Source organism: Rana temporaria, chromosome 1 (genome assembly GCF_905171775.1).
Source record: "Rana temporaria chromosome 1, aRanTem1.1, whole genome shotgun sequence".
In the NCBI taxonomy this organism is placed as follows: Eukaryota; Metazoa; Chordata; class Amphibia; order Anura; family Ranidae; genus Rana; species Rana temporaria.
Window position 1 is genome coordinate 19986611 of NC_053489.1, and position 72089 is coordinate 20058699.

Genomic DNA, 72089 nt, shown 5'->3' on the forward strand with positions numbered 1-72089 from the left:
ACGTGCGTTGGTGACTTCTGAGGATTGTGCATACAGTGGTCAATTGTTGTAATTATAATGTACTACTATGTATCTCTGTGTAATTAGGGTCCTTCCTTGGCCTGAAAGTCTGACCATCAATATCCACCTGAGTTATTGTTTCCCCTTTACTATATAAACAGATGTGGCCCATGTGAGTGCTATCCTTTTGTGTCCTTCCTCCCCCCTTTTCTCTCTCCCCTTTTTCTTCCTCTTTTTTCGCCTCAGCTTTCCCCTCTTCCCGTTTTCTGTTCCCAAACCTCTTTTTTGATTCAAGGATAGGGGAGGAAAAAGAGGGGAGTAAGAGAAAACAAAGTCAAATACCAAAAAACAAATAAGTTCAGTAAAAAGGTAGGTTCGAACATGAATCTGAGGGCAGAACCTCTGCCCATAACTCTGGAGGGGAGAAGTGAGCATAGGGAACTTCATAGTGCAACGGGAACCTTGTTGAATGTAGATATTACTAAATCCTAGAAATGGGTGATTATGAGTTGTTTTTTGTTGTTCTTCTTTCTCTACACCGTTTGCCAGTCATACTGGGAGTGTAATTTTCCTGCAGGAGAGGGTCCTACAGTTGTTTATTCAGGAAGGATGTCTAGGGAACGTAGAAGTGTTAGACCGTCCTCCACACAGGTAATTACTGTGGTATTCTCCCCGTGTGTGACCGTTAGCTTCACGGGGTAAACCCAACGATGTGGGATGTTGTGATTGCGTAAGGCTTTGGTCACGGGCAGCAGGGATTTGCATTTTTTGCATTGTGAACTGAGAGAGATCCGCAAAGAGTTGGAAATGTGCATATTTTTCTGGAGGTTGCTGGTGTTTGCGGAAAGCAGACATAAGATGTTCTTTAGTTTGATAAAAATGTACTCGCATCAGGACATCTCAGGGAATATCGTCTGGGAGGTGGGACAGTTTTGGCAGCCTATGGAAGCATTTGCATTTGCATTTGCATTTCAGATTCAGGCATGGAGGGTAGGAACACTTTCATGAGGTCACGGGTGTATTGTTGAAGTTGTGCAGGGAGGATAACTTCTGGGACCCCTCTGATTTTGACATTATTCCTCCTGGACCTGTCCTCGAGGTCCACCACCTTGGCTTTGAGCCATGTGATGTCATCTGATTGATCAATATAAGCATCGATCAGGGAGTTGTGAGAGGCTGCAAAGTCCCCCAATTTATTCTCAATATGATCCACTCTCCCACCCAGATCCCTCACTTCAGTTTTAAAGTTGTTCATGCATTGCATCATGTCAGCATGCATTGAGCTGCGGAGGGAGACAAGCATGTCCTTAAGCATGGTGTCTGAAACTGGCCTGTCTGTGGTGGGGAATGCAGTAAAGGGATCTACCAGTTCCCGAGTGTCTTTCAGGGAGTCCTGACATATGCTCACCTGTTTGCTGTCTTCAGCCATATGTGGCTTTGATTTTTTTTTTATATTTAAACTTTATTAAAAAAAATTTTTTACATATAACATTTAACATGCCTTGACACTTAAAAGACAGCTCGATACTACCATCCTTTACTATATGGTGTTTTCCGGTCCTCCACAATAATAAAAAAAAAAGGAGGGGGTGGGAGGGAGAACGCAGGAAGACGTTTGTGACTATAAAAATGTATTAATATATATGTATTCCTAGTGCTATATACTTGTGATATTTATTATTTATTATGTTCCTCTGTGCCTTCTTATATTTGTCTGTAATTCAGGTTAACCTCCCTTATTGAGGGGTAAACACCCCCCAAAAAAGGGGTTGTGTTTAAAATGTTATATTTATATGTGTCTTCTTATTTATAATTATAGTATTCCCTTCTAAATGATATGTGTTTTTGGATCCCCCCCCCCAAAAAAAAAGGGTAAGAGGAGAAAGAGAGAGAAAAAAAACACACCCACACGTCCCCCCCAAAAAAAAAAATAGGTGAGGAGGATCGATAAACACCTTCCCATATTCTTCTAGTGTCACATTATTTGCTTAGACTTCATAACAAGACATATATAAAAACATACACATTAAAAATAAAAGCTGTGGATTGTTCCCCATCTTTCTTTTATAGTTCCAATCTACTTTTTTTTTTTCGAGCTTCATAAGGCTTTTGGTTTTATCCATCTATTTCTTGGTTATGGCTTTGATTTAGCGGCTGAGCGAGAGCTTCTGCAGGGAGAAGGAGATCCAGCTCCGGCACAACGCCATTTTGGCAAGGGTCGCCGTCTGCCAGCTTGAAGAAGTCCTGGAGCGTCTTTGGTTGTGTCGCTTACTTGCGTTTTCGGGTCATTCCGTGGGTGTGCTGGCACCTTTAGGCAGCCGGTGAAGGGTGTTTGGGCTCACGGTGTCGCCCCTAAGTCTGCGGGGTTCCCGTTGCTGGAGTGGAGCTGTATGTTCAGGCTTTTATTCAGTAGCACGGTAGCCACACCCCTACTGTTTTTGTTTTTCAGGACATTCGTTATGATCGTAATTCGTAAATTTGTATATTCTAAAAATTCATAAATTAGAAATTTCATAAATTAGAAAATTAGAAAATCGGAAAATAAGAAAGAAAATCAGAAAAGAATAACTAACTAACTAACTAACCATTAAATTATTGGTATTGGAATTTCCTTTCCTTATTTGGCTGTTAGTGAACATAACGAATATGAATTTATCCAAAGTCACGAATTATCCAAAATAACGAATGCCGCATCTAAACAAATGGAACTGAACAAATTAATAATGAAAAATAATAATAACAATGTGTTATTATTATTGTTGTTATTTATTTATTTATTTTTTATATATTTATTTTTATTAATTAGTTACGTTCCATTAGTTTAGACACAACATTAGTTGTTTCGGATAATTCATAACTTGGGATAAATTTGTATTCGTTACGTTCACTAACAGCCAAATATGAAAAAAAATTGTAATACCTATACTTTAATAGTTAGTAATAGTTAAGTTATTATTAGTGAGTTATTATTTCAAATTTTCTCATTTTCAGGTTTTAGGATTTTTGAATTTAGAATTTCCAAATTGAAAAATTTTAGAATTTCAAAATTTTAGAATTTCCGAATAATCAAATTTACAAATGTTGTTAAACAAGTTTTCGTTAATTTGGATATTTCCAAATGAACAAATTTGTTAAAATTTGTTAAAAATTCAATTTGGAATGAAAAAAATTCCACATATCTAATTTTATCTTCTGAAGGAAAATATCACACAACTGTTCCTTGGAAATGTTAGGCAATGACACTTTCACAAGTCACCAGATGTAACTGTATGAGGCATAGATCTGACCAAGACAAATGTACCTTGCAATACAATAAAAATAAATTACAATCAGGTAATAATCTTTAGTCTCACAGTGAAGATACATTTATACTAGACATGTGCACAGAAATTGTTTTCGTTTTTTTTTGTTCCGTTTCGTATCGTTCCGTAGGTTCGTTCCCGTTCGTTTTTCGTAAGACGCCCGTTTTCCTGTTCGTTCCCGTTCGTTTTTCATACGACGTGATTTTTTTGTATTCCGATCGTTTTGTATTTTGGTTACCGTTTTATTTTCGTACATGCGGGATGGTTCGTTATTCTGTTTAATTCATGTTCGTTACTTGTTAGACAATAATTTTCGTGAATTTTCGTCATTTTGTACTTTCGTAAATATATCGCGGGATTCGCGGCACTTTCAACACGCGGCTCATCCATATTAACTATTGTTAAGCCCCATACACTTGGTCAGACTTTTTTAACAACAAATATAAAAACGATTGTTTTACCGAACGTTTGTTCGTTTTTAAACTCCATCAGAAAACCATTTTTGGGTTCCAGGTTCAAAAGTCTGGCCAACTGATCTCTCCCTTCAGACGAAAATCCACAGAAAAGTTTATTTGGCTTTACTGTACTACTGTACTACTCAGCACAAAAGAGAAGCTGCTTCACTAACTAACTACACTCACTGTCCATTAAAAAAAACAAAAATGACATCTTATAACAAAAGATTTGCATTCTGTATTTTGAAACAAAATTACGAACAGAAAAAAGGAATTCAGAATACAGAATACAAATCTTTTGTTATAGATGTCATATGAACATACAAACAGAAAAAGGATTCAAACAAAATACAGAATGAAAATCTTTTGTTAGATGTCATATGAACATACGACTGAAAATCAAAATACGAACAGAACAAGGATTCAAACTCAAAATACAGAATGCAAGTCTTTTGTTATAATGGCATATTCGTTCTTTTGCCGTTTTCGTTTTGTTGTATTTTCGTCGGATCGTTCGTTCGTATTTGCGGTTGTTCGTTATGCGACTCATTCGTAATCCCGTCGTTTTCGTATTTTGGTGCTTAAATTTTTTCGTATGTACACATTATTCTGCGGGTACGAAAATGAGCATTTTCGTACGAAAATAACATTCGTACGAACGGGAATGCACATATCTAATTTATACTTCCATGTGGTGCCATTTTCATTGTTCTCCGTACTTTGTGGAGAAGCTACGAGACATCATGACCATCAGACTCCTCCCTCCCTTGTAGGCAAATGTACTCATCTGTGTATAAATCTTTATTGTGAAATATCTTGAAAACTTTATCCAACCAGCATCTGTTTTCTAATTCATCTAATCAAAATATGTCAGAATTGTAAGAATTATGACATTTTATCTTGGAGGGTGATCATTTCCCAAAATGTGTAGACCAATGTAATAACATCATGGTTTAAAAGGAAACAAATGATGATTCCTACTTGGGTTGCTTTATAGAATAGAATAAGAAATAATTTGAATAGAAAATAATAAATTAGAAAGAATGTAGCTGGTTTCCAAAATTAGTATTTAAAATAGAATAAAAAATAGAATAAATACATTTGTCTTCCAAAATTCAAATTTAAATTTCAAAATTGTATTTGTTAGTAGAAAATAATGGGATAGAACATAATATAATTTAATAAATGAAAAAGAATATAGCATTCTTCTGAAATTCAAAGTTTCAAATTTTAAATACAATGGAATAGAAAGTATATAGCTATCTTTTAAAATGCCAAAATTTCAAATACAATCAAATAGAATAAAATCTATAGCCAAAAAAAAAATTCAACATTTTAATTTTAAATAGAATAGAAAAAAATAGTAAGAATATAGCTTTCATCCAAAATCCAATTTAAAATATAAAAATTTCACATTTTGAATATAATAAAATAAAGCTTTCATCCAAAAATCAAAAGTAGAAAAGATTAAAATTGAATAAAGTTGAATAAAATAGATTAAATATAGCCATCTTCCCAAATCTGAAATTTAAAACAAATAGAATAAAATAGAATACAACATGTATAATTCTAATATAATAAAATAAAATATAAAAATATATATCTGTTTGAAAATTCTAATTTTGAAATATGAATTGTGAATATAAACAAATAAAATAATATAGAAATATTATAGCCATCTTTTGAAATTTAAATTTCAAAGTTAGAAAAGAATACAAAAAGAATATAGCTTTCATCCAAAATGTGAATTTTGAATTTGAAAATTCAAATTGAATAGAATAGAGAAAAATGAAGGAAATAGCTATCTTCTTAAATTCAAATTATAAATAGAGTAAAATAAAATAGAAACAATAGAAGTTCATATAGGATTTTGAATATTAAAGAATAAAGTAAAAAGAATGTAGTCGGTTTTAATTCGTTTTTTCAAATCGAATAAAAAACAACAAATATATCTGTCTTTCAACATTCAAAGTTTACATTTCAAAATTAGAATGAAATAGAATAAAATATAAAGAATAAAGCAATATTTTGAAGTGTAATCTTCAAATGTTGAATATAATAAAACAAATAAAATAGAAAGAATATACAGTAGCTGTCTTCAGAAATTTTGAATTTTGAATACAATAGAGTAAAAACTAGATAGTTGTCTTCTAAAATCCACACTTTTGCAAAAAATAGAATATAATATAAAAAAATATATAAAGCCAACTTCCAAAATTCAAATTTCAAACTTTTAATTTCAAATTTTGCATAACATAGAATAAAATAGAAAGAATATAACTCCTATCCAACATTTTTAATTTCAAATTTCAAAATTCAAATTTTGAATTAAATAGACTAAAAAAGAAAAGCATATATCCGTCCTTTAAAATTCAAATTTTTACATTTTAATTTTAACCACTTCCATATCCGGCCAATTCTGGCACTTCTCTCCTTCATGTAAAAATCATAATTATTTTTAATAGAAAATTACACAGAACCCCCAAACATTATATATATTTTTTTTATCAGACACCCTAGGGAATAAAGTTGCAGTCATTGCAACTTTTTATCTCGCACAGTATTTGCACAATCATTTTTCAAATGCAATTTTTGGGAAAAAAAACTGTTTCATGAATTAAAAAAAAAACAAAACAGTAAAGTTAGCCCAATTTTTTTGTATAATGTGAAAGAGGATGTTACGCCAAGTAAATAGATACCTAACTTGTCACGCTTTAAAATTTCGCACACTCGTGGAATGGCAACAAACTTTGGTACTTAGAAATCTCATAGGTGACGCTTTATTTTTTTTACAGGTTACTAGTTTAGAGTTACAGAGGAGGTTTAGTGCTAGAATTGTTGCACACGCTCTAACACACACACACAGCAATAGCTCACATGTGTGGTTTGAAAACCGTTTACATGTGTAGGCGGGACTTGCATGTGCGTTCACTTCTGAGCGCAAGCAACCAGGGGCAGGGGCTTTTTACATTTTTTTTTTTACTCAATTTTTTCTATTTTTACACTTTGGGGTAGATCCACATAGAAGTAGATCGGCGTAGCGTATGTGAGATACGCTACGCCGCTGTAACTTACATTGGGCTGGTTTGAATCCTCAAAGAATTTGCGGTGTAAGTTACGGCGGCGTAGTGTATCTCAAGCGGCGTAATGGCGCGGAATTCAAAATCGGCGATTAGGGGGCATGTGTCATTTAAATGAAGTGCGTCCCCGCGCCGAATGAACTGCGCATGCGTCATCCCAAAATTTCCCGCTGTGCATTGCGCTAAATGACGTCGCTAGGACGTAATTTTTTTTAACATAGACGCTGCTATTTTCATGAAAACTAGTGAATAAAACAAAAATAGGCTTTGATATTAATGATATCGGGGGAGATTCAGATAGAGAGATACGCCGTCGTATCTCTGAGATCCGACGGTCGGATCTATGCGACTGATTCATAAGAATCAGGTTCCGCATAGATCTCCCTTAGATCCGACAGGTGTAAGTGACTTACACAATTCGTTTTTTTTCTTAGTTTTTTTACGCAACGAATATGCAAATGCCGATTTCCACCGACTCAGAAACGAATGCTCGCCCGTCGCTTTTTTTTTTACGTCGCTAGCGTTCGGCTTTTTCCGGCGTATACTTACCCCTGCTATGTGAGGCGTATCCTATGTTAAGTATGGCCATTGTTCCCGCGCCGAGTTTTGAATTTTTACGTCATTTGCGTAAGTCGATTCAGAATACGGCCGGATGCAAGTTACGCTCACGCCAAAATCACTGACGTCCTAGCGACGTCATTGGGAGCAATGCACACCGGGAAAATTTGCGGACGGCGCATGCGCATTTAAATCGGCACGGGGACGCGCCGAATTTAACCACTTGCCCACCGGGTTAATTCTGGCACTTCTCTCCTTCATGTGAAAATCACAATTTTTTTGCTAGAAAATTAATCAGAACCCCCAAACATTATATATTTTTTTTTAGCAGACATCCTAGGGAATAAAATGGCAGTCATTGCAATACTTTTTGTCACACCGTATTTGCGCAGCGGTCTTACAAGCGCACTTTTTTTGGATAAAAATCACTTTTTTGAATTAAAAAATAAGACAACAATACATTTTGCCCAATTTTTTTATATATTGTGAAAGATAATGTTACGCCGAGTAAAATGATACCCAACATGTCACGCTTAAAAATTGCGCCCGCTCGTGGCATGGCGTCAAACTTTTACCCTTAAAAATCTCGATAGGCGACGTTAAAAAAATTCTACAGGTTGCATTTTTTGAGTTGCGGAGTAGGTCTAGGGCTAGAATTATTGCTCTCACTCTAACGATCGCGGCGATACCTCACTTGTGTGGTTTGAATACCGTTTTCATATGCGGGCGCTACTCGCGTATGCGTTTGCTTCTGCGCGCGAGCTCGTCGGGACGGGGCGCTTTAAAAATTTTTTTTGGGGTTTTCTTATTTATTTTTATTTAGTTTTATAATTTTTTACACTGAAAAAAAAAAAAAAAAATTGATCACTTTTATTCCTATTACAAGGAATGTAAACATCCCTTGTAATAGAAAAAAGCATGACAGGTCCTCTTAAATATGAGATCTGGGGTCAAAAAGACCTCAGATCTCATAATTAGACTTAAATGCAAAAAAAAAAAAATAAAAAAAAAAAAAATGTCATTTTTTCAAATGACAAAAAAAAAAATGTTTCTTTAAGAGGCTGGGCGGGACTGACGTTTTGACGTCACTTCCGCCCAGCAGAGCTATGAGGACGGGTGAAGGAGATTTCTCCTTCAGTCCCGTCCCCGCTCAGCTGCCGGACACATCCGATCCCCTCCGCCGCTACCGACGGTTCCGGTAAGCGGCGGAGGGCGCGGGAGAGCGGCGGGAGTGGGGGGAGGCCCTCTCCCGCCACCGATAACGGCGATCTCGCGGCGAATCCGCCGCGGAGACCGCCGTTATCGTGTACACCACCGCCCCCTGAAAAGATGAATATCTCGGTTGTGGCAGCAGCTGCTGCCGTTATCGAGATATTCAACTTTAGAAAGAGGACGTCTTTTTGACATGGGGCAGTGGTCAAGAGGTTAAATACTACACTCCCCCTAGCCGCGGAATTTGAATTCCGCCGGGGGATTTATGATCCGCCGGCGCAAGATTCGAGGTAAGTGCTTTTTGAATACTGCACTAGCCTCTCAAAATTGCGCCAGCGGATCATAAATCAGATAGATTAGCGGATATTTAGATCCGTGTAATCTATCTGAATCTACCCCATCATGTTAAAGCTTATATGTGTTTTAATTGGTTGGATTTGCTTCAACATGCTTGAGTTCTTTGGATTGCAGTGCTGGGGTACATTCTCTTACATGTCCTGCCTGTGTGCACAGATTCTTACATCCAAAAAATCATTTTTAACCACTTAAACCCCGGACCATTATGCAGCTAAAAGACCAGGCTCCTTTTTGCGATTCGCACTGCGTCGCTTTAACTGACAATTGCGCGTCTACAAAATAGGGGATAGTTTTATGGCATTTTATGATAGTTTTATGGCATTTTTATTAATATTTTTTTTACTACTAATGGCAGCGATCTGCGATTTTTATCATGACTGCGACATTATTGCGGACACATCGGACACTTTTGACACATTTTTGGTACCATTGTCATTTTTACAGCGACCAGTGCTATACAAATGCACTGGTTACTGTGAAAATGACAACAGCAGTGAAGGAGTTAACCTGTAGGGGGCGCTGTAGGGGTTATGTGTGCCCTAGTTTGTGATTTTTACTGTAGGGGGGCGTGGCTGGGCGTGTGACATCACTGATTGTCGTTCCCTATGACGGGGAACAGACAATCAGTGACAAGCCACGGAGAAGAACGGGGAAAGGTTTGTTTACACTCACCTCTCCCCATTCTTCAGCGGGCGCAGTCACGGAGCTTTGGACCGGGTTGCGAGCGCGCCGGCGGCCTTGTGCCCAGCCGTGCCATTCTGTTGACGTATATCGTCGTGCGGCGGTCCACAAGCGTTTAGGACCAATATCTGCCTGCAACAACTAACTGATAGCTAACGCTTCAATTGTCATCACATTATTTATTGTTTTTTCTATTAATTGAGGTATTTTTCCTTAAATGATATGTAAAGCAGGGCAGTCTAGTACCTCAAGTGCCTACTGGTCACCTCCAGCCAATGGTACATCCTTGCCCTCTCTAATCCATGGCTTGCTTGATCAAGGCAATAACAGCCTTACATGAAAAAAAGTAAAAATAATGTAAAATATATATATATAAAATATAAATTATAAAAACATTATTAAGAAAATCTTAAAAATAATTAAACCATAACAAAAAGTGATGGCGGGTGGGAAAATGACTGAGTTTGGACCAGCGTTTGGCTCTCAGACTTCTCAAAGGTCACGTTTTTGCCCTTTGCATTGTCTTTGGTGAAAGTTCTGGTGTGTATCTTTAGACTGTGTGCCTTGGTCCTTTTAAGGGCTCTCAGCCTCTCCAATGTGCAGATAACAGATAGCACAGAGGGTCCACTAATCAGTTTATCCGTGGAAATCTGATTCCCTATGGCCTTCAGAAATGGTTGTTGTAATCCATTAGAGACACCCTTGTCTCTACTCCCACTTAGGTGATATTCCTTGTAGCCATTACCTCTGCCAGGCAACTATCAATATTTTTTACTGTATTGCTTCCCTTTCTTCTGGCTCTTGTTTCAGGAGGGGGGTAGTTTGGTATTTGCACTTCTTTTCCAGTATATTGATTATTATTTGGTGATGATAGGACCTTTTTTTATGCTGAACTGATTTTTTTGCAGCAGGGCTTCTCTATAGAAAAGTGTGCTTTTGTTCATGTGTGACTGACTGCATGTGGATCCGAGTTAACCGGCTGATTTTTTTTTATACACAACAAGCGCTCTATGACCAACTTATATTTAGGAGAGATCAGGCTTATGCCTAGTACACACGATCGGAATTTCCGATGTAAAACATTTTTGTCTGAGTTTTTCCTTAGGAAATACCGACAGACTTATGCCGCGTACACACGATAGTTTATAATGTCATGGAAAAAACAACGTTTTTCTCGACATGATTCTTGTCAAGCCTGCCTTGCATGCACACGATCGTGAAAAAAATGCTCAAGCAGAGCGCGGTGACGTACAATGCGTACAACGGCATTATAAAGGGGAAGTTCCATTCGGATGGCGCCACCCTTTGGGCTGTTTTTGCTAATTTTGTGTTAGTGAAAGATTGGTGAGAGACGATTTGCGCTTTTCAGACTTTGTGCTTTTCAGTCTGTTACAGCGTGACGAATGTACTATCTTCATTACAAATGCTAGTTTTACCAGAACGAGTGTTCCCATCTCATAACTTGCTTCTGAGCATGCACATTTTTTCCCGCCGTTAAAGCCTACACATGACCATTTTTCACGACGTGAAAAAATAACGACAAAATGAAAAACGACAACAAAAATGCCCTGGAGCCTACACATGATCGTTTTTAATGACCAATTAAAAAAAAATGCAATTTTTCTCGTCATGAAAAATGATCGTGTGTACGTGGCATAAGATGGAAAAAAAATTCCGATGGAAAAAATTTATATTGGAAATTCCGTTTGTCTGAATGGAACTCCGACGGAGAAAAAAACATGCATGCTCAGAATCAAGTCGACGCATGCTCGGAAGCATTGAACTTAATTTTTCCAGGTTCGTCGTACGTGTTGTACATCACCGCGTTATTGACGGTCATAGATTGGTGTGACAGTGCGTATGCAAGACAGCTTGAGCGGAATTCCGTCTGAAAAATCTGTCTGAGTTTATCCCAATGAAAATTCCGATCGTGTGTACGCAGCATTATAATGTGAGTAAATGATGGATTGGGGAGGTCATGAAAAGATCACTTGAAGACTTTCACATGTTGCACCTGATTTAAGGGAATTTATAGTTTATATGTTTATATGTTAAATCAGTGGAGATCAATGTATTCTTCTTACACTGTTTGGGATTTTTCTCACATTTAAAAGGTTTTATGTAAAAGTGATTATATTTACTTGAGAAATATTGATTAATAATATATAATATTTATGGGCTTTATTTGTTTAAATTTTTTTATTTTTTATGCAACATTGTTCTTCTTAGGCCCCGTACAGACGACCGAACATGTCTGCTGAAACAGGTCCGCGGACCAGTTTCAACAGACATGTTCGGTCGTCTGTACAGCCGAGCGGACAGGATTCCAGCGTACATTTGCCCGCCGGGCCTTTTTCCAGCGGGCAAATATTTCCAAACTTGTTTAGAAACAGCCCGCTGGAATCATGTCCGTCGGACATGTTCGGTCGTCTGTACAGACCTACCGTACATGTCCGAGCGGCCGCCATCCCTCGCATGCGTCGAATGACTTTGACGCATGCATGGAAGCATTGACCTTCCTGCGTCGCGCAGGTCGCCGCGTCATCGTCGCGGCGACGGCGTGGACACGTCACCGCGCTGTCTGTCCGCACGGATTGTCTCTAATTTCTGTCTGATGGTGTGTACAACCATCAGACAGAAATCTCCGACCGGACATGTCCGCTGAAAACGGTCCGGCGGACCGTTTTCAGCGGACTGTCCGGTCGTGTGTACAAGGCCTTAGTGTGTATGATTTGAATACTTATAGGAAGGGACTGGGGGGAGTGTAATTTCCTAATTGGTTTAGCTCTTTCTTAAACACGTCTGACTAGAAGATCTTGCTGATGGCATAAATGCCCTATTATGGGGCACTTATGAGCAAGAACCAGGGGCGGACTGACCATTGAGTCACTCTGGCACTGCCCGAGGGCCCCATGCCACTAGGGGGCCCCATCAGGGTTGCCAGGCCCAGTAAAACCAGGGACCGTATGTATAAATCTATGTTTTTATTACATCTGTCCCTGATATGTCTGAAACCAACATGCTTTTGATGTGAAAATCCTGATATTTTAGCTGCCCCGCCTCTGCACTGCCTCCTGACGTGGTAGCCATCTGTAAGCCCAGGGGCCCCATAATTCTACAGCCCGGGGGTCCCTTGAGTTGTCAGTCCGCTCCTGGTAAGAACATTCATTTCAACACATATTAAGCCAACATAATTATAATGTTTAATGTCTTTTTCAGAATAAAACCTTGTGGCAGCAGTTTACAAAGACATTTATACAAGGAGACAGATTTTTAATTAGGTCCTATAAAGAACATATTCTAGAAAATGAACTCATATTATCATTTAAAATGTGAACTTCCTGAGAACATGCTCTCATCAACTTTAACTAATTATACAGTACAGACCAAAAGTTTGGACACACCTTCTCATTCAAAGAGTTTTCTTTATTTTCATGACTATGAAAATTGTAGATTCACACTGAAGGCATCAAAACTATGAAGTAACACATGTGGAATTATACATAACAAAAAAGTGTGAAACAACTGAAAATATATTTCATATTCTAGGTTCTTCCACCTTTTGCAGCAGACACATCTCTAGAACTGGTAAGAGGAGACTGTGTGAATCAGGCCTTCATGGTAGAATATCTGCTAGGAAACCACTGCTAAAGAAAGGCAACAAGCAGAAGAGACTTGTTTGGGCTAAAGAACACAAGGGATGGACATTAGACCAGTGGAAATCTGTGCTTTGGTCTGATGAGTCCAAACTTGAGATCTTTGATTCCAACCCCGTGTCTTTGTGCGACACAGAAAAGGTGAATGGATGGACTCTACATGCCTGGTTCCCACCGTGAAGCATGGGGGAGGAGGTGTGATGGTGTGGGGGTGCTTTGCTGGTGACACTGTTGGGGATTTATTCAAAATTGAAGGCATACTGAACCAGCATGGCTACCACAGCATCTTGCAGCGGCATGCTATTCCATCCATCAGGACAATGACCCCAAACACACCTCCAGGCTGTGTAAGGGCTATTTGACCAAGAAGGAGAGTGATGGGGTGCTGCGCCAGGTGACTACCTCTTGAAGCTCATCAAGAGAATGCCAAGAGTGTGGAAAGCAGTAATCAAAGCAAAAGGTGGCTACTTTGAAGAACCTAGAATATGAAATATATTTTCAGTTGTTTCACACTTTTTTGTTATGTATAATTCCACATGTGTTAAAGAAAACTCTTTGAATGAGAAGGTGTGTCCAAACTTTTGGTCTGTACTGTATATATATTTTAATACACCAGCAAAACTAAAAAATTCACTACAAGCAGCTTATAAAAGCACATGTTAAAAATGTACCTTCTGGAATGGTGGTGAGTGAAATTTTCCCTCTCTTGAAGAGTGATGGGTGTCTCTGGTATCGAACACTTCAGGATGATTTGGATTGTCCTCCTCTGGTCACTGTGGTTCCTCCTCACTAAGTGACTACATTGTTCTTCTGTGACGTAATGGCTGGTGGGAGGAACCACTAAACCCAGCATGAGACAAGGTTTCCAACAAACCCAAAGTGTGTGATACCAGCAGTGTGCAGAGCAAAAAAATTATTTTCCATCCATTGGAGAGGTAAGTATTAAATGTTTATACTTAACAGTGTTCATTCTCAATATAGTAGGAACATTTTACAATTACCAATGATAGAGATAATGCTATAACTACTGGAAACTAAGTGTTGCTCCATATATATTAGCTGATAACTGCTTTTATATTCAGGTCAGGTCTAATCAGAATTATGTAACATTTTGGGGAAAATATACAGCCAAGAAGTCCAGAACTTGAGGCCATTATAGCAAAAACCTCCACAGCCACCATGTATTTCCCTCTGGTGCTCAGATAGGCCGGGATCATGGCAATCCAGACACTGCAGAACACCAGCATGCTGAAGGTGATGTACTTGGCCTCATTAAAACTGTCCGGTAATGTCCTGGCTAAAAAAGCGATAATGAAACTCACAGCTGCCAGAAGCCCCATATATCCCAGGACAGAGTAGAAGCCGATAACTGAACCCTCATTACACTGAATGATGATCTTCCCCTGATAAGAGTGAGTGTCCCGATCCTGGAAGGGGGGAGAAATAGACAACCAAGTGACACAGATTATGACTTGGACCAGTGAGAAGACACAAATGATAGAATTTGGAAGTTTGGCTCCCATCCATTTCCTCCAGAGACTCCCAGGTTTGGTGGCTTTAAAAGCGATACACACCATGATACTTTTGGCAAGTAGAGAAGAGACGGCAACTGAGAAGATGACACCAAAAGAGGTGACACGGAGCATGCAGGTCACATCTACTGGATGGCCGAGGAACAAGAAGACACAGAGGAAGCTCAGCATGATGGAGACCAGGAGAAGATAGCTCAGAGTTTTGTTATTGGCTTTAACAATGGGGGTGTCCTGGTAATGTATAAATATCCACAATATGAAACCAGTCAGAAGACAACAGATGATGGAGACAGCTGAAAATACTCCAACAATGGGATCATCAGTGTAGGAGAGAAATTCCATCAATTTAGGAACACACCGATCCTTCTTCTCATTTGGCCATTCTTCATCAGGACATTTCATGCAGTTTTCACTGTCTGCAGGAAAAAAAATACAAACACAATGAGCATCGGGGTCAGAGCTTCTCAGAAAATTAATTGTTGTGTGTTGTCTCACAGCTAGCAATGGGATGTCTATCAGTACATTGTGGTGAAAGAAAACAAAAATATAATACATTGAATATACTGTAAATATAATACAAATTGAAATATAATAAAAATATAAATTATAATCTAATATATGACCAAAATATATAATTTATTTGCATATTGGCACACTCCCATGATGACTCTGTCCCTTGGACACAGCGCATAACAGATCAGTAGATGGGCTCTGTGATTGGTTCTTCTGATTGGCCTGTTAACTTTTTTTTAATATAAAAAATATAAATGGAGCAAAGCGGCAAAAGATGGTGAATCAGATACTTGAAAAATAACTTCATAAAAGTGTTGATACCATGAATAAAATAAATTGTCGGGGGCGTGTCCGGACGTGTAACTAGGTGGACGTACTTGTGTGGAGCTCCGCTGGCCCTGGTGGAATCCGTTGCCATCCACTGCAAAACAAGGTCCTGGTGGCTTCGCAGAACGGTCCTATCCATTCCTAGGCATCACCTACACCATCTCGTGCCCATATCGTGGACTCCGGGCGTCCCTATACGTCCTGCAGCTGACTCCACGAGGCCGAGACCCACCTCCATTTTGAGGCCTGTGGTGCCTCCTGAATCCTCTGGACTTGGGTGAATTGTACGGCCCGGCTCCCCATCCCCTGGGTGTAGCTACATCTGCACGCCGGACGGTGCGGATCAGCACCTGCTGGAGGCCGTAGGGAGATCCCAGACACCCAGCTCCGCGGCTCCGGGGCCTACTGACGTCTTGAGGCCTGCGAGAACTCCCATAAGGTACGGTTCCATCCCTCACTCCTTCCCCTGGACCTGTGAACTGAATCCCCTAGTAGCCGCTGAGGCCTACCTCGGATCCGGGGTGGGGGAGCGGGCGACCTAGACAGAGCGGTGCTCTCCTGAACGGCGGTCGAATCTAGGAAACACCGCGGTTCCGGCCTAGTCCCGGAAGACGGCGGCCATCTTGCTGCACCCGGCCACAGAGGCTACACACGATCCTGTCCCCCCTGATGCCTGAGCCTTTTCCCATCCACCTGTGACAGCATCACCAGAGGGGGCAGAGGACACGGGCACTCCTGGAAATCTGCTTGTAGTCCCCCAGAGCCCAGCTCCACACGCCTTCGGCTCTCATCCTCCCCCTCCAGGTGCAACTCCCCACAACAGCCATCCCCACAGCCTGGGTATAATACCCGAATCCAGTGAGGAAACCTACTGCAGTTACCAACCTCAGGTGGCCTTTTTTTTTTTTTTGTCTGCCCTGCAGCTCCCCCTGTTGTTCTCCTAGTAGGACTTTAAAGGGCCACCATCCCCACCAAATCTATGGATATCCAGATGTGCTCCTACCGCGCAAAATAGGAGGTCACGTGCACGGCCAGCAACAATGATGGACATGTCTTAGATTCACATCGATCCCCGCTCCTTCCCTAAGGGATCCTGCCTCGCATCAAAAGTTTTCATAGCCACAGGATCAACACTAGCTGCCTCCGGACACCTCTGAGCACTACATAGGCAAAGTAGGATTTCAGAAGAACATCTATCAAGGTTTTATCCCACCAACCTCATCAAGACCTGCACAAACCATGGAGCGATTCTTATACAGGTCACAATCCCCAGCCTTGAATGCGCCCACAGAACTGACAGATGCCGCAGACCTCCTGGCCTCTGCACCAGGCATTTTTCATACAAGTAATGCATCCAACTGGCAAGCCCTGCTGAGGTAGTCACGGTATCAGTCTTAGACCTGAAATTGCAAACACTTCTACAGGATCTAACACGCAACATAACTAAAGAAGTTGGGAAGCTCGCTCAAGAGCTCAGGGGGAGATTGACCAGCTTGGAGAGCGCACGGCTACTTTGGAGACTAAATTTGATGAGACTGTACAATATGTGCATGCACTGGAGGAGGAAAATGCTCTTAAACACACAGGGCCAGATCCACAAAGATCTGCCTATCTTTAGGCAGGCATAGCGTATCTCAGATACACTATGCCGCCGTAACTTAGAGCGGCAGGTTCCTTATCCAGAAAGAATTTGCGCCGTAAGTTACGGCGGTGTAGTGTAAATGTGTCAGCGTAAGCGCGTGGAATTCAAATGTCTAAGATGTGGGCGTGTTTTATGTTAAATCATCGTGACCCCACGTAAATGTCCTTTTATTTTAATGGCTCATGCGCTGTCCGTGGAGGTTTCCCAGTGCGCATGCTCGAAATCACATCGCAAATAGTCAATACTTTTGACGTGAACGTAATTTACGCAAAGCCCTATTCGCGAACGTTTTACGCAAACAACAGAAAATTTGACACTGTCCCGACGTCCATACTTAACATTGCGTACGCCTCATAGAGGCATGGGTAACGTTACGCCGAAAAAAGCCTTACGTAAACGACGTTAAAAAATTGCGCCGGGCGGACGTACGTTTGAGAATTGGCGTATCTAGCTAATTTGCATACTCTACGCGGAAATCAACGGAAGCGCCACCTAGCGGCCAGCGTAAATATGCACCTAAGATCCGATGGCGTACTAAGACGTACGTCGGTAGGATCTAGCCCACATTCAGGCGTATCTTGTTTTGTGGTTACAAAACAAACATACAACGGCGCATCGTAGAACTTAAGTAAGTTATTTGTGGATCTGGCCCACAGTTTCCCAAATACAACTCCAGCAAGAAGATTTGGAGAATAGAGAGCGTCGTTCAAACGTGAGGATCCGTGGAGTCCCTGAAACAGTTATTGACAAAGAGCTACGGGTCTATCTACTGGATCTTTTTGTCACTCTGGCTCCTCACATACCCAATATAGATTGGCGCCTGGATAGGGCCCATAGATCCATGGCTCCCAAACCCCCCCCCTGGATCCAACCCGAGGGACATAGTAGTCCGTTTCCACTATTATGAAAGTAAGGAAGCCCTAACTACAGCTACACGCAACAAGAATCGTATTGACTTCAAGGGCTTCAAAATCCAGATCTTCAGTGATCTCTCTCCCATTACCCTGGCCAAAAGGCACAACCTTCGCCCAATCACAGCGCACCTCCAGTATCATCAAATCCCCTACAGATGGGGTTTTCCGTTTCGCCTCTCAGCTTCCAAAGATGGTACACAATACTCCATCAGGGATCTTCATGAATGCAATCTGGGTTTGCCACCTGTTCCAGAGGAAGACCTTCAGCTCCCTCCTCCTGCTTTGGCTACTAAGCCCCTTCAGGCCCCTGCAGCAATCTGGACCCCTGTCCGTCAAAGACAACAGAAGGCATTCTCTACACTGCAACGCTCCAATTTGCCTAGACCCCCCACCTGAAACCCAGAGGCTTCCTTGATTTACACCTAGTTTTTTGATTCTTAAATGCCTGGGAATTCTGCCTTTTTCTTCAGGTATCTGCAGGGAGTGTTCTCCCCTAAAACCCATCCTACTTTTTTTTTTGCCCTTATTGCAGTTCCAGTTTGGATTGTTATTTGTTAACTGTCCAAGGAAAACCATTTCCTACAGGATCGGGCCATAGTCTGCCGTTCATGCTGTCCGTCATGTACCTCTACATGTCCAAGGTGTTCCGCCTTGGTTTCCTGAAGGTAATTTTTCCTTCAGGCTTTCAAAACATGTGTTTTATAATTTTTTTTGTTTGTTACTTATTACCTTTGCATTTTGTTTCTGATGAACCTTTCAATTTTTTATCAGGTGCTTTTTTCTTCTTATTTTCTTCTGCAGGTTGTGTACTTGTCACACATTGTCTTATTGCTTAGAATTGCTGATGTGTATATGTTTATACCTGATTTCCTTGGGTTGGACTATCTCCTACCCATGAGTTATGTTAAGCCTCGTACACACGATCAGCCCATCTGATGAGAACGGTCCGAAGGACCGTTGTCATCGATTAACCGATGAAGCTGACTGATGGTCCGTCGCGCCTACACACCATCGGTTAATTAACCGATCGTGTCAAAACGCGGAGACGTAAAACACAACGACGTGCTGAAAAAACGAAGTTCAATGCTTCCAAGCATGCGTCGACTTGATTCTGAGCATGCACAGGTTTTTAACCGATGCTTTTGCATACTAACGATCGGTTTTGACCTATCGGTTAGGCGTCCATCGGTTAAATTTTAAAGCAAGTTCCCATTTTTTTAACCGAAGGTTAAATAACCTATGGGGCCCACACACGATTGGTTTTGACCGATGAAAACAGTCTTTTAAAATGTTGTTTGCCTATCTCTCCATGGTTGTAATATGGCTTTAAAGATATTTTCTTGCAATGTTAAGGGCTTGAATTCCTTACGTAAACGCTGGCTGGCATTGAAGGAAGTCGTGCCATTCTGTTGACGTATATCGTCGTGCGGCGGTCCACAAGCGTTAAGGAGCAATATCTGCCTGCAACAACTGACTGATAGCTAACGCTTTAATTGTCGTCACCTTATTTATTGTTTTTCTATTAATTGAGGTATTTTTCCTTAAATTACATGTACAGAAGGGCAGTCTAGTACCTCAAGTGCCTACTGGTCACCTCCAGCCAATGGTACATCCTTGCCCTCTCTAATCCAAAGATATGATCACTTGGAATCCTTTTAGCTGTAGACTGGCTTTCCCCGCCATGGTTTGCTTGATCAAGGCAATAACAGCCTTACATGAAAAAAAGTAAAAATAATGTAAAAAATATATATATAAAATATAATTTATAAAAACATTATTAAGAAAATCTTAAAAATAATGAAACCATAACAAAAAGTCATGGCGGGTGGGAAAATGACTGAGTTTGGACCAGCGTTGGGCTCTCAGACTTCTCAAAGGTCACGTTTTTGCCCTTTGCATTGCCTTTGGTAAAAGATCTGGTGTGTGTGTTTAGACTGTGTGCCTTGGTCCTTTTAAGAGCTCTCAGCCTCTCCAATGTGCAGATAGCACAGAGGGTCCACTAATCAGTTTATCCACGGAAATCTGATTCCCTATGGCCTTCAGAAATGGTTGTTGTAATCCATTAGAGACACCCTTGTCTCTACTCCCACTTAGGTGATATTCCTTGTAGCCATTACTTCTGCCAGGCAACTATCAATATGTTTTACTGCATTGTTTCCTTTTCTTCTGGCTCTTGTTTCAGGAGGGGAGTAGTTTGGTGTTTGCACTTCTTTTCCAGTATATTGATTATTATTTGGTGATGATAGGACCTTTTTTTTTATGCTGAACTGATTTTTTTGCAGCAGGGCTTCTCTATAGAAACGTGTGCTTTTGTTCATGTGTGACTGACTGCATGTTTTTTTCGAGTTAACCGGCTGATTTTTTTTTTTATACACAACAAGCGCTCTATGACCAACTTATATTTCGGAGAGATCAGCCTTATGCCTAGTACACACAAATGGAATTTCCAATGTAAAAATTGAGCCTTAGGCACTGGTGTTGGTGCCACAACACTGCAACCCCTTACAGATACTCTAGTTGGAGATAATACTCTGTGGTATTGATATGAGAACACCAGCAAATGTATTTACGTAGCTTTAGGTGCACACTGTGCAGAGGACACAGTACACCAAGTGAAAATACTTGCTGATCAGTCACTGCCTGTGGTATTAATATGAGAACACCAGCAAATGTATTCATGTAGCTTTAGGTGCACACTGTGCATAGGATACAGTACACCAAGTGAGAATACTGCAGCTAGCACAATCACCTGTCTGCCTGTCAGTATATTAGGAAGAGCGGATCTAGCTAAACTCAATACAGTGTATAAATATATATACAACACCCGGAATGCATATATACCCTCTACACACTGTAACTCTAACTGACTAGCCTGTCTGCCTGCCTGCTCTATCTAACTAAAAAAAAAAATTACACTCTATCTCTCCCTGTCTTAACCACCGCAACACACTACACAAGGCCGACTTCCAGATGGTCTTATATAGTGTGGGGCGTGTACTAAACCCCCTGAGACATAATTGGCCAAAGCCACCCTGGTTTTGGCCAATTATGGTTTTCCGTTTTTTGCGTGCTGTGATTGAAAGCATGCAGGTTATAGTGCATGCTTGGTCAATCATCAGCCAGCAATGCACTGCGATGCCGCAGTGAATTATGGGCCGTGACACGCCACTCTAATTTGGCGCGAACGGCCTATAACTTTCGTAATTCGACGAGCGATGTTTTAAAACAGATAAGTCTTTGATTTTGCCTTAGTGAAAGCAGTCTGCGGCTGGAAGTGTTTTTTTAGCGTTTGCTGATTGGAGCATCAAGTTACCCATTCCAGGCATGAAGTCAGGATTGTCTTTTAAGGGTGTAAGATGGCTGAGTGGGGAGGTTTGAACTGTATTCCTAGCCAACCTATGGAAGATTTCAGGGGTGGTTCCTGTTTTTGGATGGTGTTTTAGGCTGTGGGGGTAGCTATGTCATGGAATCCAGGGGGAAAATTGCAGGGGGATAGGGTTAAGACCCGACTCTATGACCATCCAGTCTTTAGCATCTTTATGGCAGTGCCAGTCTATGATTCTCGTGAGAGGTGAGGCCAGGTAGTAGTCCCTGAAGTCGGGTAAGCCTATCACACCGTATTCCTTAGGTCTGGTTAATAGTGCAAATTTAATTCTAGGCCTCCTGTGATTCCAAAGGAACTTCAATAGAATGGTGAAGGGGGTACTTTAACCTGGCCATTTTTTTGCGGCACTGCGTTACTTTAACTGACAATTGCGCGGTCATGTGATACTGTACCCAAATAAAATTGATGTCCTTTTTTCCCACAAATAGAGCTTTCTTTTGGTGGTATTTAAAGCGGGGGTTCACCCTAAAAACTAATTTCTAACATTACATCCAGCTCACTACCGACATTGACAGTATGCAGTTTTTTTTTTTTGCTGTACATACCTCGTAAAGCTATTTTTTAGCCGGCTTCCGGGTAGTGGGCGTTCCTATGCCGCAGTTAGAGATTGACTTGATGACAAACACTACCCCCCGCCGCATAAGCAGCGTCACGAGTTTCCGAAATAAGCCGAACGTAGGTGCGCAGGCGCCGTATAGCGCCGACTCGACGTTCGGCTTCTTTTGGCAACTCGTGACGCTCCTTATGCGACGGGGGGGGGGGGAGTGTTTGTCATCAAGTCAATCACTAATCACCAATCACTGTGGCATAGGAACGCCCACTCCCACGGGATTCACTACCCGGAAGCCAGTTAAGAAAATAACTTTACGAGGTATGTACAGCAAATAAAAAAACTGCATACTGTCAATGTCGGTAGTGAGCTGGATGTAATGTTATAATTTTTTTTTAGGGTGAACCCCTGCTTTAATCACTTTATGCTATAAAACATTCCCAATAAAAAAAAAGTAAAAAAATATAATTTTCTTCATAAATTTAAGCCAATTTGTATAGTGCTACATGTTTTTGGTAAAAAAAAAAATATTACAAAAAGCATATATGTATGTAACTATATTGATTGGTTTGCTCAAAATGTATAGTGTCTACAAACTATGAGATAGATTTATGGATTATTTGTTATTGTTTTTAATAATAATGCCGGTGATCAGCCATTTTTAGTGACATTGCGGCACACAAATCTGACACTAAGGGGGTCATTTACTAAGAGTCCCGGGAAGCACTGGTAGCTGATTTCAGGCAATTAAGATTTCAACTACAGGTAGGTGAACATGTGAATGAAAAATCATGCTATTAGCGGCAAACATGCATTAGTAAATTCGGAATCGCCGCTAATCGGCAATGCCATGGATCTGCAAGTGCCAATTGTGCTTAATTTTCCAGTGCACAAGCGAAGAAAAATAAACAAACAAAAAAATGTAAACTGCCCATTAACTAGTGTGTGTTATTTGGAATTCCACACCATAATATTATTGAATACTTACATACCATTGCATGCATTTTAAGAGTTAATATAATAGAATCAACCAAAACTGAAGCGCATTGGAATACACAATGCAATCTTTTATTAGGTGATACCCTCTGTGGGATTTGAACCCACGAGTGCTTCAAGGTAGAAGCGCTGACTGCTAGCCTATTGGGATAAGCACAATCATACATAGATAATACATTTACTAGTGTTTGATGTTTTTAATTCTATACAATGTTTTGCAAATCAGCCATTAATATTATGGAAACAACTATGTTCATGTTAATGTGGCATTGACTATTGGGAAAAAAATGGCATGGGTCCCCCAGTCCAAAATGTAAAAAAAAAAATTGGCGCGTTGCGTCATTGGATGTGATTGACAGCTGCGCCAGCCAATGGCTGCACTGCTTTAAATCCATCCACTGCAGCCAATCAACGGCCAGGCTTCGACTCGAGGAGGATGACGGGGCGAGTGCGGAACTTTCGAAGGGTCAGGTAAGTAAAACGGGTCACATGATTAAGGCCAGAGGCTCTAATAGGCTTCAAAAATGGGCAGGCTCAGGGCGCAGAGCATTGCGCCCAAAGCCCACCCAGTTGTGTGACAATAGCGAATGAATATTCACTATTGTAACACTGGTTCTCCTCCTTGCCAATCAGAAAGAAGGTCGTGAGACCCGTCACCCGATTGGCCGAATGGAGATCTGATTGGATTGGCTGCTAGGAGGAGGAGGGAGGGGAAGCGAGGAAGTAGCCAGAGAGAACAGCCCAGAGAGAAGACGAAGCCGCCCCCCGCCCAGAGCATGAGATGGGGTCCCCAACCTATTGACTGACTGACCGGGGGATGGCTTTGGGTGGATTGTTTGCCAACCCCCCCTTCCCCGAAAAAAAAACACCAGCCGCTACTGGTGTTAATAGTAGTAAAAGTAGCAAAATACAACAATGTGGGGCTGACACAATTATTTTGATTTCAAGCCTCGTACACAGCGCATTTGTCCGGGAATCCTGACTGTGTGTATGCTCCCTAGCAGTTTTCCCGACAGGAAAACTGCCCGGGAAAAATAGAGAACCTGCTCTCTATTTTCCCGTCGGGATTCCCGGCAGAGTGTTTCCTGCTGAGAAAACTGGCCGTCTGTCTGCTTACCTGTTCCATTGGAAACCCGCGCATGCTCGATAAGAGTTTGACGCATTTCAACGGTGGTTCTTTTGAATTGCCGTCTGTATGCACGGCAGGCTTGCCAGGAATCTCGTCAGGAAAACCGTAATTTTCTTCCTGACGGGATTCCCGGCCGTGTGTACGGGGCTTCAGAAAACAACCTCCTGTATGTTGTCAGCCCACAGCAGAACTTAGGAGCTGAGTGCATTTCTGGATTTCAGGATCAACAGGTATCATTCTGTACTTACAGGGTCTTTAGAGGGATAAAACATGGGAAAATGTACACACATTGCAGGGATGTTCTTTTTTTTTTTCCCTGACATACACTTTAAATACAGTAGTAACTTCTGTCCAGTTAATAACTTACTAGCAAATACAAAATATACCGGAAATGTTGGAGATCTCTCCTTCTGGACACGGGACACACTCATAGCAACATTTATGAATTGAAGATCCAAACTTTTTTCTGCTTCCTGGTAAACAGGGATCTGAACATCGAGATACCGGAATCTGAAATCATATAATATTATTATTATTAGTAGTATTTTTTTATTATTATTATTATTATTATTATTATTATTATTATTATTATTGTTATTATTATTATTATTATGTAAAGATCCATTATATCCCATGAGGTTATACAAACTGAATGTTACAAACAGGAATGATGTTCTGGTTTGCCTCTACCATGGGTTCAAGGTGAATTCTGCAGGTTTGAAATTCATTTAGGAGGCAATATTTTGGTCACTTTTGGTGTTTAAATGTTATGGTAGCCTCTTCTTTAGGTTAAATTGATCTTTTATTTCAAGGCTATTCTTTAAAAAAATTGGATTTTGGTTTCAGGGTTGGTGTTTTGGGGTTTTTAGAATTTATATAGCTATTTATTGTATTTTTAGTTTATTTTGATAGTGCCTTAAATGTAGGGTGCTCAAAGCATTCACTTGTTTCTGACCTGATCTGTACTTGAAGCTGACTTTTGTTCACGGCACTCTTCTACGTTGTTAGAAAGAAAGATAAACTAAATATAAGAATAGTAGTTAACTAAACCACGTCATAGTATATGCCTCACATTTACATCAGTCCCACCCCCCTAGTTATAATAAAGGTGGGGAATAAACCAATTAGACCTATTATTCCAGATAAAACCATCCTGTTGTAACCTCTGTAGCAGCTTAAAGTGGTTCTAAAGCCGTTTTTTCACCTTAAGGTATTCTAGGCATTAAGGTGAAAAACCTTCTGTTCTGCACAAACTTACAACTCTTACTTGAGCCCAATCTGATCCAGTGATGTGCATGAGAGCAGTGGCTCTTGTCATTGTCTCCCTTCTCCCTGGGAAGATTGATCGCAGCAAGAGCCATTGGCTGCCGTTGCTGTCAATCAAATGCTGTGCCGAAGGAACGGGGGCAGGACCAAGCCGCATGCTTGGTATCAATGGACGCAGGCAGGGTGACTTGGGAGCAAGCCTGCACAGGTGTCCCCATGGAAAGCCACTTTCCATGGGGGCACCCGCTAAAGAGGAGGGGCCATATGGCATGTTTTTTATGCTATTTGAAAAAAAGAAGCTTTAATGTCACTTTAATTATTACCTTCACTTAAATTTGCTATGGCAATGGAACCATCCTCCCCAGCATAGTGGCAGCATGGCTACTAAGAGTAAAGAAGAGAGGCGCAAAAACACACAGCAATCATGTTCTAACTGGCAGACCTATGCAGGCAAGATGGCACTAAACCCCTGGATTCCACAACCATCTCACCTACTCTCCAAACATCACAGCCTTTTGTATCCATGAATCTGCAAGATAATTCCATGGCAGTCCAGATTACCCCTGACAGCTCTTCTGCATCTCCTCCAGGCACTCTTGTCACCACAGCCCAAATAAAGCAAGCATGGGGATAGATTATCCCGTAACTTACATCCATGAGCAAGTCATCATTATATCTCTCATGGGATCCAAGGTGCACAACCTCATGCCATAGCCTTTTTCCTGCTAACAATTAACTAGTGTTGGACACCATCCTCAAGGATATGTAAATGCCCCTTAGATGCACTCAGATATGCTTTCTCTCATGCAGTAATTTAATCATAATATCACCTCCATAGGGTGACGGAGTGACACACATGGAAACAAAAATGGGGGGACTATGAATCCACTATGAATTAACTTATTGATACTCATGATGCACACATCAAAGAACATAACTGGATCAAATACAAGTTAGCAGATCTATTAGAATAACATCAAAATCCAGGGATAACTGAAGTTCTGCCGGAGATTAAAAATATTAAGCTGGTCATTGACTGCATTTACAGGCTCCCCAAACCTCAACACCTGTCTGACTCCATACCCAGGGATGTTATCCTGCGCATCCTTTTCTGTTATGCAAAAAAAACTAATGCAGAAATGTAGAACGGCAGGGACTCTACCTGAACCCTATGCTCACCTACAACTGTTTGCTGACAGCATACATTACAACTAGAGTTGGGAAAGCAGTTTGGGCAGAGAAAAAGTTTGGCCCAAACATTGCCTGTTCACCCAAATTTGCGGCTGCTCAGCGGGAGGTTTACCCCCGAGCGCCCCAAAATGCACTGCACAGTGGATTCTAGGGCCCTAATTGGATGCAGCAATGCACCTGACTGCAGATCAGGTGCAAGGCTTTGCCCAATCAATGCACAGAGCACAGTCAAAGCCATGATTGGGCAAAGTCATCATGACTTTGCCCAATCATGGCTGAGTGCTCATAGTCCCACTCCACACCATAAAAGGTTCCTTACCACAGGAACCATTTGCAGTGTGTTGTTGAAGTGCAGATAGATAAAGCAGGGCTCTGTTTGCTACTAGTGAGCTAGTGTGTTCTTGTGACTTTGAGTGTAAAGTGTCAGTGTAGTGTTAGTGTAGTCTGAGTATAGTGTGAGTAGTGTGTAGTGTCAGTGTAGTGTGTCAGTGCAGTGCTAGTGTAGTGTGAGTATAGTGTGAGTATTAAGAGTGATAAAAGAGCTTGTCTGTCCACAGACTCCTTTGACCGCCTGACATTTGTCAAAATGAAACAATCCTGGATTAGCAGCAACCATCAAGCCCCTGATGCCGATGTCACTGAATAAATGTTTGTGGGTGTTGATTTTATCTTGAAGCAATTTTTTGGTATATTTTTTATGGGCACAATTAACACCCAAGGACAGAGTTTTCTGCACCTGTTTCACAGGACACAAGGCCAATTCTTGCTTTCATCAAATGTACCTCTATAGGGTTATGGTGTAAAGGCACCACCAACACCCAAGGCCCAATTTTTCCACACCTGTTTGACAGGTCTATATCATTAAAAAAAAAAAAAAATCACAGAAATGCCAATTCTTGCTTTCATCAAGAGAGCCTCTAGCCATTTCCTGCTCTCTCCTGCGGTGTGTTCTCAGTGCATTCTGCAGGGAAATTTCTAATTCCTTTCACTGGTCTGTAGATCAGTGACTTAATGAGTTTGCTACTAAACCCAAAACCATTCTTTAATGGCCTTACTGGTAAGCCAGTAATAATAAAACTGTAGTGGGGTATGGAATACAAGGGATACCTGGTCTCTGTGGTTTGCTACATAAACATGCAGTTCACCAATACAGAAGAGTATATTGATGGGGCATTGTCTAGACATCTTGGAGAAGTTCTAATAAGGTGTAATAATACATTGTATATTTGAGTAGAAGAGGAGGAAGAAGATGGCGAAATGAGAGAAAAAAAGCAATTTACAAATTAGTTTTGTAAATTTATTTTGCATTTATGTGTAAATCCACCAATGGGGACCAAGGAGTTGCCAATCCCAATATAGATATGGAAGAACAAATATCCCCCAAGGTAAGTATTAGGGACTTTAAATGCAACAAGAAAATAAATATAAACAGAAAATGATCTTATCTGATTGGTATTTATTAATAGAGAATATAAAAGTTGATCAGGTGCAAACATCACCAAAGATATCATTTATAAAAACAACAAGATACGGTGGTAAATGGTTAATGCGTGGTAATTGTCGATATCCACAGAATCGGTAATTCCTCAATCTCGGCCTCAACAATGCTCCTTTTCATTGTCCTTGTCCATGATGTGCATATGCTATGTATTTTTGTTTTCGTACATATACATTTTGCCTGTTTCTACTATGTTTTTTTTGTTTGTTTCTTGTTTTTAGAATGTGTTATGGTAGTCTCATCTTGCGTTGAACCCCCCTGATGAAGGGACCCTACAGTAGTCCTGAAACGTGTCGGGCTGAATATTGACAATTACCACGCAGTAACGATTAGTGTTGCTCACGAATATTCGCATTGCGAATATTCGACTCGAATATAGCATATTCGAGAAATCGCGCTATATTTCGAATTTCGCTGTGAATATTCGCAATTCCGAATATTCACATTTTTTCAATTTGATTTTTAAAACAGATCACATCCTATCGACGTCTAAAAGCATTGCTGGTATGATTAGAGACCCTGGGCCGAGTAGCTAAGCTGAGGCGATCCTTTTATGTTGCCAAATTGAAAAAAAAAAAATTGCGATTTTTCGCTATTGCGAATGCGAAAATGATTGCGAATTTTCGATAACTGTGGTAGGAGAACTCTGATTGTCTCTGATGCAAAAGGGGGGGGGCTTTGTGTATGTGTATGTTATGAATATTTGTATGTTTGATATTATTATTTTTTGTAAGAAGGAAAAAATTGCGCATACCTTAAAAAAGGGGAGAATACAGCAGCAACTCAAAAATGTTATACAACATAAATTAATACAAGACAGAAAATGGAGTCGCTCTACAAGAATAAAAAATATGTCTAGTGACAAGACATGTGGGCAAATTATAAAATAAGCAAGCGCAAATAACTTCTGAAATACACAGTGAAACAAATATATAAAGAAATATAGTCCCAATAATAGAAAAATAATCTTTCATAAAAATGTCTTTGATATGTGAAGTGAAAAAAAGTCCAAAGCATGCAGCATGAACGTGTTCAATCTTCAAGGTGTTTGATTGACAAACGGCTGTGACAGATGGATAGAGTAAAGAATCACCACCAATGCAAAACACTTTTTATTTTGTATTGTAAAATATCACGAATATTCTGAGCCAATCAGAGTGCTCCTTCCGCATTTGCCGAATATTCGCAATTATTTTGTATTGTAAAATATCAAGAATATTCTGAGCCAATCAGAGTGCTCCTTCTGCATTTGCCGAATATTTGCAATTATTTTGTATTGTAAAATATCAAGAATATTCTGAGCCAATCAGAGTGCTCCTTCCGCATTTGCCGAATATTCGCAATTATTTTGTATTGTAAAATATCAAGAATATTCTGAGCCAATCAGAGTGCTCCTTCCACATTTGCCGAATATTCGCAATTATTTTGTATTGTAAAATATCACGAATATTCTGAGCCAATCAGAGCGCTCCTCCAGCATTTCTCGAAATTGCGCAATAAATATCGCATTCGCATGTTGCGATATTTCGATAAAATATCACGAATATTCTGAGCCAATCAGAGTGCTCCTACCGCAGTTATCAAAAAATCGCAATTATTTTCGCATTCGCAATAGCGAAAAATCGCAATCATTTAATTTCGATAAAATATCACGAATATTCGAATTTAGCGAATATATCTCGAATATTCGAATATATATTCGAGATATATCGCGAAATCGAATATGGCATATTCTGCTCAACACTAGTAACGATTTACCACTGTATCTTGTTGTTTTTATAAATTATATCATTGGTGATGTTTGCACCTGATCAACTTTTATATTATCTATTAATAAATACCAATCAGATAACTTTCTGTTTATATTTCTTTTCTTGTTGCCTTCAAAGTCCCTAATACTTACCTTGGGGGATATTTGTTCTTTCATGTAAATTTATTTTGAATCTTCCCTTTTGAGGTTATTGTTGGACATTATTTTTGTATGTTTTGTTAAGAAAAATACACTGAGTACATTTATAGGATTATGGTGTGAAGCCACCACCAACTCCCAAAGCCCAATTTTTCCACACCAGTTACTTCTATCCAAAGTCTGCAAAAGAGACTCCAGACTTTATCTAAAAAATAAATAAATGTTAATCTTGGCCTGAGTGTACTATCATTTGGCTTCTTTACATATGGCTTGATCACTGTGGTGCAAAACTTTATTTCCATCCAAAGTCTGCCAAAGAGACTCCATAATCTATCCAAAAAATCTCTAATCTTGTTCCGCTTGCACTACATTGTGGCCTCATCATACAGACTGGCTAAAGAAAACTTGCAGGGAAAAATCTATTTAAATGTAATTTCTTTCTTTATACTGATCACCCACATTTTACTAGCAGCCAGGCTGGCTATAGTTAGCTACTGGCAATCACAAGCCTCCCCCTTTCGAGATGAAGTAGTCACCTTGGTGCATACTCACAATTAGAGTTGAGCGAACTGTAAAGTTCGGGTTCGGTACGGACATTGGGTTTTTCCCGAACCTGGACCCGAACCCGAATAATTGGAAAAAGTTTGAGTCCGGGTTCAGAGTGAACACGGGTCACGTGACCCCGCACCCTCTGACGTACCCTCTGCTACGTCACTGGGTAAGCCCAGTCTTCCCTCTTCCTGGGCTTCCCCAGTGATGTAGCAGAGGGTACGTCAGAGGGTGCGGGGTCACGTGACCGGTGGCCCTGCCCCCTCTATATAAGTAATGTCACAGCTTCAGCGCGTCATTTGCTGGGCTGTGACCAGCGGTGAGAGGAGGTCGGCGATGCTGCTCTCTGGATGGATGGATCTTCTAATCGCTGGGGATCACCTGCATCCATCGCTGGATCTTCTCATCGCTGGAGATCACCCGTCGCTGGATCAGGACAACGTTGGAGCAGGAAGCCGGGAACGAGTGGATTATCACCGCTGGAGTTTTTTTCTTTTTTTTTTTTTATTAATAAAGGACTTTATTCTACGGTGTGTGTTTTTTACAAGAATTTACACTTCCTTCGTGAAATGGTAGGGGTACAGTGTACCCCATTACCATTTCACACAGGGGGGGTCAGGATCTGGGGGTCCCCTTTGTTAAAGGGGTCTTCCAGATTCTGATAAGCCCCCCGCCCGCAGACCCCCACAACCACCGGGAAAGGGTTGTGGGGATGAGACCCTTGTCCCCATCAACATGGGGACATCCTCCCCATGTTGAGGGCATGTGGCCTGGTGCGGTTCAGGAGAGGGGGGCTGCACTCTGTCCCCCCCTCTTTTCTGCGGCCGGCCAGGTCAACGTGCTCGGATAACGGGTCTGGTTATGGATATTTAGGGGGAACCGCACGTCATTTTTTTTTTAAATTGACGGCGGGGTTCCCCTTAATATCCATACCAGACCTAAAGGGTCTGGTTATTGAATTTGCGGGGACCTCTGCGCATTTTTTTTTCTAAAAGTCTGGGTCCCATTGACTACAATGGGGTTTGGAGTTCGGGTTCCCGAACCCAAACGTTTTTTTTAAAGTTCGGGTTCGGACCGGAACCCGAACATCCAGGTGTCCGCTCAACTCTACTCACAATACTTATGAACGAATGATAGCATCCAGGGAGGGAAAGTTGCAAACTGCAGAAAAAATTGGTTTAACTGGTATGAACATATGTGTAAACATAACCACTAGCCGACCAGCCGTCGTCATTATACTGCAGCAGGTCGGCTCTCTCCCGCAAATCGCCGTAGCTGTATGTCGGCCCTTTAAACAGCTATATCACAAACGTGTCCCTTGCACATGCCCGGTGGTCGCGATGACTGCCGGCCACGCATGATTGTGGCCATGAGAGCCAGAACGGGGATTTGTGTGACACAAATCCCTGTTCTGTCAGGAGAGGAGAGACAGATTGTCTGCTCCTACAAAGTAGGAACAGTGATATGTCTCCTCCTCTTGTCCCTACCATCCCCCACAGTAAGAAACACACCTAGGGAACACATTTAACCCCGTTATCGCCCACTAGTGTTAACTCCTTTCCTGCCAGTGACATTTAGACAGTAATTGGTGCATTTTTATAGCACTAATCGCTGTATAATTGTCAATGGTCCCAAAAATGTGTCAAAAGTGTCTCCGATCTATCTGCCGCAATCTCGCAGTACCGCTAAAAATTACTGATTACCAACATTACTAGTAAAATAAATAAAAATATATAAAAATGCCTTTTGCGCAAACCAATCAATATACGCTCATTGCAATTTTTTACCAAAAATATGTTGAAGAATACATATCAGCTTAAACTGAGGAAGAATTTATTTGTTTTTTACATTTCTTTGGGGTGATATTTATTATAGCAACAATTATAAAATATTGTTTTTTTAGTTTTTTTTTTTTCAAAACAGTTGCTTTTTTTGTTTATAGTAAAGAGGTGATCAAATACCACCGAAAGAATGCTCTTTTTGTGGGAAAAAAAGGATGTCAATTTTGTTTGGGTACAATGTCGCACAACCGCACAATTGTCAGTTTTGCAAAAAATGGCCTGGTCATTAAGGACGCAAATCCTTCAAGGGCTGAAGTGATTAAAGTGTAACTTATCCTTTTAATCATGTTGTCTTCTTTTTTTATGCTCCGCAAATTGTGTATGACATTGGTAAACTTACTGTTGCCAAGTCCATCATGCCTTTTTGCTATAAGCATAACATGCCATCTATGTAAGACAACTCCTTTTACAACCTTGATAACTTTGTTTAGACCAAATAAAACATTGGAGGGCCTCTGACTATAGCCTCGTACACACGATCGGACATCAAACAAACTTTCCCTTGGATTTTTGTCCGAAGGGAGTTGTCCGGTCACACCCATAGCACACACACGCTCAGACTTTTTCGGCAACAACCACGAACGTAGTGACGTTTCAACGTACTGACGAGAGTTTAAAAGAGGAAGTTCAATTCTCCGGCGTCACCCTTTGGGCTCCTTCTGCTAATCGAGAGTTAGTAGAGGTTTCGTCTGTGCGCATTCACGATTTTCAGTTTTGTGCAATTTTGTTCGTTTCTGAACGTCCGTTCGTCAAGCAGACATGTTGCGCAATGGGGTTGTGCTAACTTGACCCACAAAAAAAATATCGAAATATGTTTGATTCATATAACCAAAATACACTAATCCAAAGTAAAGACATTTGTTTTTACTCCGTCAGTATCACCAGCAAAGCAGCTTTTAGTATTATCACATTATAAAGAAGAAGAGAATGTGCCCTGCTTTTCTTGATTTCACGAATGTGCTCTTTCAAATACGAACGCTAGTTCTACCAGACAGAACGCTTCCGGCTGGTCTTTGCTTCTGAGCATGCGCATTTGTACTTTGTCCAAAAGTCTGATTGCTTGCTGTACACACGGTCAGACTAGGCACCATCGGACTCCGTTTGCAGACCGAACTTTTTGTCTGATGAAACCCGAAAAAGTTTGTCCGATGGAGCGTACACACGGTCGGACTATTTTGAAAACTTGCTAATTTTGAAATTTGTTGTGTGTATGGACCTTTAGAGATCAGTTTGGAAAAGCTGGAAGCACAATCGGTAATCAAAGACAAGGCAACAACATTTACTCGGGGGAGGAGCTGCTGAAAAGATAGCTGATCCGTGAATTAAGCATGCTGCAGTAGGAGAGTCTACGGAGGATGTTGGTTGGAGATATTATTGCCTAAGAAGCCTGGGGCTAATACCTCACTGTACCGTACCGTGCCGTGCTGTGTAATACTCACAACGAGCTTGATGGAGGATTGACAACGGTTTCGCTGGTGGATTGCACTGATGACCTCCTGGTTCCTAGGTCCCAATCAGGCATGTGTTCAGAGTCGTTTGAAGGAGAGTGAACACTGCAAACACCGGGAAGGCTGTGCAGTGGTGCCAGGAGAGGACTCATGACCAGTTGAAGCTGTGCTGAAGCCGTGAGTTCTGCAAGCGTAAAGACCGGGATCGGGTCTGTAAGCTCGCAGGCTAACTGACTTGTGGATGGTGGCATAATTCCCTAGCGGAACACACTAGGGACCGAAAGTGATCGGCAAAAATCATCAGAGATCGGGTCTCCTCATCGGTCACCTCGGTGGTCCTCGGCAGAACCCGGCTTGGAGGCGGGACGGAGAGAGTTGAAGGAGTTGAAAGAGCTAAGGGGATAAGCGGGGCGGAGCACATCAGTGGAGGTCCTGCTGAAAAAACTCAAATCCGTGGAAGCCTCTAAGCCTCTAAGCTTGTGTGCCTGCATGGCTGGGAACCTAAGGGGTCAGTGAGTTGCAGGTCCTAGGACCAGAGCAATACCCTAGTATTAAAGCCTAAAGTTTTCAAGCATAAAGCCTAGAATAATCCTATGTGGTACATCTATAAGAGAAACAACAAAACAAACAACTGCATAACTGCATAAAAATCCTGTCTCTAAAACGTACAACTTAAAGAGTATAGAATTATCTGATGCACGGTAATAAGTCATATGAAATTAAGCTAAAACTAAGCTAAAGATGAAATATTAAAATGAATCAATATAAATAAGAATCTTTTTGACAATCTTCTTCATAAATGCTCTATGCCAGGGGTGGCAAACTCAAATTCATCGGGGGCCGCATTAGCAGTATGGTTGCCCTCAAAGGGCCGGTTGTATCTATAAGACTATGGGGCAGATCCACAAAGCACTTATGCCGGCGTATCGTCGGGCGCAAATACTCTGAGGATACGGTACTTGTCTCTCTAAGTTGAGCCGGCGTAACATAAATGAGATGCGCTACGCCGGTCAATATATGCGCCGATGTACGTGGATCTACCCCTATGTGTCCACTTTTTATTATGGGATGGAATGAGATGGGATGGGATGGGCTACCTTACATACATGGACCTACCTGACATACACTGAATTCACCTACCTGACATACATGGACCTACCTGACATACACCGAATTCACCTACCTGACATACATGGACCTACCTGACATGCATAGACCTACCTGACATACACTGACCTCACCTACCTGACATACACTGACCTCACCTACCTGACATACACTGACCTCACCTACCTGACATACACTGACCTCACCTACCTGACACACATGGACCTACCTGACATACATGGACCTACCTGACATACATAGACCTCACCTACCTGACATACACCGACCTCACCTACCCGACATACATGGACCTACCTGACATACATAGACCTACCTGACATACACTGACTTCACCTACCTGCAGGGCCATCTTAATAGCATCATGGGCCCCTGGGCAAAGTAATGCTATGGGGCCCCTACAAGCCTGCCCCAATTTACGCACCTACTCTCAAGAATGAAAGTACAACATTTCTACTTTACAGCGTCTCACCTGCCACTGTCACCTACCACCAGATTCAGTGTGTCACTTGCCACCGTCACCTGTCACCAGATTCAGCGTGTCACTTACCATCCATCCCGTCACCAGATTCAGTGTGTCACTTGCCACTGGTTCCTTGTCACCAGATTCAGCATGTCACTTGCCATGTCGCCTGTCACCAGATGTAGATTGTCACTTGCCAAGTCAAATGCCACATGTTGCGGATTGTCACTTGCCACATGTTGCCACATGGGGAGCTGACAGAGAAGATGGGGGGTCTGGCAGAGAGAAGAGGGGGTCAAATTCCGTTGGGATGGGGGGCGTGGCTACCGCGCGAAGCTGCATGGACGTGTAATCCGACAGCTCCGCTCCAGGCACGGGAACCGCCGACGATAGAGGCACTACCACAGCTCACATCCACTCGGACTCTCCGCGTATCAGACCCCGGACGGCAGCGGTATGACCCGCAAACGTAAGGAGTCAAGGGAGCCGCGGAAATTGGAGGACTTTTATCCTCCGAAGGGCCGCGGCCTACACCAAGATGGCGCCGCTCCGGAGACTGTCTCCCCGGCCTCCTCGCGTGGCTCACATTCGACCGCGTCCAGCCCAGGAGACCAAGCAGGCTTGTCACGGAGGTCTCCAGCGACACTCACCCCAGCATCTACTCCTCTCTCCAGAAGCCCTGCCAAATCTAAGCCCCGCTTGGAGGGAGATGCAGGGACACTGAGACCTGGACAGGACTCCATGGAGGACACGAGGGAGCTGATTGACCCATTCACTGCCTTTCCTACCTCAGGTAAGGCGGTTTCAGATACAACTTTAAAGGACATGTTAGTTTCCCTACGTAGCTCCATGCACGCTGATATGATGCAATGCATGCGTAACTTCAAGGCTGAGATGGGAGAAATGGGGGAGCGTGTCACACATGTGGAGGAAAAAATGGGTGAATTTGCCAGCTCTCATAATACCCTGATTGATGCCCATGCTGACCACTCAGAAGAACTAGCTTGGCTTAGGGCAAAGGTGGCCGACCTCGAGGACAGATCGAGGAGGAACAATGTAAAAATTAGGGGGGTCCCTGAGTCAGTCCTCCCAGCACAACTTCATCACTATGCTCGGGACTTGATTCACCAAATCCTCCCCTCTGTCCCGGAGTCCGAACTGCAGATAGATCGCATCCACAGATTGCCCAAGCCAGCCCACCTTCCTGATAATATCCCCCGGGATGTTTTAATGCGGGTGCATTTTTATCATGTAAAGGACCAGCTTATGATGACTTTCCGCAAAACGCAGCAACTTCCTGAGCAATTTGAACGCATCCAACTCTATGCGGACTTATCTCAATTTACGATGCAAAAGCGTAGGTCTCTGATCCCTGTAACCAAAGCGTTACGGAATCATAATGTCCCCTACCGCTGGGGTTTCCCAGTAAAGCTCACTATCACTCATGACGGAAAAAACTCTGTAGTGACGAGTATAGACGAGGGCCTTGCTCTACTCAGAGCTATGGACATCCTTCCGGAGCAATCACAACCTAGTGCCTCGTCCCCAGAGAAAATAGGAGTCCAATCTGAATGGCAAACAGTGGTGAGGAAGAAGAGTGGCAAAAACAAATCCAGCTCATAATATGCCTATATGGTTAGTTTTTTCTGAACCTCAAGGTTCCCACCTTGACCTGGCGTACGTGTACGCACGTTATGTTTACCCCCTCAGTTGTGGGTAGAAACCCTACCCTCTGGTTCTTGCATGGACAAGTCGCATTTTTACTACATTATTTGCTTTTTTCTTTTCTTTTTTTGACTTTCTTTTTGTTCCCCGTCCTCCCTCCCTCTTCCTGGAATGGTCTGCTCTCCGTTCATGCTGCTCTCCCTGCACCGCTCCGAACTGGATCGTCCATCTTCCCCCTGCCTGTCAGTGATGCCGAAAACCTGGAGCCTCTGAAGTTTATGGAACTAAGGTACTGTTATCATCCGCACCCACACTGTGACCATGGCGCTTAAAATAGTGTCCCTCAATGTCAACGGCCTTAACCACCCGGCCAAGCGGGCCTCGGTCTGGAGGGAAGCGCTTAAACTCCAGGCCGACGTTCTTTGCATACAAGAGACGCACTTTCGGGCTTCTGAGCCTCCTCGCTTTCAACACAGGAACTTTCCACATATCCTCATGGCTTCAGCCCCCACTAAACAAAAAGGGGTTCTCATTGCTTTCAGAGACACGGTGGCCCTTACATTGTTGGAAACCCACGCTGACCCAGAGGGGAGGTATCTCATTTTGCTTTTGGAACTCAACAACAAACCCTTCACTCTGGTCAGCTTGTACGCTCCAAACTCCCACCAAATCCGGTTTCTGAAGAGACTTTATAGTAAAATAGCTGCCCTCAAAAGGGGATCCCTGGTAATATGTGGGGACCACAATTTAACAGCAGACCACACTCTGGACTCATCGTCTGGTACGAAACGAACCCCACCCCAGCTTCAACCCCTGTTTCACGCTGAAGACATTTTTGATGTTTGGAGGTGCCAGCACGCTGATGAGCGTGACTATACTTTCCATTCTGCCAGACACAACTCTTACTCCAGGATTGACCTGATTCTGGTGGATAAAATGCTCCTGCAGGCGGTGTCCTCCTCCACCATCCACGACATCTCTTGGTCTGACCATGCACCTGTGTCGATTACGGTGGTGGAGGGGCACACCCCGAGCCCTGCATATGTGTGGCGGGCTAACTCCCGAGTTTTTCAGTCATCATCCCATGTGTCTATGTTATCCAAGAGTTTGTCCCAATTTTTTGCGGAGAATGCAGGTTCGGTCTCGGATCCTGCGATATTATGGTGTGCCCATAAGGCTTTTGTTAGAGGGATCATTTTGCAGATATGTGCGAGGGAGAAAAGGCTGAGGACACAGAAAGTGGACAGGCTCCTTAGGGACATCCAACTCTTAGAAGCCCAAAATAAGCTCAAAGCTACAGATCAACTTGCACAAAAACTATCACAGAGCCGCTCTGATCTCAGACTTCTATTAATCCACCAATATGACAAACACCTGCGGGCCCTAAAACTGACCCATTACTCCTCAGGTAACCGTGCTGGTAAATTCCTGGCCCAAAGACTTAAAGCCGCTAGGGTCAAATCTAAAATTCCATACCTTCTCCACTCGTCCAACAATTCTAAAATTGTGAACCCCAAGGACATAGCGAACTCCTTTGCGGAGTACTACTCCTCCTTATATAATCTAAATAGAGACCCCAAAACGCCCCAACCCTCAGAAGATGCCATCCAGGCCTTTTTTGCTAAGATCAATCTCCCCTCCCTATCGGAGGGTCAACTCACGTCACTGAACGCACCCATAGGGGAATCTGAGATCAGAAGCGCCATTAAATCACTCCCACTGGGTAAATCCCCAGGACCGGACGGGCTGCCGGGTGATTATTATAAGCTCCTACAGGACAGTCTGACACCCACACTACAAGCTGTGTTTACTGAAGCTGTGTCCTCTGCCTCGTTCCCCTCCGAGATGCTGAAGGCTTATGTGGTTACAATTCCTAAACCAGGCAAGGATCCCACCACCCCGGCTAACTTCAGACCCATATCCTTGCTCAACACTGACGTTAAGCTGTACGCAAAGATCCTGGCCCATAGACTTCTCCCTGTCCTCCCGACCCTTATCAGCCCTGATCAATCTGGTTTTACCCCGGGGAGACAGGCGTCAGATGCGACTAGGAGGGTGCTCGGGGTGGTGCAGTGTGCTAAGTCCTGTCGGACGCCTTCTCTGCTGTTGTCCTTGGACGCGGAGAAGGCGTTCGACAGGATACATTGGGGGTACATGAGATATACTCTACAGAGGTTTGGCTTCACGGGACCCATCCTTTCGGCCATACTTGCCTTGTACTCCTCCCCTTGTGCTCAGGTGTATACATCAAACCTGCTGTCGGATGCATTTACTATCTCTAATGGCACAAGACAGGGGTGCCCCCTCTCCCCCTCAATCTTTAATCTTTTGATAGAACCCCTAGCGGAGAGGATTAGATCCCATCCGGATATCAAGGGTTTCCCTGTTCAAGGTAGATCCCACACTATTAATCTCTTTGCCGACGATATAATCATCTTCCTCACCTCTCCCTCGACCTCATTGCCGCATGCCCATGACGCACTAGCAGCATTCAGTGACATCTCTTATTACAAGGTGAACTTCTTAAAGTCAATCATTCTTGACCTGGGCACTCCACCTCCTACAAAAGCTCATCTCCAAAAATCCTTCCCCTACACTTGGAGCAAATCCTTTATCTCCTATCTAGGAATTAAAATAATGGCGGACCCATCCAAACTTGCGGATGCCAACTACTTACCTTTGATCGACAAACTGACTAAAGACACCAATAGATTCGCTAATACGGAGCTATCTTGGACTGGACGTTTAGCCACATTTAAAATGATGATCCTACCTCAGATGCTTTACATCTTTAGAACGCTTCCCATCCCCATTCCCAGGGTGCACCTTAAAGCCCTCAATGGCATCCTGTCCAAATTTATTTGGAAATCAAAAAGACCCCGTTGTGCCAGAACCTTATTGGTCAGACATAGATCGGTGGGAGGAATGGGGCTTGTGGACATTCAAGACTATTTTCGGGCGTCGATTCTGACACAACTCAGACCATGGCTGACCTCCCCGAACGACCCTAACTCTATCTGGACCGACATTGAGATGTCCCTTAGCCCGACTAAAAATCTCAAACTCCTGCTACTACTGGACACGTGGAAACCGTTTCCGCTAAGTACTTTACCGCTCACACTTCGGGCCTCTCTTGCGGCCTGGAGGGAGCTGCGTGATGCGCCTCCCCTGCCCTCTGGATGCGTAGAGCTCTCAGTTCCCATAGAGATCCTTTCTCTGGCTATCCCGAACCTTTCGATGTCGGACTGGCGGGACAAAGGTATCCTGTACATAGAGAACCTCTTCCACAATAATGTCCTTCGCCCGTTCGCCTCCCTTCAGGGCCAATTTGCATTGTCCCATAGGGATCACTATGCTTATCTTAGGATTGCCCATTTTTTGAAATCCCTAACTTCTTATCAAATGTGCTTCCATAGGGAGGCATGGGACTTTTACACTTCTGATCCAGCACCACCCAAGGGTATCGCAATTTTTTACAACTTTTTCCAACACAAAATGTATTTTAAGAAATCCCGGCCGTTTGAGAAGTGGGAGGAGGATTTAGGAGTGACTTTTACAGAACAACAGTGGAAGCAAGCATTCCGCTCAATCTACAAAGCGTCTAGCTGTATAAACCACTGGGAATTGGCCCAAAAAATTGCCCTCAGGTGGTATCTCACTCCCTACAGGCTCTCCAAGTTTGTCCATCTTGGCTCACCACTATGTTGGGGGAACTGTGGGGAGTCAGGTAACCTGCTCCACATGTTCTGGACGTGCAAACACCTGAGAAGTTTTTGGAACGCTATATTTACGTACATTTCCAGGATTACTGGATTTTTGACCCGCCCAAACCCTGCCCTTGCGGTACTGCATATAGGCATTGAGAGGTTTCCACCAGATCTTAGAGTGGTGATCTCTCACATCCTGTTGGCGGCTAGAACTCTTATTGCGAGACACTGGAAGGCAGACAGGGCCCCCAATGCATCAGAGGTTCTGGTAATCACCAGGTCGCATTATGTCTATGAGTCTCTAATAGCTAATAGGAGAGGCAGTAGGCCGAGGTTTGATGTGGTTTGGCAGGTGTGGACCACACACTTTCCAAGTGATGTATAGGTGAATTTTTCGAGTGACTGATGTGATTTGTTTCTAAATGATTGCTGTACTGGGGGCGGGCAGACCCTTCCTTCCTCCCTTCCTTCCTCCCCTCCTTCCTTTCCCTTCCCTTCCCTTACCTTTACCCCCTCTCCCCCTCCTCCCCCCTCCTTTCCATCTCTCCTCCATCTTAGTTTACTCCCATGACGGGCTAATGTTCTACTTATGGGCCTATGTTAAAGGACTAATGATGTTCCTGATTTTCTTCGGTCTTTGATCTGTCTGTGGACTTATGCTCATGTAGACCCTATATAGAATGTCATCGTGAAATTGGCCTGTTATGTCTCTATACCCTTTTGTATTCTTTTGTTTATTATTTCTGATCCTTGGTTGTACACCATAACCTGTTTTGAAAAACTTTTCAATAAAAACGAATTGATAAAAAAAAAATTCCGTTGGGATGGTGCTTTGACGGTATATGTAGCTGTCGTGGCTGGACCCTGGGTGTTTGGCATGGACGTGCCATATGAGGCATTGGGCATTGGCTATCACCTGTACGTTGATGGAATGCCCATGCTTATGATTGCAGTATATGTGCTCTGTGTCACGGGGGGGCCATAGTGCCACATGTGTGCAATCAAGGGCCCCCACTGTGCGTGGGAATCCTGCAATTCTGTAGAAATCCTCCATTGCCTTCTGCCGCAGATGCTCCTGGGTGGGACTGATGAAGTGGTGGGACATGCGTCTGAGGATTGCGGGGACAACCTGGTGCACGCATCTGCTCATGGTGGATTGTGACATCCCAGCCACTACTCCACTTGTTCTTTGAAAAGATCTACTGGCGAGGAAATGGAGTGTTGCCAGTACCTTGACTAGTGGCTGCACTGCATGTACGCGGTGTGTCTTGCTGGTGATGTCATCATGCAGGGTTGTGGCTAATTCCAGGATGGCATCAGGGCTGAATCTGAAGATGCGATACACCTCTGATTCACCCATGCCAAAGACGTCAATGCCCTCCTACGTGCCCGTAGATGCAGTAGTGCTATGACCACGGCTGCCCTGGTATGTTGGCATACAGGTGTGTTGTCCTGCAAGTGTTGTTGCTCGGGTCGTCTGTAACGGTGCTGATGTAGCTGCTCTCCAGCTGACCTGTGCAAGTCCGGTGCAAAGTTACCCCTGCTTTATGAGGGGTAATTTTCCACCGGACTTTCCACTTACGCGCACCGCGCGTAGCCTGCGCCGGCCAAACATACGTTTCTGAATCGGCGTATCTCACTCATTTGCATATATGAATACAAAATCTATGGGAGCGGCAGATCCATCCAGCGTATATATGCGCCCACACCGCGCCGGCGTAGAAAAGTTACGCCGGTAGGAAGAAGCCTATTTTCAGGCGTATCTGGTTCTGTGGGTACGGCACATAGATACGACGGCGCAAATTTACACTTATGCCACTTATCTCGAGATACGCTGGTGTAAGTGCTATCTGAATCCGGGCCACTGTTCCCAGGATAGAGCTGGGACCAATGAGGGAGCACCGCACTACTTGCGCATGTGCAGTAGGGAACCGGGCAGTGAAGCTGCAATGATTCCTCATTCCTGATTCCCTCACCGAGGATGGCGGTGGGGGCAGCCGAGGGACTAGCGATTGCTCGGCCTCAGCTGCCAACATCATGGCGCGCTGGACAGGTAAGTGTCCAGCAGCTTCAGTATTAGAGGAGGCTTTAAATAATCTATTAGCACACTTGGAGGAACAACATCTTGCTGAACTGATTGATCGGTGCGATAATGAATAACTCCTACAAGAACACTTGGACAGCAAGGTAAATAGTACACATATCACATCAACATTGAAGGGAAAAAAAAAAGATACGTTTCCTTCCCCAAACATCAATGCCAACTTAAGTGCCTTTTTATCCCTGATCACTAACAAGATTAAGAAGCTGAAAACCAAAATCCCGTCAGTGAATCTCACTTCTCAAGAAAAACAAGCCCTTAATAAATTGATTAATTGTCACTCATTGACTATTAAACCTTTTGATAAAGGGGGGAAACTTTGTGATCATGACAAATATTTAATATAAGTCAGTGTGTTTGAAAATTCTCCAAAACAAGGACTGGTACAGACCTATCCCTATCTAAGTAAATGATTTTGGGCCAGATTCAGATACCTTTAGGAGGGCGTAGCGTATCTCCTATACGCTACGCCGCCGTAACTTTGACAGGAAAGTCCCGTATTCAGAAACAATTTACACCCGAAGTTACGGCGGTGTAGCGTATACGGGCCGGCGTAAGCCCGCCTTATTCAAAACACTTACACCAGTCGGATCTTAAGGAAATCTATGCGTAACTGATTCTCTGAATCAGGCCCATAGATACTGTGGTGGATTAGGGAAAAAATTCCTATTTGATAAGTTGAGCTTATTCTTTTATTAGAACCACTAAATGTTTCTCAGTTTATATTTCTTTAATTTTGGTTTATATTTCCATATTTCTGTTTATATATGCATATGTATGTATGGGAATGATCAATACTGCTTATTTTCCTTGATAAAGATTTTGTCAGATATCAGGAATCATATATGATGGCTTTTAAAGTAATGAAGTCAGCATTGAAAATATAAAGAAAAGTTCAGTCTACATTTCCTCCTTCTGTTTTCCAAATCAAGAAGCAGCTCCATCTCACTCACTCACTCCCCATTCCCCCCCTTCTACACACTTTGAGGCTTGTATGGACTTTTCAAAGGAATTCAACCCTTCCCCCCTCATCCTGTCTTTACAAATCACTGAAGGAATTTGTGTCTCGTGACTTTGGAAGGAACTTTTATGTAACGAAAACTGTTTTGTAGTATGAAGAAGAGCTGAAATGGACGTGTAATAAGAAACCACCATGTATGGACTGACCTATCAAATGTGCGTGTGTGTGTGATGTCATATTGTTTATAAAAAGACCAATAAATGGGTTTGGCCTTTCTGTTGGCCCGAGAAGCTGAAAGAGGTGAGATGTGAATCTTTTTGTCTGGTCCACATATTTCACCATAGTAATTTAAATCAGACGGCAGGATGGGTTAGCCCTGAGATTGGATCAGGGAAATCAATTAATTAATGAGTCTCTATCAATTGGGCCGCACTCAGAGATACGACGGCGTATCAGGAGATACGCCGTCGTATCTCCTATCTGAATCCAGGCCAGTGTGTTTGAAAATTCTCCAAAACAAGGACTGGTACAGACCTATCCCTATCTAAGTAAATGATTTTTTTTTATAACCTATAGCTATGGTTTTATACCTTTTTACATGGATGTAATAAAATGATGTTTTGTATAAATTCAGAAGCTATTTTTAGTGAATTGCCCTTAAAGTCCCATTAAGTACTTGAGGGATAATAACCTATTTTCCATTTATCTATGGGGATGTTGACAACAAGGCTTTCTCGGGTGGATCTCATATACTATATATACAGTACAAACTGCAACATTATGAACTGCAAGAAAATGACTCCATGAGTTACCCCTTTCACTTTCAGGTATAATTGCAAGTATATCAGAATCTGAATCTAAGCAATCCCTATAAATTCTAATTGTAAATCTCTTCAGAAAACAATACAAACAGAAAACACTCATGTCTTACTTGGCCTCTTTTCCAGAAGTTGGGATTACTCATATTGGTGAGCATCTCAGGCACAGAGTCTGGTTTTATAGCGGTAATTTCATTATAGGAATAATATGTACTGTTAGGAAAAATCCAACTTTCTAAAATAAGATAGGTTGGAACTTCTCTTCTCTCATTGAAGTAGATCTCATCTCCGGATGGTTCCATGTAATGAACATTTCTCATATATTTGTGCAGCTTTTCATGGAAGACAGAAATACAAAGTTTACTATAACACCATATCACCAATTTAAAGGATAAGTTCACCTTTTTTTTTTTAAGTTTAACATTTTACAGCACCGGCCCCACACTTCCCCTGACCCCCCCCATTTTGAAAGCTAATGGGGGATCTTCTGACCCTGCTAGCTGTCACTATTTTTTTCAAAAAAGTGGTTGCGTGGGGCTCGGCCCACCCAGACGCGTTATTCGTTCACAGTATCTTGTGAATGGGAAGACTATAACAAGCCTCAGGGGCTGTGTGTACTTTCCAGGCTCCTAGGAAAGTAAACAAAAATATATATTTTTTTACCTGCATAAACAGTGTTTCTTTCTATATTATATATTTTTTTTATGTGAACTTATCCTTTAACTTTCTACTGAACAAATTCAAACTTATCAATTCTACTAGTGGGGTAAAAACTGAGACTGTGAGACAATAACTGCTGTAAGGGAGTATGAGGAGAGGTTAATAATCTCAAGATCCCCCCCCCCTGGTATGTTACTTTTTCATGGTTATGAAGTTGTCCATGATCATGATACATTTTACTGTATTTCCCCATCCTTTATCCTTTTTTATATTTATGTGACCTCTTTAATCACATCAATACTGGATATTTTCACCCCTTGCTTCCCAGGCCATGTTTCAGCTTTCGGCGCTCTCACACTTTATATGACAATTACATTTTTATCACCTTTTTTCAAACAAATAGAGCTTTCTTTTGGTGGTATTTAATCGCCACTGGGTATTTACATTCTTTGCACTATAAATGAAAGAAAAAAAAAAACATACATTTTGACCAAAATGTATACTGCTACATTTCTTTGGTAAAAATAACCCACATCAGTGTACCGTATATACTCGAGTATAAGCCAACCTGAATATAAGCCGAGGCACCTAATTTTACCACAAAAAAATGGGAAAACGTATTGACTCGAGTATAAGCCTAGGGTGTCCATATGCATGTCTTACTGTGCCTCACTTTGCCTCACTGTGCCTCACTTTGCCTCACTGTGCCTCACTTTGCCTCACTTTGCCTCACTGTGCCCATGCCTCACTTTGCCTCACTGTGCCCATGCCTCACTGTGCCTCACTGTGCCTCACTTTGCCTCACTGTGCCCATGCCTCACTGTGCCTCACTGTGCCTCACTGTGTCGATGCCTCACTGTGTCGATGCTTCACTGTGTCCATGACTAGACGTAGGTTTAACATGGGAGTATATAGAAGGGGTGCCCAGATTTGAAATATCGGTACTCCCCGGCCGTAGGTCCCCCGGACAACAAACTTTGCACACAAGTAGATGAATAAGTGGGGCTATATGTGTGCCAAGTTTGGGGTCCAGGGGAGCTACGCCGACCAGTCCCCAAGCTCCGGGAGATCAGGCACAAAAGGTGACTCGAGTATAAGCCGAAGGGGGCATTTTCAGCACAAAAAAATGTGCTGAAAAACTTGGCTTATACATGAGTATATACGGTATATTCATAGGCGTGCACACAGGGTGTGCGAGGTGTGCCCAGGCACACCCTAATCACACTGTGCAGCACAGATTCCCCCTACTGCCCTGCCCCCCCCTCCTTCTTCTCACAGTGCTTCTGACTTCCCTACTCTCCTCTCCCTTCGGCTGTTGCTGCAGGGATGTTTTAGGATGAGTGGGGGAAGGAGCCGGTAAATATGTAACTTACCGGCTCCTTCTCTTTCATCGTGAGCAGGGCTCAAGTCCTGCGGGAACGCGCGGGAACGGAGTTCCTGCACTTTTTTCACAGCAGGAACGCAGTTCCCTTTGCAGGACTAGAGCAGCCGAGCCGCCCCAGCCAATCCTTCACTAAGCGGCGATGCCCAGCTCGAGTCACTGTCAGGGGCAGGAGAACCTTAGTAATCCTTTATGTTACTGGCCGCTTCCTGTATATGGATTCATCGGGTAGTGTGCGGGTATTCCGTCACTTCCTCGATGCCGCAATGTCTCCTGGGAGCTTTTGTCATTGTTCCCAGGAGACATTGCAGAGGTCTGCTGCGAGTTATCGCGGGATTTAGAAAAAACGCGCTTCTTTTTAAATCCCGCGATAACTTGCGGCAAACCTCCGCAATGTCTCCTGGGAACAATGACAAAAGCTCCCAGGAGACATTGCGGCATCGAGGAAGTGACGGAATACCCGCACACTACCTGATGAATCCATATACAGGAAGCGGCCAGTAACATAAAGGATGACTAAGCTACAGTGGATCGAAAAAAAAAAATGCGGTTTAGTAATTATGCATGAGCTATAATTTTTTTTTTTTTGCTGGGGGAGTGGATCTTGGGCGGGAGTTCCCACACTTTTTTCCCCAGGACTTGACCCCTGATCGTGAGCAATCGGTAGTATGTGTTTTAACTTTGGGGTGCACACCCTAATGCAATAGGCTGCGCACACCTATGGGTATAATTTTTGGTCTGTGTGAAGGTTATAGAGTCTACCAGCTATGGTACCTATCATTGAAAATTACATGGTAGTTCCAGTTTTTTACCTGCACACCTTGTGGATTACTCAGAGTTCTGTTTATTAGCACTTGTGGTCATTCATGACCATTATTTTTTGGAATTTCCTTCCTTGGAAACCATCCTCATTGAGTCCCAGTCTGTCATAACCACCTCAGCTCCCACCAGCGACACCCCTAGGGGTTTTCTGAATCTTATTGGCACATTGCTACTGCATAGACACAGACAATGGTCAGACCTTACAGATATTCTTGTTACTATTATTATGCTACAGCATTCAGTTTTCCATGTGCATGCTCCTGAAGAGTGGATGAATCCACGAAATGCATAGAGCTATTATATGCCAGGTTTTTATGCCAACTAGGGGCCAGATTCACATAGAACTGCGGCGGCGTAACGTATCGTAGATACGTTACACCGCCACAAGTTTTCATCGCAAGTGCCTGATTCACAGAGCACTTGCGATGAAAACTACGCCGGCAGCCTCCGGCGCAAGGCGGGCCAATTCAAATGGGCGTGTGCCATTTAAATTAGGCTCGCTCCCGTGCCGGACCTACTGCGCATGCTCAGTTTCGTAATTCCCGTTGTGCTTTGCGCGCAGTGACGTCATTTTTTCGAATGGTGACGCGCGTAGCGTAATTCCGTATTCCCGGACGGCTTACGCAAACAACGTTGATTTTTTAAATTTCGACGCGGGAACGACGGCCATACATTAGACAGCAATACGTTTGCTGACTAAAGTTAGGGCACCAAAAGAAACGACTAAATTTGCGATGGGAAACTAGACTAGCGGCGACGTAGCGAACGCGAAAATCCATTGTGGATTGCCGTAACTCCTAATTTGCATACCCGACACTGGTTTACGATGCGAACTCCCCCCAGCGGCGGCCGCGGTATTGCATCCTAAGATCCGACAGTGTAAGACAATTACACCTGTCGGATCTTAGGGCTATCTATGTGTAACTGATTCTATGAATCATTCGCATAGTTAGAAACAGAGATACGACGGCGTATCAGGAGATACGCCGTCGTATCTCTTTTGTGAATCTGGCCCTATATGTTTTACCTTTTAGTGATCACTTGTATTATGCGATTTAAGGAGGGTTGGGTTGCACTGTAGAACGAGTGTGCTGTATAGCACACTCCTCCACTGTTGTTGTGAATGTGCTGCTGCTCTCTAGTGGAGATATGGGAAAATATCACCTCACTGTGAAAAATCCTCAATGCACAAACATGTAGATGATTAGGCCACTGGAAACAATAGCCAATTTAGCTGATATAGAGCTCCTAGGCAAGACGGATCGTGATGAAGGGGGGGGTGTCCTTGACAATGCGTTTTGCACTCTAAGCGCTTTTTCAAAGTGACTCTCCAGACTCCTGTCAGCGTCGCAGCTGGCTTGACGTCATCCATCTGGAGGTACGGAGGCTGCTGGCTCTCTTGTTCTGCTGTGTCACAGTTCGGATTCTGTGTCCATTGTGTTGGAGGGCCCTCCACATGCCGGTCAGCATGTTCCCTGTGTTATTAACATCTCAAGGTATTTCCCTTCATTGCACCCAGGTTACAGGACTACTTCATTACACTTGGAATATTTTAGTCTCTCTTTGCTCAAGGGATCATGAATGCCAATACAAGCTATGATCAATGAAAACAATGGCCCAGATTCAAGAAGCAATTGCGCCCGTGTAACCATAAGTTACACGGCGCAATTGCTTACTTGCTCTGGTGTAACGAGTGCTCCTGATTCAGGAACCTTGTTACACCGACTGCAGCCTAAAATCTGCGCGGCATAAGGCTCTTATGCTGGAATTCTGCTTTGTAGTCTTCTGCCCTCAGGCACTTCTGCAGTCCTATGCAAACATATAGGAAAATAGTTCCAGAGTAAAACAAGTACACACGTATGCATCTGTGCATATTAGAAACTGTGCAATTTTAGCAACTGTGCGGCTTTAGCAACTGTGCATATGATGAAACCAATCTGATGTGCATTGGCTAATGGGCATTTGCCTATTTTCAGCAGTACAATGCAAGCCCCAAGTAGGTGATACCATATGTGGGACCCAAACCCATGGTCCCAGTCATCCAAGGCAGGAGTGCAGACCACCAGGGCACGGGGCCTTTGCTTAGCAACTGTGCAAATTAGCAAGTTTGTTAGCAAGCACCTGCTCTACTTTATTTATTTTTTTTATTTAAACCTTTTTTTATTTGAATACAAAATAATAATACATTATACAATTGTAGTAGTGCATAATACTGTTATGATACACAACTCAAATAAATCCACTAATCATGCAAATGCATACCGTCATATGTCCCCTCTAACCTGTGGGTACCATCCAAAACACTACTACAAAACTGGGAGAGGAAAAAAAAAAAAAAAAAAATAATATAAACATAAAAAAAAAAAAGAAAAGGGGGGAAAATCCGCCTACACTCTCTCCATTGTCCCGCATTCCCACTCTCCCCCCTCCCTGTTCAAATTACCATCTGTAATATCAATCCTTACCCCCCCTCCCCCTCCCCCTCCCTAGAATCCAAAAAGGATTTCCAGGAGGTCAAGATTCTTAAATATCTTTCCTTTTGGTGTTGTGCTGTCTGTACTAATTCTTCTAATTTACTGATTTCTTTTACTTTGTTTATCCACATCTCTATTGTGGGTGGAGATGGTGACTTCCACTTCTTTGTTATGCACGCTTTTGCGGCATCTAATAGATGACCTAAGCTTGTCTCCCTATACGCTTTCTCTTGGATTTGATTCACGTGTAAAAGGTAAAATTCTGGGTCTTCCGGTATCTCATATTCTGAACAGGTCTGAAGTACCCTTTTAATCTCCAGCCAAAAGCTCCTTAACAGGGGACAGTCCCAAAATATGTGTAACATCGTCCCTTTACTGCCTTGACACCTCCAACATTTGTCTGACACCTCTGGGAAGATTTTGTTTAATCTCTCCGGTGTCCTATACCACCTTGCAAAAATCTTATAATTTGTCTCTTGTGTCTTTGCACATATTGATGTTTTATGCGTTCGTTTGTATATATGTTGTCGCTGTTCCATGCTAAATACCCTTTTAATTCCTGTTCCCAATCCTGGACACACTTCAAAGGGTGGTTCCCTGACTGTGCAAGTAGTTCATAGCTTATTGAGAGAGTATGTTTTAATATTCCCCTCTCGCTACTAGTGTTGAGCAGAATATGCCATATTCGATTTCGCGATATATCTCGAATATATATTCGAATATTCGAGATATATTCGCTAAATTCGAATATTCGTGATATTTTATCGAAATTAAATGATTGCGATTTTTCGCTATTGCGAATGCGAAAATAATTGAGATTTTTTGATAACTGCGGTAGGAGCACTCTGATTGGCTCAGAATATTCGTGATATTTTATCGAAATATCGCAACATGCGAATGCGATATTTATTGCGCAATTTCGAGAAATGCTGGAGGAGCGCTCTGATTGGCTCAGAATATTCGTGATATTTTATCGAAATATCGCAACATGCGAATGCGATATTTATTGCGCAATTTCGACAAATGCTGTAGGAGCACTCTGATTGGCTCAGAATATTCGTGATATTTTACAATACAAAATAATTGCGAATATTCGGCAAATGCGGAAGGAGCACTCTGATTGGCTCAGAATATTCTTGATATTTTACAATACAAAATAATTGCGAATATTCGGCAAATGCGGAAGGAGGACTCTGATTGGCTCAGAATATTCTTGATATTTTACAATACAAAATAATTGCGAATATTCGGCAAATGCGGAAGGAGCACTCTGATTGGCTCAGAATATTCTTGATATTTTACAATACAAAATAATTGCGAATATTCGGCAAATGCGGAAGGAGCACTCTGATTGGCTCAGAATATTCTTGATATTTTACAATAGAAAATAAAAAGTGTTTTGCATTGGTGGTGATTCTTTACTCTATCCATCTGTCACAGCCGTTTGTCAATCAAACACCTTGAAGATTGAACACGTTCATGCTGCATGCTTTGGACTTTTTTTCACTTCACATATCAAAGACATTTTTATGAAAGATTATTTTTCTATTATTGGGACTATATTTCTTTATATATTTGTTTCACTGTGTATTTCACAAGTTATTTGCGCTTGCTTATTTTATAATTTGCCCACATGTCTTGTCACTAGACATATTTTTTATTCTTGTAGAGCGACTCCATTTTCTGTCTTGTATTAATTTATGTTGTATAACATTTTTGAGTTGCTGCTGTATTCTCCCCTTTTTTAAGGTATGCGCAATTTTTTCCTTCTTACAAAAAAAAATAATATCAAACATACAAATATTCATAACAGAAACATACACAAAGCCCCCCCCTTTTGCATCAGAGACAATCAGAGTTCTCCTACCACAGTTATCGAAAATTCGCAATCATTTTCGCATTCGCAATAGCGAAAAATCGCAATTTTTTTCTTTTCAATTTGGCAACATAAAAGGATCGCCTCAGCTTAGCTACTCGGCCCAGGGTCTCTAATCATACCAGCAATGCTTTTAGACGTCGATAGGATGTGATCTGTTTTAAAAATCAAATTGAAAAAATGCGAATATTCGGAATAGCGAATATTCACCGCGAAATTCGAAATATATCGCGAATACTCGAATATGCCATATTCGACCCGAATATTCGCAATACGAATATTCGTGAGCAACACTACTCGCTACCCATTTTCTCAAATCTCATGAGTGGTCTTTCGAAAACCCCCGGATTTGGTAGTGTGTTCAGGAAGTGGACCATCTGGAGTGCATTCCAAAACTTTAGACGGAATCCGCCCTCTTGTTCCATCAATTCAGCTATTGTGAGCCATCTTCCCCTTTGGATATAGTTCACTACTTGTCTACATTAGGTGTCGAAAAGCTCCATCTTCATATCCCAAGGGAAAGAGGGGGTTCCCCATTACTGGATATAATGGGGAAGTCCTGGGATCCATACCCATCATGGAGAAAGCTATTACACATATCTTCACTGTGTTTCCCAGTATCGGGTTTTTGTTAATTTCTTTGGGTAATGAGGCATACCACCATGGTGCCCTTTCTAATGGCATTTTAGATTGGGACTGTTCGATTTGTACCCAGAGTTTAGTATCTGAATGTCTGTTCCAATCTATTAACCTGTTCAGGTGTACGGCATAGTAGTACTTCCGTATATCTGGCACCCCCAGTCCTCCCTGTTGTTTAGTATACATTAGTTGTTTCCTTTGTATTCTGGGATTTTTGTGTGCCCATACAAACTCAAAAATAACTCTCTGACATTGTTTGAAATACTGCACTGGGATATGAATTGGTAATGTTTGGAGTAGGTAGAGTATTTTGGGGAGTATACTCTTCTTGATATCGGCCTAACCAGGTGTGGAACCCCTGATTCCACTTATCCAGTAATATCTTCACCTTTTGCAATAATGGTGGAAAATTTAATTCTAAAATCTTGTCTACTCTCCCTGTTAGTTGTATGCCGAGATATGTTAGTGCTCTGTCCGTCCATTTAAACTTAAATTTTTGTTTTAAGTGGATTATCGATGTTTGTGGTACGTTAATTCCCATTGCTTCTGATTTATTGAAGTTGATACTTAGATTCGAGAGAGAGCCGTATTTCTCAAACTCCCTCATTAAATTCGGGATAGAGATCAATGGATTGGTGAGTGTAAACAACATGTCATCTGCGTAGGCAGTTATTTTGCAGTGATTCTTACCTATGTGTACTCCTGATATATTCCTATTTAAACGCAAGGTACACAGGAAGGGCTCTAACGACAGGGCGAAGAGGAGTGGGGACAGAGGGCACCCCTGTCTTGTACCATTCAAAATCTGAAAAGGCTCTGATAGTATTCCGTTGGCCCGTACTTGAGCCGTTAGACCTGAGTACATAGACAATATCCATTTTATTATTTTGTCTCCAAAGCCTCCATGTTGTAAAACTGCCCTCATAAAACTCCAGTTCACCCTGTCGAAGGCCTTCTCTGCGTCTGTGTTTAGAAATACGCATTGTGTCTGTGTTGTGTTACAATCTGCACCAAATTAATGGCTTTTATATTATTGTCGCGTGCTTCCCTCATGGGGACAAATCCCACCTGATCCAGATGTATCAGGTCTGGGATATACTGTTGTATCCTATTTGCCAAAACCTTAGCGAAAATCTTTACATCCGAATTTAACAGAGAGATCGGCCTATAGCTTCCACATAAGCCCAAATCCTTCCCCTCTTTCGGTATCACCGAAATATAGGCTAGTAGAGTTTCCTTCGTAAAACTAGCCGATGTCCCTAATGCGTTAAAAAATTTACTCATATATTTCAATAGCGAAGAGAGCAAGGTTTTATAATATTGACCCGTATAGCCGTCGGGCCCAGGAGCTTTTCCCCGCTTCATTGAATTAACTGCCACTTTAATTTCCTCTTCGGCTATAGGGGCATCTAACTTCTCTTTCTCTGACTCTAGTAATTTTGGTATTGCTGATTCCATAAGATACTGATCAATCTTTTCTTTGGTCGAGGGTTTACTTTGTATGTTATAGAGAGAGCAGTAGTATTCTTGAAACTCTTTCGCTATATCCTTTGGTTTAAAAACCTTCTGTTTCTTTGGTGGTTTAATACAAGGAATATAGTTACTCATCTTCTGTTCATGTAATAATCTAGCAAGTCCTTTCCCACACTTATCGCCTGACTCGTATGCAAACTTTTTACATCTCTGTATTGCTGCCTGTGCTTTGTAGTACAGAAGATCTGTAATTTCCATTCTTTTCCTAACCACCTCTTCCCCTACTATTGTTGATCCTGTTTGCTTATGCCTACTCTCCAATGTAGCTAACTCATCCAATAGCTTTTTCAATTTTTCCGTACGTTCCCTTTTTATTCTAGACCCATGTTTAATTAGCACCCCTCTGATAACCACCTTATGTGCTTCCCAGATGATTCCGGGATCGCACTCTGGGGTATCGTTGGTGCTAAAATAAAATTCCAGCTCCTTGGTTACATCTTCTAGAATCTTTTTATCTTGTAGCAAGCTTTCATTTAGTCTCCACTGATTGGGTCTAATCTGTCTGAAGTCTTGTATCTCATATACCAAGAAAATCGGGGCATGGTCTGACCACGTAATGGATCCTATTTTAGCCGATCTTACTGATTGTAATTGGGCATGTGGGATTAGGAAAAGATCTATTCGAGAATAGGTTTGGTGTGGTGTAGAGTAGAATGTATAATCTTTTTCTTTGTTATGTAGCAGTCTCCATATGTCAATCAGCTGATTTTTAAATAGAATTTGAGTGATACGGTTTCTAACACCACAGGAAATGGATGACTTTCCCGATGATGTGTCCACTTTGGGATCTAGCGGGATATTCAGATCCCCTCCCAAAATCAGATGGCCTTCTGAAAAGTCTTGTAAGCGTTTAATCGTTTTACCCAGGAAGGTTTCCTGTTGTTCGTTTGGGGCGTATACGTTAGCAAATGTTACCCCTATTCCTCCTATTTTACCTTTCACGAATAGGTACCTTCCTTTCGTATCTCTCATCACATCTAAGTATGTCCACTTGATTCTCCCTATAAGAATAGACACCCCCTTTGACTTTGCCTCCTGATTTGTCGCGTGATATACGATTGGGTATAGCCTATTCTTTAAGATCGGGGTTTTATCTTCTCTGAAGTGAGTTTCCTGTATATATGCCACGTCTACTCCTAATCTTTGCAGGTCGTGCATAAGGACCCTCCTTTTTTCTGGTGAATTCAGTCCTTTTGCGTTCAGTGACAATATATTTAATGCCTCCATCCTGATTCCCTTTATTTCTTGAATATTAATCGTATTGGGAAGGGGGAGAACAGTGGGAGGGGGGAAAGCGGGAAAGCGAGAGGAGAGAGGCTCCCCTCCTGATACAAAACCAAAGAAAGAGAGAAAATAAATAGATAAATAAATAAAGAAGGGAAGAAAAAAAAAAAATCTCTAATATTAGCAATCCTGCTAATTAACACTCACCGTATTAACGGTATTTGAGCGTCGACCTATGGTTAGGGGCGTGTACCCTAAGTGATTCCTATACTTCCCTACATCCCATCTCCTTCAGAGAACCTGTTCACACCATAAAAAAAACAAAACAAAACAAGGGTATGAAAACCTCAGGATTTAGGTGTATACAGGGATTCTCCTCTGAGAGAGGGACAAAAGGAAGAAGGAAAGAAAAACCAGAGAAAACAACAGTTCCTCTGACTCTAGAAAAAAACACAAAAAAATAAATAAAAATAAAAACTGCAATAAAGACAAAAAAAAAAAAAAAGAAAGCCCGGAGCTCCGGGCCTCTCCACGATACCCATCTAAACTCCTTGAAAAAAGGCCATGAGGGCCGTATATTACACTATATTGCACTGTGTTACTCTATATATTCTCGTTTCATCTGAGGAAATGATACTGAGGGGCTGGATCACATACCAATGTTCTAAGGGTACTAAAAGATTATCATGCAGGTTAGCATACAAAAATGAAGAGACGGTGAGGGGGGGGGGACCGGCAGATTCACGTCTCTACCTTATTTATTATTGATTAATATTTATCTACCCCATTCCCCCCCGTCCCCCCACGCCTCCCTATCATTCCCTCGTTACAGCTCGTTGGGAAATTAAACTCAGAAAAGAAGAACAGAAAACAGAAAAAAAAAATCCCAATTCCTCTGTAATTACTCTTCCCTCCCTCCCCCCTTTCCGCCCAAAGAGGGAGAAGCACAGAGGTGGGTCCCCCAACAACAAGAAGGGAGGGAAAGAGAGAAACAAAGTCAGCAATGTAAAAAAGTAGTAGAGAGGGAGGCCCCCTTCCACATCGAGGGGTTCCCATTATACCTCCCCTCCCCTCTCCTCTGACTTGCCTATCCTAAACTGAACAAGCAACAGGAAAAGCAGGAACCAAAAAAAATAAATAGGGAAAAAAAAAAAAAGAGACAAAGGAGAACGGGTAAACAATCTCCATCCAGGCGTTTAAACATATACCTCCTAGCTCATAATCATTACATTAACTTTACCTTTTGCTTCCTCTTCCCCCCCTTTACAAGTTCTACATTTACATACCCCCCCCCCAATCCCCTTATCAATACATTTATACATTATGGGGTACATACTTTTAAATAGGTTTGCATTTGCATACGTTTATGTACACTTATATACATATCACATATTCTCCCCTGCTCTACTTTAGACCTGTAGGATACCAAGCACATATGCACTACTCTCATGCCTTTCAAACATGTATTATAAAAACATTCATTAAAGCGGAGGTTCACCCATACCCTACACATTTTCCCCTTCGCTTTATGCTCGTTTTGTCTAGGGGAATCGGCTATTTGTATTAAAATATGATCCGTACTTACCCGTTTTCGAGATGCATCTTCTTCCGCCACTTCCGGGTATGGGCTGCGGGAATGGACGTTCCTTCTTGATTGACAGTCTCCCGAGAGGCTTCCGACGGTCGCATCCATCGCGTCACGATTTTCCGAAAGAAGTCGAACGTCGGTGCGCAGGCGCAGTATAGAGCCGCACCGACGTTCGGCTTCTTTCGGCTACGAGTGACGCGATGGATGCGACCGTCGGAAGCCTCTCGGAAGACTGTCAATCAAGAAGGAACGCCCGCTCCCGAAGACCCATACCTGGAAGCGACGGAAGAAGATGCATCTCGAAAACGGGTAAGTACGGATCATATTTTAATACAAATAGCCGATTCCCCTAGACAGAACGAGCAGGAAGCTAAGGGAAAAAAAAAAAAAGAAATGGTTGAACTCCCGCTTTAAGCAATAAATCTGCAATCACGTATATTATGCTGTTCCTGCCCACAAGCAGACAATGACACTTTTAAAGTGAACTGCTAATCATCCAGGAGTGTATCTACTACTTACAGTTGTACATGCTCCTTGGATAGGCAGAAAATATGCAGCATGTAATCATGACTAGTCTGTACCCAGTTCTCAAGCCAGTACTTGCACACTCAGGGCCCACTGTTCTGTCTCCAAGGCCTATCTGACCTGTCAGCACATGGTAATGGCCGCCATTCCTTTTCCTGCCTACAATAAAGAATAGGCTAGACTTTGAGCAAACCTGCGCCCTCTAGTGGCTGGGGAAAACAAAATAGCAGCCTGCCTGAGCAGGAGTACAAGCATGATAGAACAGCACACTGGTCCCAGTGGCAACCGCGAAAACAGACAGTCAGATTGCTCTCTTTTAATAGAGACACTGGCTCGGATTCAGAAAGCACTTACGCTGGCGTATCTCAAGATGCGCGGCGTAAGTGTAAATTTACGCCGTCGTATCTATGCGCCGTACCCACAGAACCAGATACGCCTGGAAATTGGCTTCTTCCGACCGGCGTAACTTTTCTACGCTGGCGTGGCGCCTATATATGCTGGACGCATCTGCCGCTCCCATAGATTTCATATTCAAAAATGCAAATGAGTGAGATACGCCGATTCAGAAACGTACGTTTGGCCGGCGCAGGCTACGCGCGGCACGCGTAAGTGGAATGTCTGGCGCAAAGTTACCCCTCATTAAGCAGGGGTAACTTTGCACCAGACTTGCACAGGTCAGCTGGAGAGCAGCTACAACAGCACCGTTACAGACGACCTGAGCAACAACACTTGCAGGACAACACATCTGTATGCCAACATGCCAGGGGCAGCCGTGGTCATAGCACTACTGCATCTACGGGCACGTAGGAGGGCACGGGAGAGGATATACCGAAAGCGCATTGACGTCTTTGGCATGGGTGAATCAGAGGTGTATCACATCTTCAGATTCAGCCCTGCTGCCATCCTGGAATTAGCCACAGCCCTGCATGATGATATCACCAGCAAGACACACCGCGTACATGCAGTGCAGCCACTGGTCAAGGTACTGGCAACACTCCATTTCCTTGCCAGTGGATCTTTTCAAAGAACAAATGGAGTCATGACTGGGATGTCACAATCCACCATGAGAAGATGTGTGCACCAGGTTGTCCCCGCAATCCTCAGACGCATGTCCCACCACTTCATCAGACCCACCCAGGAGCATCTGCGGCAGAAGGCAATGCGTGATTTCTACAGAACTGCAGGATTCCCCCGCACCGTGGGGGCCATTGATTGCACACATGTGGCACTATGGCCCCCCGTGACACAGAGCACATATACTGCAATCGTAAGCATTGGAATTCCATCAACGTACAGGTGATAGCCGATGCCCAATGCCTCATATGGCACGTCCGTGCCAAACACCCAGGGGCCAGCCACGACAGCTTCATATACCGTCAAAGCACCATCCCAACAGAATTTGAACAGAACGTGTACGGGAACAGCTGGCTGGTTGGTGAGTGACATGGGAGTCAGGCATGACTGTCCGACCCCATCCTCCTGTCTTTTCCCTTCCAGGTGACTCTGCATATGCACTTGGACCCCATCTCATGACTCCATTCCGGAATCCCCAAACCAGAGGAGAGAGAAAATTCAATGATGCACACACACGTACCCATGCAGTGGTGGAACGCACATTTGGCATTCTGAAGTCCCGTTTCCGATGCTTGGATAAGTCCAGGGGGACCCTGTTGTATTCCCCAAACTTTGTGTGCCAGATCATTGGTGCATGTTGCATTCTGCACAACTACGCCATGAGAAAGGGCCTGGAGATTGACATACGTGATGACCAGACCCCCGAACCACACACTCCCCCCCTGCCCGAGGGTACCCCGTCTGCTGAGGGAAGAGCAGTCAGGAGATGCCTCGTGGTAGGCTTCTTTGCACATTAAACACACACATTCATCATGGCACAAGGAGAATGCACGCATGCACACCACTGTGGTCCCTAGCTCACACACCCCACATCCTCATCATATTGGATTAGCCCAAGTCCACCATGCAGGACTTGGGAGCAGCAAAGCCACGGCAAGGCTCCAATTATGTCGCTGACCATTCATACCACATTCACACGGGTCGTGGGGATCACTTCTCCCCAACGACCGAGGGTGACACCCCTTTGCCGGCAGGAGTGTCACCCCCCACATTCACACACCAGTCACACTGTAGCCTGCACTACTCCCCATGTGCAGGGATTAAAAAAAAAAATAAACTCATAATCTGAGTGAAAATAATAAAAACACTCATCACCTGAGTATAAAAATAAATCACAACTAAGGATGAGCCGAACACCCCCCTGTTCGGTTCGCATCAGAACTTGCGAACACACCAAATGTTCGTGTGAACTTTAGAACCCCGTTAAAGTCTATGGGACTCGAACATTTGAAATCTAAAGTGTTAATTTTAAAGGCTAATATGCAAGTTATTGTCCTAAAAAGTGTTTGGGGACCTGGGTCCTGTCCCAGGAAACATGTATCAATGCAAATGTTTATTTTTTAAAACGGCCGTTTTTTCAGGAGCAGTGAATTTAATAATGCTAAAAGTGAAACAATAAGGCTTCATTTCCACTGACGTTTTTACAGCCACTTTTCTGAGCGTTATTACAGCTTAAAAAAAAAATGCCTGTCATGTTATTCTATGGCATCATGCCCACATAGGCGTTTTTGAGCTTCAAATGGCATAGGCGTTTTTGAGCTGTAAAAAAAAACGCAGGACCAGGGCGTTCTGAAGCTCCAGAGTAGAGCTGTAAAAACGCCAGACGTAAAAAACGCTCAAAAACGTGCGAAAACACTCAAAAACGCTCAAAAACGCTACCGCGGCATTTTTGAGCTCCAGCTTTTTTTTTTTTTTTTTTTTTACAAAATAAACATGGACAGGCGTTTTTAAGCTGTAAAAAAGGCTAACACAAGTGGCTGTAAAAACGCCAGTGGAAATGAAGCCTAAAAGTGTAATATTACTTTAAATTTCGTACCTAGGGGGGTGTAAAGTCAGCATGTGAAAAAGCGCATGTTTCCTGTACATAGAACTGTCCCTGCACAAAGTGTCATTTCTGAAAGAAAAAAAGACATTTAAAACCGGCTTTGCGGCTATAATGAATTGTCGGCTTCTTCAATTACAGAGATGATTCATTCATAAAGGAAAAAAAAATGTGTGGATGTCCCCCAAATTAAATTACCAGGCCCTTCAGGTCTGGAATGGATATTAAGGGGAACCCCGCCATAAAAAAAAAAATATGTAGGGTTCCCCGAAAATATCCATACCAGGCCCTTCAGGTCTGGTGTGGATTTTAAGGGGAACTCCATCCCAAATAAAAAAAAATGGCGTGGAGTCCCCCTAAAAATCCACACCAGACCCTTATCTGAGCATGTTAACCTGGCCGGCCGCAGAAAAGAGGGGGGACAGAGTGCAGCCCCCCCTCTCCTGAACCGCACCAGGCCACATGCCCTCAACATGGGGAGGATGTCCCATGTTGATGGGGACAAGGGCCTCATCCCCACAACCCTTGCCCGGTGGTTGTGGGGGTCTGCAGGCGGGGGGCTTATCAGAATCTGGAAGACCCCTTTAACAAAGGGGACCCCCAGATGCTGCCCCCCCCTATGTGAATTGATAATGGGGTACACTGTACCTCTACCATTTCACGAAGGAAGTGTAAATAGTTTAAAAAAAACACAGACACCGTAGAAAAAAATCCCTGAGGGGGCGGGGTCACGTGACGGGTGGCCGGCGCTTCCCCTATATAAGTAATGTCACAGCTCCAGCGCGTCATTCCGCTGGGCTGTGTCCAGCGGAGAGTGGAGCTCCCCTGCTGCGCTCTGGATGGATGGATCTTCTGCATCGCTGGACAGAACCGCTGATCATCCGTCGCATGGAGAGATCATCCATCGCTGGATAGGAGACAGTGGATTCAACTTGCTGGATTTTTTTTTTTTTATTATTAATAACGGTGTGTCTGTTTTTTTTTTTAACTATTTACACTTCCTTTGTGAAATGGTAGAGGTACAGTGTACCCCATTACCAATTCACATAGGGGGGGGCATTATCTGGGGGTCCCCTTTGTTAAAGGGGTCTTCCAGATTCTGATAAGCCCCCCTCCCGCAGACCCCCACAACCACCGGGCAAGGGTTGTGGGAATGAGGCCGTTGTCCCCATCAACATGGGGACATCCTCCCCATGTTGAGGGCATGTGGCCTGGTGCGGTTCAGGAGAGGGGGGGCCGCACTCTGTCTCCCCCTCTTTTCTGCAGCCGGCCAGGTTAACGTGCTCGGATAAGGGTCTGGTGTGGATTTTTAGGGGGACTCCACGCCATTTTTTTTTTATTTGGGGTGGAGTTCCCCTTAAAATCCACACCAGACCCGAAGGGCCTGGTATGGATATTTGCGGGGAACCCTACGTATTTTTTTTTTTTTTTTACGGCGGGGTTCCCCTTAATATCCATTCCAGACCTGAAGGGCCTGGTAATTTAATTTGGGGGACCCCACACATTTTTTTTTTCCTTTATGAATGAATCATCTCTGTAATTGAAAGAGCTGACAATTCATTATAGCCGCAAAGCCGGTTTTAAATGTTTTTTTTTCTTTCAGAAATGACACTTTGTGCAGGGACAGTTCTATGTACGGGAAACATGCGATTTTTCACATGCTGACTTTACACCCCCCCAGGTCCGAAATTTAAAGTAATATTACACTTTTATTGTTTCACTTTTAGCATTATTAAATTCACTGCTCCTGAAAAAACGGCCGTTTAAAAAAAAAAAAATTGCATTGATACATGTTTCCTGGGACAGGACCCAGGTCCCCAAAAACTTTTTAGGACAATAACTTGCATATTAGCCTTTAAAATTAACACTTTAGATTTCTCCCATAGACTTTAACAGGGTGTTCCGCGGCTTTTCGAATTTGCCGCGAACACCCCTAATTGTTCGTTGTTCGCCGAACAGGCGAACAGGCGAACAGGCAATGTTCGAGTCGAACATGAGTTCGACTCGAACTCGAAGCTCATCCCTAATCACAACTCAGTACTTGAGTATAAAAGAAAATCCCAAACTAAATCATCGGCCCTGTCGTGGGCTGCGTCTGGTGCCTAGGCTCCTGGGGCGCAGTTGCCTGGGGGGAGCCTCAGGTGGGGGGGTGGGGCGTCTGGTGGTGGAACATCCCCCAGTCTCTCCCTGGCTGCCTGGCTGCCCTGCAATGCCACAGCTATGCGGTGGAGGTATATATTGGTTGCAGCCTGCATCCGTAGCTGGCGGGTGGTGGTGCTGCGCAGGTGGCGCCTTGTCTGCCTCCCCTCCTCTTGGACAGCAGCTGCCAGGCTCTGTACTTCAGTGACAAGGCCTGCAGCTCCACCAGACAGGTCACAAGGGCTGAGCCGTTGCCAACCATATCCTGCAGGCTCTCGTTTATGGTGGTATTCTGTACAGCCTGCTGGGTGAGGGCCTGCTGCACAGCGACAGTACAGGCAGCCTGGCTCTCGGCCGAGGAGGCCAGGATCTTTGCAACGTGGTGCAGATCACCCACTAGGGAACCCATATGGCGGGTCTGCCTGGCCTGGTCCCTCGCCAGATGATCTTCGAATTTCTCTGGATCACCCCTTGATTTTCTTGTAGCCTTCCTGGGGGCAGGAGAGGCTTGGGGCCGGCTGTAGGGGATGGCCCTTGAGGGGCTATCCCTGATGGGGATGGTGGCCCTTGAGGGACTATCCCTGATGGGGATGGTGGCCCTTGAGGAGCTATCCCTAATGGGGGAGGATGTTTGGGAGGGACCAGGTATGGGGGTATCCTCCACAAGGTATACCGCATCCTCTATACCAACATGCTCCTCCTCCACTTCCTCTAGAGGTGAGGTAGGGGCACTCTCCACCACGGATGGCGTGGGTCGCACATCAGCCGATGACGGCCCAGCTCCCTCCTGCACATCTGTGGATGACACAAAACATTCACATGTTGGTGGATCCACACACTTGTCACATGTTACCTTGCCCCCCATACATGCTACACACCAGAAAGAAGATAAAACACACTTTCCTGTCCTCAAGGGCTGATCCACAGAATCAAAGCCCTCCAGGCCCTCAACCATCTCCCTATCCAGGCACCTGGCAATGACCAGCTCATCAGCCGTCAGGGAGATCTTAGCGGCTGGTCCACCTCCTGTGCCACTGGCATGCCTCCTGATCGCTGCCAGCTTCTCCTTTACCAGACGCCGCAGATCATTTATTTTTTTCTGTATGTGTTTGGGTTTCCTAGCCACCACGCCGAGGGCATTCACCTGTGTGGTGATCTCCAAATAGATTTGAGTTTTCTGGTCCTTGCTCGTGGTGCCACTCTGTGCCCCATAGAGGCACGCACTGTATTTGGAGAGGCCATCAATAATTATAGCCTTCTCCTGAGGGCTGAAGTTTTTCATTCTGCGGTCCGTAGAAGTCCCTGGTGCAGATATACTTCAAAAGACAAAAGTACTAGCACCCAAAAATGCTTGTGTACTTTTGCACTTGACGGGCGCATGTCTGGGCGTATTTATGCACTGGGCGTAGGCAGTGGGCCGGCGTATCTCGGGGGTTACACCGGGCGTAGTTGTGAGCATGCGCAGAGGGACGCGGGACATACGTTGACGTCACGGCGCATGCGCCGTGCGTTCAGCCCTTCATTTGCATGGGGTCACGCTTCATTTAAATGGATCACGCCCATTTCCTTCCTACTTTGAATTAGGCCGGCTTGCGCCGACTAATTTACGTTACGCTGGCGCATCTTGGTGAGTAATATCTTTCTGAATACAGTACGTGCCTCTCCGCGCTGGTGCAGCGTAGTGTAAATAAGATACGCTACCCCGGCATAAATATGTGCCAATGTATCTGAATCCGGGCCACTGCAAACAAATGCAGACTCACCATTCCTCGCTGCAGGGTACTGCTGGAATATCAAAGCGACCCAACCTTCACCCATCACGGCGTGTTGGTGTCATGACAGACCTTCAAGGATGGGGTCCCCTCTGTACGTAGGGTCCACTGCCTTGGACATTGAATAGCGCCCTGCCAGAGCAAACCTGTGGTATAGCAATGTGACCAAGGCGCTGGATCCCAGGGCTCAGCTCTCCTAAGCGTTACAGGCAAAACCTTGTTCTTCCGTAACGAGGCTCAGGTACCATACACTTTTGTCTTTGTTTATAGACTTTTTGAATGGATTCAATAGCGTAGCTCTCTGACTCTGACTAGGCCATCTGTGGAGCACTCTTTAGCAAAGTATTAACTGTGACCAACACCTTAGACACTGGCAAAAAAACTGTTGTACTCCCTGGATGGGATTACCTGTCTTGATTATGCCAGTGTCCATCACCTGAAGGTGGGCGTATAACCCACATAGTAATTACTATAGTGCTCTGTGTCCTGTGATGTACCATAAAGAAAATACTGTTTTTAAATAAACTCTGTTCATAACACATTACAAAAACTCAACAAGCCAATTTTTGTTGAAGAAACACATAGGGGCTGATTTACTATAAACAAACTGCGCTGCGCCGGTTCATGGCTTAATTGGTGTGCCGGATAAATCATTGATTGAGAGTATGAACCAGCGCATCAGGGGGCGCAATGCAATAATAAATATGTAAAGCCGCCGAACTTCCTTTAGAAGTCTATGGGAGAAATGAAAAGTGTTCATTTTAAAGGTTAATATGCAAGTTTTTGTCCTAAAAAGTGTTTGGGGACCTGAGTCCTGCCCCAGGGGACATGTATCAATGCCAATTGTTTGTTTTAAAACGGCTGTTTTTTCGGGAGCAGTGAATTTAATAATGCTTAAAGTGAAACAATAAAAGTGAAATATTCCTTTTAATTTCATACCTGGGGGGGGGGGGGTATAAAGTATGCCTGTAAATTAGCGCATGTTTCCCATGGTTAGAACTGTCCCTGCAAAAAATTACATTTTGAAGGAAAAAAAGTCATTTAAAATCACTCGCGGCTATAATGAATTGTCGGGTCCCGGCAATTCAGAGAAAATTCATTCATAAAAAAAGAAAAAGCATGGGGCCCTTCAGGTCTGGTATGTATTTTAAGGGGAACTCCACCCCAAATGTAAAAAAAAATGTCGTGGAGTTCCCCCAAAAATCCACACCAGACCCCTTATCCAAACACGCAACCTGGCCGGCCGCAGGAAAAGAGGGGGGACGAGAGAGCACCCCCCTCCTGAAAGATACCAGGCCACATGCCCTCAACATGGGGAGGATGCTTTGGGGTCCCCCACAATATCTATGCGAGAAAATAAAGCGCTACACCACTAGTCGCCCCCTCTGATCAACTAACCAAAACCTCCTCCACATCCCCAAGACCCGCTACAAATCAAAATGAAAAGGAAGATTTGCAGTCCCCAGCTATGGAACGCTCTACCCGCGAACATCCGCAAGGAAGAAAACCATCTGGCCTTCAGGAAGAAGCTTGAGGCATTTGAGTGAGTTACTCACTCACTCACTCACTCACTCACCTATAACTGGCCTTTGCAGCATGGAGCATTGGAAGGCAACGCACATCAAACATAAGCGAAGGAAAAGGTTAATCTGGTTGGTTGCAGGCTGGTTGGTAAGTAGAGCTTGGAATTTTTTCCAAGGATTTTCCCTGTTTTCTCGATAGCCTAGGAAATTAGATGGAGGGTGGAGAAAGCTGTCCATTCCCAAAATTATTATATATTATAGGATAGGATCATAGTAATATAAACACTTATTATCCAACTTACTCTGTGCTGGAGTCCATTTTGTTCAGATTTATTTTTCTTCATGTACATCCAGTGTAGAGCATGGGCCAGAACATATACAGCCCTGTATGCATAGAAAGGCAGAGTTGTAAAACTATGAAATACCTTCAAATATTTTACATCTCTACAAGGTTTTGCAGAAATGTTATAGAATGATTGGAAAAGGTCATTTTTCCGTGGGTGAGGGGAAAGGCAGTTAAACACATGAATCCAAATATCTTCCAGTATTGGGTCAAAAAGGCAGCGGGAGAAGCTGACACCAAGATTATCGGATTGTACGTATATTTTTTGTGCCCATAGAAATATGAAGCTGCAGTTGATTGCTGTTAAGTCGTCAAATTTTTTACTTTTTAGCTTACTCCATGAAGGCGGAAAAATAAATGTAATATTTTCTAAAGCAGAGGGCATGAGTTCAGCAAAGTAAAAAAAGTTTGATGTGAAAGTTTCACACGCTATGACAACTTTAGCTTTTGATTTACTAATAGTTATCAATCCTTCAGTATCACGTTCAAAATCTAGTGTCAGTTTAATGATATAATCTACGCAGATTCCATGTTGGCTCAATATCTTACTCAGTTCTTGGGACTCCTCATCACCGCTGCCATCATCTGATAGTATTATTCCGACCAAGTTCCATCTAAAATACTGCATACATTTTATAATTGCTGCATAACGCATCCGATCGTCTGGCGTCACACGGAATAAAGTTGGATACAGTGTTCCATCACTCAGGCGAGTGTCAGTGACTCGATAACTGATCTGGTTGACATGTTGCAAAATTATTTCATGGGATGTTAATATTCAGACAATGAAACTATGAGAAATGTAATTTATAAATGAGGGGGCCAAGGTCTCTCTATGATATTTTTTTCTCCGTTCTAATAAAAAAGTAGTACTTGTTAATATTTATATATATATATATTTATAAGTGATCAAATTACATTTTTCTCAGCTGCATAATGCCGCGTACAGACGGTCGTTTTTTGTGATGAAAAAAACCCGACATTTTTAAAAACTTCATTTAAAATGACAATGTGTGGGGAAAACATTGTTTTATGTCTTCTGAAAAACGACAAAAAAAAATTTGAACATGCTTCAATTTTTTATGTCGTTTTTCAAAATGTCGTTTTTTGTGTCATTTAAAATGATAGTGTGTGGGTAAAACGACGTTTAAAACAACGTTTTTAAACCCGCGCATGCTCAGAAGCAAGTTATGACGCAAGCTTAACCACTTAACCCCCGGACCATATTGCTGCCCAAAGACCAGAGCACTTTTTGCGATTCGGGACTGCGCCGCTTTAACTGACAATTGCGCGGTCGTGCGACGTGGCTCCCAAACAAAATTGGCGTCCTTTTTTTCCCACAAACAGAGCTTTCTTTTGGTGGTATTTGATCACCTCTGCGGTTTTTATTTTTTGCGCTATAAACAAAAATAGAGCGACAATTTTGAAAAAAATTAATATTTTTTACTTTTTGCTGTAATAAATATCCCCCAAAAATATATAAAATCAGTTTAGGCCGATACGTATTCTTCGACATATTTTTCGTAAAAAAAAATCGCAATAAGCGTTTATTGATTGGTTTGCGCAAAAGTTATAGCGTTTACAAAATAGGGGGTATTTTTAAGGCATTTTTATTAATATATTTTTTTTACTAGTAATGGCGGCGATCAGCGATTTTTTTTCGGTACTGCGACATTATGGCGGACACTTCGGACACTTTTGACACATTTTTGGGACCATTGGCATTTTTATAGCGATCAGTGCTATAAAAATGCATTGGATTACTATAAAAATGCCACTGACAGTGAAGGGGTTAACACTAGGGGGCGGGGAAGGGGTTAAGTATGTCCCTGGGTGTGTTCTAACTGTGGGGGGGTGGCCTCACTAGGGGAAACACTGATCCTCTGTTCATACATTGTATGAACAGAAGATCAGCATTTCCCCTGCTGACAGGACCGAGAGCTGTGTGTTTACACACACAGCTCCCGGTCCCCGCTCTGTAACGAGCAATCGCGGGTGCCCAGCGGTGATTGAGCCCGCCGGGCACACGCACTGGAGTCGGGGGCGAGCGCCTCCAGCGGCGTGCACGCGCCCCTAGTGGCCGCTCGAAGAGCGGACGTATAGCTACGGGCTCTTGCCCAGGAGAGCCGACCTGCCGCCGTATAATGACGGTGGCTGGTCGGCTAGTAGTTAAATGGAACAGAGTGCCGCCGTACGTGCTGAACGTAACCGCACTTTGCTAGAGCATTTTGAAAAAAACGATGGTGTGTAGGCAACGTCGTTTTTTAAAATGAAGTTTGAAAAAAGTTGTTTTGTTTCATGATATAAAACGTAGTTTTATTTCATCACAAAAAACGACAGTGTGTACGCGGCATAAGAGGTTTAGAGAGTTGGGGGGTGGAGGCTGCAGGGGATGTGACAGCGAGAGGTAGAAAGACAGCAGTATGCTGATCTTCCCAGTAAAGACCTGTGCAGGCGGCGTGCATCAGCGCAAGTCTTGGGCATTGGAGGACAGGCAGGCTGTTCTCCTAGCACAACCAGTAAACTGACTATACAGGGCTGGATGTGCTCTTATGCCTATCATGGTCAGCTTCAATAGAAAAACAGGGAAACTGACAGGATCCCTGGGCATTTAGCACAAAGTAAGCAATACAACAAGAACATAATACTTTTTAACACAAGTACATGATACCACAAACACATATCAGGAATATTAAATGTTGGGGTAACAAACACTTGCATTCATCTACAACAGTTGCTCACCCTAGAGCTGCTGCAAAGCAATAAGACAACCCCGATAGTAACAGAAATAAAGAAAGGTGTATCTCTGAGCTGTGGTGGGGAGGCAGCTGACACAGATAACTAATATACCAAATTTATAAATAATCTTAAGAAAAAGTGTATAGCACCAAAAGTAAATGAACAGCAAACAGTAAATGTGAATACTGTGTTACAAATGGACAGCACTTTGAAATAAAGTCCAAAAAACTGTTAAAGAGAAAAAAATGCTAAAGTGAAAACAATATGGGCCAGATCCACAAACTGTATATATGTGCCGGCGTAACTATGAGCTGTATCCACAGAACTAGATACACCTGAAAATCGGCTTCTTCCGACCGACGTAACTTTTCTGCGCCGGCGCATCGTGGGCGCATATATACGCTGGACGCATCTGCCGCTCCCATTGATTTGCTATTCAAATATGAAAATTAGGGAGATACGGCGATTCACGAACGTACGTGCGCCTGACACGGGCTACGCGCGTCGCGTGTAAGTTGTACATCCAGCCTAAAGTTACCCCTCATAAAGCAGGGGTAAGTCAGCAGCAGACATGCACAGGTCAGCTGGAGAGCAGCTTCAGCAGCACCGTTACGGTCAAGCTAAACAACCACACTTGCAGGACAACAATCTGTATGCCAATGTGCCAGGGTCATCCATGGTCCTCCTGGCCTTTGCGGTGTTGGCACTCTCTGCACCATGGAGGTAGACATCAAACTGGGACATGGCCCTGATGATAACCTCCTTCTCCTGGCGAGAATAGTTCAGCTTCCTCCTCTTCTCTGAACCTGGAGCAGACATGTCTCAAAACACCAGCAAAAAGTACCTTGCTTCAGGGGGGGAAACAAGCGGATGTACTTTTACGCTCGACGGGCGCATGGCCGGCGCGTATTTATGCCCTGGGCGTATCTCAGGGATTACGCCGCGCCTAGTTCTGAGCATGCGCAGAGGGGCGCGGGACATAGTCAGCGTCACGGCGCATGCGCCGTTCGTTCGGCCCTTCATTTGCATGGGGTCACGGTTCATTTAAATGGAACACGCCCACTTCCTTCCTACTTTGAATTACGATGGCTTACGCCTAGGAATTTACGTTGCGCATGTGCAAAGTTGGCCAGAAATGCTCTGAGGATATGGTACTTGCCTCTCTGAGTTGAGCCGGCGTAGCAGAAATGAGATGCGCTACGCTGGTCTATATATGCGCCGATGTACGTGAATCTGGCCCTATATATACATAAGTCCAATCTTAAATGAAAATCAACAATGAAAAAATGATATAGTGAAAAAAAAAATATTTAAATGCACAAGGTAAGTATAGTAGCAAGTCCTAGTTGCAATTTCGGAACACCCGAGAGGATCGTATGTGACCGGTCAAAATATATTAATGAATTAAAGTGTTTGTTCACCAATGCCAGAAGTCTACCAAGCAAATCAGGTGAGTTGGAAGCTCTGGCGCATATGGAGAGCTATGATGTAATCGGTATTGCTGAAACTTGGCTTCAATCCTCACATGACTGGGCTAGTAATATTCCTGGCTATGCTCTCTTTCGGAAAGACAGGGTAAAAAGGAAAGGTGGAGGGGTCTGTCTCTATGTGAGAAGTGATCTTAAAGCGAGTGTGAAAGAGAACCTGGTTGATGGAGAGTGTGGTGAGGCTGAAGCATTATGGGTGGAACTGCATACAGATGTGCGTAGTTCAAAGTTAATCATTGGAGTTTGTTATAGACCACCCAATGTTAATGAGGAGGTGGAGACTCAGCTCCTTGCACAGATGGAAAGGGCTGCAAGGGCTGGGATGGTGATAATAATGGGGGATTTTAACTACCCAGAAATTGACTGGAGTAATGGCACTGCTGGGACAGTTAAAGGGCAAAAATGTACAAACCTATTACAGGACATTTTTATGGTCCAGTTTATTGAGGTACCAACTAGGAATGATGCTCTGTTGGACCTGATAATCTCAAACCATGCAGAGCTTATTACTAATGTTCCGATAAAGGAACACCTGGGTAGAAGTGACCATAACATGATTTCATTTGATGTTAGCGGTAAGCAAAAATCACATACAGGAAAGATAAAAACACTTAATTTCAAGAGAGCAAATTTTCCAAGGATGAGGGCTGCTCTCCAGGACTTGGACTGGGAGGGACTATTGACACCGATGAACAGAGAACAGAAATGGGAATTCTTCAAAAAGACTGTGTGGAACCTCACTGCAAAGTATGTTCCCATGGGCAATACGTTTAAAAGGCTAAAAATAAAACCTATGTGGCTCACGGTCAAAGTTAAAAAAGCTATAAACAATAAGAAAATAGCCTTTAAAAAATATAAAAATGAAGGAACACTAGTGTCGTTTAAATGTTACAAAGAATATAACAGGATATGTAAAAAGTAAATCAAGGGTACAAAAACTCGAAACGAACGACAGATTGCAAAAGATAGTAGGACAAACCCCAAGAAATTCTTCAAATATATTAATAGTAAAAAGGTGACGTCTGAGCATGTAGGCCCCTTACAAAATAATCTAGAGTGGGTGACTGGGGACAAAGAGAAGGCAAATTTATTAAATGTTTTCTTCAGCTCTGTGTATACAATGGAGCATGGGGGAGCTCATGTCCAAAATGGGGATGGTAGTGAAACAGCCTCAAATGATCCAAATGGCTCAAAAGTGATATGGTCCAGAAATATTTAGACAGAAAAAAGGTGGATAAAGCACCTGGACCTGATGGCATCCACCCACGGATCCTGAAAGAATTGAGCTCTGTCATTTCAAAGCCACTGTATCTAGTTTTTAGGGACTCATTAATGACAGGAATAGTACCACTGGATTGGCCCTACGCCAATGGGGTGCCTATATTTAAAAAGGGAACAAAGTCTTTACCAAGTAACTATAGACCTGTTAGTTTGAAGGGTCACTAAAGGAAAATTTTTTTTTTAGCTAAATGGCTTCCTTTACCTTACTGCAGTCCTGGTTTCATGTCCTCATTGTTCGTTTTTGCTCTGATGTTGCTGTAATTCTGCTCTGTTCTGGACATTTCCTGGTTGTCTGT

At 43.0% G+C, this 72089-nt stretch overlaps 1 protein-coding gene and 1 pseudogene across 1 annotated transcript; one reads left to right on the top strand and one right to left on the bottom strand.

Annotated features, from left to right (window-relative positions):
- Positions 1-13917: 13917 nt before the first annotated feature.
- On the bottom strand, positions 13918-45227 carry LOC120925077 (vomeronasal type-2 receptor 26-like). The gene is made up of 3 exons (XM_040335959.1): positions 44945-45227; positions 24676-24799; positions 13918-15249 (listed from the first exon to the last, which is right to left on the bottom strand). The coding sequence occupies exons 1-3, from the start codon at positions 45149-45151 to the stop codon at positions 14357-14359; spliced, it is 1224 nt and encodes a 407-aa protein (XP_040191893.1). The 5' UTR covers positions 45152-45227; the 3' UTR covers positions 13918-14356.
- On the top strand, positions 27758-28033 carry LOC120924759 (annotated as a pseudogene).
- Positions 45228-72089: the final 26862 nt, after the last annotated feature.

Coding starts and splice junctions, on each gene's coding strand:
- LOC120925077 (XM_040335959.1), bottom strand. CDS start 45,151: ATGAGAAATGTTCATTACATGGAACCATCCGGAGATGAGATCTACTTC. Junction 24,800..44,944: donor ACTTCTGGAAAAGAGGCCAA/GTAAGACATGAG, acceptor ATATGATTTCAG/ATTCCGGTATCTCGATGTTC. Junction 15,250..24,675: donor AGAGATCTCCAACATTTCCG/GTATATTTTGTA, acceptor TTTTTCCTGCAG/ACAGTGAAAACTGCATGAAA.